Source organism: Magnolia sinica, chromosome 9 (assembly GCF_029962835.1).
Source record: "Magnolia sinica isolate HGM2019 chromosome 9, MsV1, whole genome shotgun sequence".
Lineage (NCBI taxonomy): Eukaryota > Viridiplantae > Streptophyta > Magnoliopsida > Magnoliales > Magnoliaceae > Magnolia > Magnolia sinica.
In genome coordinates this window covers 83,478,783-83,550,871 of record NC_080581.1, presented here as the reverse complement: position 1 = coordinate 83,550,871, position 72,089 = coordinate 83,478,783, and the positions used below count along the sequence as shown (strand labels likewise).

The following is a 72,089-nucleotide window of genomic DNA, read 5'->3' as shown; positions in this document are numbered from 1 at the left end:
TAGAACAATATCAAAGAAATTAATGACATGCATGCAAAACAATGGGAGAAAGTGAGACGAATGCCACATCCATGCAGGTATAGGCCCTAGAGGAAGGAGAAGATAGCATTGATAGATTTCTAGCTAGTTGTGGTGATGCCTTGAATAACAACTTGGGTCAAGTGATGTTGGAATGAAATATGATAAAGTATCATATAGCGGAGAATTTGAAAGATAGGGTGATCATGTGTCTCTAGGGTCCTAATATGTGTGGTGGACATCTAAAAGACTAATTTTGAGTTTCTCATCTTTGATGTTGAAAATCAGTGGTTTTTAAAAATAATAAAAGGAAAATTTGAATTTTTCAAAATTTTGGGAATTTCCTGCCAAAACATCTTTTGAAAATTTTGAATTAAAAAGTGCGGTGTGTGTGCTTTGTCCTACATCGAAAATGTAAAGAAGAGTTGTGTGATTTATATGAGATGTTGTGAAGAGTATTCTTACTTGGAGTTTTTAGAGGAGGTGATACTCGGGTTGCATATTCCAGTACTACGCATTGGAACACACTTACGCACGCGCGCGCTCGGGCTCGGGCACGGGCATGAGCACGAGCGAGGGCGTGGGCAGTGAGGCAGTGTGGCTATAGTGGCGCTAGATGGCGCACTTTGCACTTGTGCGCATCATATCGCAGATTGGTCGCTCCCTCGCGACCTTACGCGAGACGGTGCGATAGGTTTGGTCAAAGCCTGAGGGCAGTGGATCTGAAAATCCGAAATGAGCGTGGGTTTTATAGGTGACTAAGAACGGTTGGATCTATCCAAGACGTCCAGCCGTTTTAAAAAATGGATAGCCACCTTGAAGCCACAATGGTCCGAAAACGGACGGGCCAGGATGATCTAACAGTCAGATCTTTTGATCTGACGATCAGAAATGTCTGGGATTAATTGACAACGGTCAGAAATGTTTTCAAACGTTTTGGACCATTGAATACCACACAGCAACGGTACTACACCTGAGGCCTATATAAACTAGACCATTCCAGTCTGATTTTATCATCTCAACATACGATCTCTGTCATTAGATCAGATACAATCCAAATCTCCATTATAGAATACTGTGAACGTCTCTAATGTCCGAGTCTGCCAGAATAGATCTGCTGTGTTAAAATTGTTCCATAGTGGACCCATCGTGATTGCTGCACGCTGGATCCAGATAAGGCTTGTCTTATCCTGGAAGTAATTCGCCTGTAATCTATCAGCAGTTGATAAGGGGGCGAATCACGCTCTAAGGACAACGTATTTTATACGTGATTTAGCCTAGTAAAATCATTTTTCATACATTTATTTTTTATATTTTTCGGTGTATCCAAACATTAATTTCTAACATTTGAGACTTCAAGAAGGTTATGGAGTTTCTTATCTTTGAGTTGTTTTATATATTTACTTAATTAGTAGTTCAATTTTAGTTTGAATTCATTAATACTTAAGACTTTCTTTTGTATTGTTTCTAGTTTCTTGGCTTTTAAAAGATATTTCGGAAGAAGAAGAAGAAAAAGAAGAAACCACAACAAGGGTAGATGGATGGATCTAATGATCTCGAGATCTGCTTTTTTATCTGCCTTATTTTTTGGCTCACGAAAAAAAAATAAAAAATGATATGATAAAATTGATAGACAAAGTAGATATAACACACACATCATGGTGGGCCTTGTAGGATTTTTATAAATAGGCTTTCTAAGTATTAGCATCAAGTCGGAATATGTATACTATAGAAAATTTTAGATGATCAATAACAGGTTAATAGTCACTGGAATTGAACTTTAATGGTGTAGAACGTTTATCAATGTATCAGAATCCTGATGAAAAGTTTAGAATGGCAGATGGTCCAATGTAAAGGGATCAAATTAGATCTTTATAAATTTCATAACGATGCAATGATTTAGATTGAAATTGGACGGTTGAATAGCTTAATAGGTCCATGAAAAGTATTCTCGATAGTTTAAATCGATGATAGATGAAGCTTGTAATGTAAGCTCGGGATATATAATAATGATGTGTATGTACATGAACTTGGGAGTGGGATAGTTTGACCATGGTTCCGATGATAGATTTGAGTAACGGGTAAAATGAACGGTTCATAATCATTATTGGGTGTATAGATGGATGGATCTGATGATCCTGAGATATGTTATCTATGAATCCAAAAGTGATGGTGATGAGTAACTCTTTCAACAATAGATTTGATGAATGCTCGAGAATAAAAGGATATATGAGGGTATAAAGTTTATTAAAGTACATATGTATAAGTGTGCACGTATACATGTGCAATTATGAGCATTTTGTTCAATTTGGAGAAGGAAAAAATTCAGTAAATTATGTACATGGTCGATTACTTGGGTAAAGAATGGATGGAAGAATCAACATGCAGGGTTTTTGTTTTAATACATTCCCATGGGTTGCAATAGGATATATTGGCACTTTAGTGGTTGCATCATGACATTTTCAATGATTTAAACCATTTATAATGATGGGCCTCATGGTCCATGGGAGATTTAAAAAAAAAGAAAAAGAAAAAAGAAGAACGTCTAATATTTAAATATGTTAATCTATTTTTCAAAGCTTAAACAGACCATCTATATTTAAAAGGAACTAGTCCAACGATCAAATGATTCAATATTTGGTGGTTATTTAAAACTCTTGTATAGTGTATGCTTGACATGCAAACACTCTGAAAGTATAGCCATGGCAAACATTAAATTTAATTAAATAGACTAAACTGCTCACCACTGTTAAGTCACCATTCCGAAGTCTGGCTGGGCTGGTTGAACAAATTCTAGCCTCTAATTTGTTAACACATGTTTGTTGAAACACCACCTACTTTCAATTTTAACATTCCAATAAATTATGTCCACTAATTTATCAGTTAGAAAATCAAATAAGCTTGTTGGCAATAAATTTAATAGGAACCATTGCTTGGACAATTTAGTTTAAATATGCATTTTTTAAGTAACTTAAATATCATCATAATACCTTTGTAGTCAGTCAGAGTATGATAGTTCTCCAAAATATTGCCTGAGTTTTAATTTTTTTGCCATTCCCCGTTTAAAGGTGAGACACATGGATTGGACCATCTAAAGATGAACCCAAATCCAAAAGTTAGATCCCATCATATCAAATATAGCAATACACAGGAATGTATTCTAGGGAACATCAATTAATGAAGGTGGGTCTACATGTTGACTAATGGACGTCTTTCCAAGGTTATCATCTGCAGGCATGAATAAATTAACGAATGGACGTCTTTCCAAGGTCATCATCTGCAGGCGTGAATAAATTAATGAAGGGTGATAACGTGCTGCTTGACTCGCTTGTCGTCAATCCCTTGTTTGTTTTTTCATGTCGAAAGCTTCTTGGAAGAGTAACTTTCAGACTATAGACTTTCTTTCTGGACCTGTGCATGTCCTGTGAGACCCGTTCTAACCTTCAGCCGCTCACAAGAAATTTTTAACGTGGGAGTACAATCCAACTGTGTGATCCACTTAGCCTTGGATCTATTCATTTTTGGGTTCATATCCTGAAATGATACGAAAAAGATGAATAAATGGTATAGATAAAACCCGTACATCACGGTGGGACCCACGGAGCCCTGCCTGAACAGATTATCGTTAAGGGGGTCAGGACGTAATCAGCTTCCTGCATATCCCCACTACCCGCATGCGTAGCCACCTACCTAGTGTGGAAGCTGTGTGGGCCTCACCATAGTGTATGTTTTATCACGCGGACCATCCATTTTTTCAGCTCATTTGAGCCAAAAAAATGAGACAGATCCAATTCTAAGGTGGACCATGCTACAGGATTCCGGAGGGGATTGAACGTCCACAGTTAAAAATACATATCAGCTTGATCCAAAACTTTTGTGGCTCCCCAAAAGATTCCGAAGGCAAGCGTGAGATCTGAGCATTCAATTACTTTGGAAATGGTGATTAGATATTCCGACTGTGATGTCAGACAATGTGGCCCTCTAAGTAGGGCGTAAGGTACAAAATAAATTGAGATTTATTCTTTTGTAGCCATTCATTTGTTTTTACATAATGTGCTGGACCAGAGGTGGTAAATGACGTTGTTTCTACGTTATAGGATCTAAACATTCCACATGTCACACACACGGCTGTAGAATTAATCTGCCTGCCATATTTTTCTAGCTTATACGTATAATTATTAGAAAATAGGCACACGTGTGAGATAGGGGATTTGGATGTGATAAATATTATGGGCTCACTATAGTGTTTGTGAAAAATCCACACCGTTCACATATTTTGCTAAATCATTTCATGACATGAGCCAAAAAAATGAGGCAGATCCAATGCTAGAGTAGGCCAAAAAAACAGAAAATAGTGGTGATCGTACACATACAGTTGAAACATTCGTGGGGCTGAAGAAAGTTTATATCAGGCTAATATTTTTATTCTTTCATTTGGGTCACTTTATTAAATATTTGGATCGCATAAAAACATTATGGTGGAGCCTAGAAAGTTTGGAATGGTAGGCAACCCATTTCCATTGTTTACAATCGTGTGGTCCACTTAAGTTTTAGATCTATCTAATTTTTGTCTCGTGTCTTAGCATGATATTCCAAAATCGAGGGACGGATTGGATTTCTAAAAAAAGAAAAAACATCAAGTTAGGCCCAACATTTTTTATTTTTATTTATTTTTATTATTATATTTTTTTTTTGGGTTAGCTTGTTAGTACACACCCATGTCAGTACACACTCCATGTTAGCCACTCCCGCTGGGATCGATAGATACCAAGACCTCAAGTGTTGAAACGAGGTATCTTCACTCAGTCTGCCAGTTGAGCTATGGATCTAGGTGTATGAATGCTCTTGCTCGGAATCTACATCAAACCTGATGGGAGGTAGAGTGATGCGGATTGGAAAACAGACGTAGCTAAAACATTAGTAAACAGTGTTGGCCCCACCATGAACAGTTATATCTTGTTCACAGATTGGGTGACCCCGAGAATGGGCTCAATCCTTTAGAGCTGGGAGGAACTGCCGGGACCATTTGGCAAAAATCGTTGATGGCAAAAATGAAAAATAAAATAAAATACCAAAACAGGAAATGAACAATAAAATAAAAAGCAAAACATAAGAAATAAAAAATAATAATAATAAAGAAGGAAGAAATTAAAAAAAATAAAATAAATAAAAAATCAGAGTAACGGTACTGACCGCGTGATGAGTGGTCCCCATCTCTCGCACGTGTGCGTCTTTCTATTGGGCAAAGAAGTGGAAAGCCACCTTCCTCTCGGACGCGGATTGCGTCCTACCCCCGCCGTCTCTAGCCGGCCCCGAATGGGCAGTTCTGTGGGCGGGCCCACCATTATGTATCTTTACATCCAAGCCGTCCATCCCTTTTCTGGGATCATTTTAAGGCATGAGCACAAAAATGAGGCAGAACCAACGCTCTAATGAACCACAACACAGTTGACTCTTGCATTCAATGCAACAAGCATTTAATGATTTTTGCATTTAATGCAACCAAGCTTTATTATTTGGTATGGTCCACTTGAGCGTTGGATCGGCCTTTTTTGGCGTTCATGCCCTGAAATGATATATAAGAAAAGGAATGGACGGCTTGGATGTAAAGATGCATCACAGTGGGCATGCCCACATAACTGCCCGTTCGGGGCTAGGACGCCGTCCGCGTCCCTTCCTCTGCCTATATAACGCCTCCCCAGCTATTATCTTTCCACCCCATCACAAATCCCCCAGCCAAATCAAATGGATCGCCTACAGCTCTCCCCTCTTACTAATAAAGCCTTTCCATTTCCAATCTTCTTCTCCATTCTCCCTTCCTTTGTTAGCTTTCTCTTATTCTCTTCTCTCCTTTTCTCTTCCTCTTTTGTCTTAGCCAGTGTCAACGACGGTGAGGTCTTGTCAATCCAACACCAATGCATTGAACACCACTTCTCTGCATTGCTCCACTTGAAACAGGGCTTTATCTTCTCTGATGACTACAACACCACTAGACTCTCCTCTTGGAATCCTGATAACAGAGATTGCTGCTCTTGGGAAGGCATCACGTGCGATGGTGCCACTGGTCATGTGACCAGTCTCGACCTCAGCGAGCTCCATATCTACGGTCGGATTGATTTTGTAAGCCTCTTTCATCTTCAGAGCCTTCAGAAGCTAAACCTCGCTTACAATGACTTTGATGGCTCTCCAATCCCATCTGGGTTTGAGCAGCTCACCAGTTTGACCCATCTCAACCTCTCTTCTTCAAAAATTTATGGCCAAATCCCGCTGGAAATCTCCCGCATGACCACTTTGGTGTCCCTCGATCTATCTTACAATACAAATTACAATGGTTTGAACTCCAATACTCTGAAACTCGAAAACCCGAACATTGGAGAACTTGTCCAAAACCTGTCGAGTTTAAGAGAACTCCATCTCGACAACGTAAAAATCTCAGTTGAAGGTAACGAGTGGGGCCTGGCCTTATCCTCGGCACTCCCTCACCTTGGCAAGTTGAGCTTGAGAAACTGTGGTCTTTCAGGCCCCATCCATCCTTCCTTTTCCCGACTCCATTCCCTATTTGAACTTGACCTCAGTGGAAACACTCTCTCTTCAGCCATACCTAACTTCATTGGGAACTTCTCTGATTTAACATCACTGTCTCTCAGTGGTTGCGGATTACATGGCAAACTTCCCGAAAGTATTTGCAGGCTGCCAAACCTACAAACCCTGGATGTATCTTTCAATTCACTTCTCAACGGACCATTGCCATCCTCTCTTGCCAACCTCAGCAACCTCATTTATTTGGATATTAAATTGAATGGTTTCAGCGGACCATTGCCATCCTCTCTTGCCAACCTAAACCAGCTTGCTTATTTGGATCTTTCATCCAATGGTTTCAGCGGTCCAATCTCATCATCATTATTTTCACTCCCATCACTACAAGAACTTCATCTCTGGGGAAACCAATTTAGTGGTGAGCTTGGGGAGTTCCAAAACACATCCTCTTCACTACTTGAGATAATCCACTTGTATGACAACAAGTTGGAGGGGCACATTCCAAGTTCAATTTTTCAACTCACAATGGTCACAGAGCTCAGACTTTACAACAATAGTTTCAACGGCACAATCCCTTCTTTGAATGGAAACGCACTTCATAATTGCATGGAGCTGGACTTTTCCAACAATTTACTTAGTGGGACTATCCCATCATCATTGTTTTCACTCCCATCATTACAAGTGCTGTATCTTCGAGATAATCAATTGAGTGGTCAACTTGGCCCGTTCCAATACACATCCTCTTCAGTCCTACAGATCATTGATTTGTCCAACAATTCACTCAGTGGGACCATTCCATCATCATTGTTTTCACTTCCATCATTGAAAAGGCTGTATCTTCAAGAAAACCAATTGAGTGGTCAACTTGGCGAGTTCCGCAATCCATCCTCTTCTCTGCTAGACAATATCATCTTGGATAAGAACAAGTTGGAGGGGCCTGTTCCGATGTCCATCTTTCTACTCACAAAGCTTCAATTCCTCTCTCTTTCATCAAACAATTTCAGTGGTGATGTGGACCTTGGCTTATTCCAAAGCCTTAGGAACCTCTTGTCCCTGGATCTTTCAGATAACAACTTCTCAGTCCATGATGATAGAAGCAATTCAAGCTCCATGTCCTACCCTCAGATTCAATATTTGTCCTTGAGATCTTGTAACATTACTAAATTTCCAAACATCCTGAGAAACCAAGAATCTATGAGTTCCATAGACCTTTCAAACAACAACATCAATGGTGAAATACCAAAGTGGCTATGGAAGTTTGCAAAATATACATTATTTTATTTGAATCTTTCTCACAATGCTCTCGAGGGATTAGAGCAACAATTTCCCTATAATTCTTCAAACTCGTTGCAATATCTTGACCTAAGCTTTAACAAGCTAAAAGGCTCAATCCCAATCCCTCTCATATCTTCTGTTTTCTTTTCACTTTCAAGCAATCATTTTAGTGGAGAAGTTCCCTCACTTATTTGCAATTACACTTTCTTACAAGTCCTTGATCTTTCTCACAATTACTTCAATGGTTTTATTCCACCATGTTTGGGTCAAATCAGTGATGCCCTCATTGTGTTGAATCTTGGAGGAAATGCATTTCATGGCCCGTTGCTTCAAACATTCAAAGAGGAATGCACTCTAAAGACACTTGATCTCAATGGAAATCAATTGGAAGGACAAGTGCCAAGTTCTTTGGCCAGGTGCAAGAAGCTAGAGGTGTTAAACCTTGGAAACAATCAAATACATGACAACTTCCCTTTCTGGATAGAAAATTTATCCCAGTTGCACATTCTCATCTTGGGATCCAACAAATTTCATGGCACCATTGAGCACCCCCAAGCAAATCATACATTTCCACTATTACAAATCTTTGATCTCTCTGACAATAGCTTCACAGGTAAGTTGTCATCAAATATGTTTAGGAGCTGGAAAGCAATGATGAAGACCAAATCTCAATCTCAATTTCTTAGCAAAACATTTGGCAAAGGATACTATCAAGATAAAGTGATTATAGTGAGTAAAGGGCTACGAATGGAGTTGGTAAAGATCCTTACTGCCTTTACGGTAGTGGATCTCTCAAATAACCAATTTCATGGGGACATTCCAGAATCAGTCGGGAATTTAAGCTCATTGGTTGTGCTTAATATGTCTTATAACCATTTCACGGGCCAAATTCCAGCATCACTCGGAAACATTAAAGCTCTTGAGTCATTAGATTTATCACATAATAGTGTGTCTGGAGAGATTCCTTGGCAGCTGACAAAGCTAAACTTCCTTGCCGTATTGGACCTTTCGCAAAATCTCCTCGCTGGAAGCATACCACAAGGTCAGCAATTCAATACATTCACAGATAAATCTTTTCTTGGGAACTCGGGATTATGTGGCATTCCACTGTTAAAGAAATGTGAACACGTTGAGGCACATGCATCACCACCATTGGCACAATCAGAAAGCAAATATGATTGGAGATCAATGTGGATTGGCTTTGGAGTTGGATATGGAGTGGGAATGGGAATCCTTTTTTGGACTCTAGCACTTCGGATGAATGGAATGAGAGAATTCACTATATTTATTGATAAAATGCTTATGTTGATTTTTCCATGTGAGGCATTTATTCTAATGCATCGATACTGAGAGGATTGGAGCTAGGAGAAGAGTGAAAGAACACGAGGGAATAGAAGCGTAAGAGAATAAAGATGATATTTATATTTTTGTATCTAATGTATTCAAGTATATGTTGATGGCTATATAATAGGCGAGGCATGTCCCCTTTTTGTGGAGCCCACCTGCATGTTTGTATACATTTTTATCAAATCAACAAAGTTACAGGTGGTGTGCTCCCACCTTTCTGGAAAAAAAATCGATATATTGATAGTTTTGTATGTCATTCTTGTGTCTTTCATTTAATTAGTTTTGTTAATTTGCTAAACAGAGTATTAGTTATTCAATTTCCACTACCTGAGCTTTATATTATTGGCACCATGGTTGTTCAAGTTGTGACTTGTGCTGAGGGCCTTGCACAAAACCTTAGGATCTAGCCTCCTAAAACAAACCAGAATTATGGAATAATAAAGCAATGAAATAAATCAAAGCATAAACCACACCACACAAGATATTTTTACGTGGAAAACCCTCAAAGAGGTAAAAACCACGGGACCTCGTCCAGATTAACAATCCTTTATGAAGTAGAACGTTACAACCTTCTTCACTCACGCATGAGTGGATAAACAATAAGAGAATAAAAAGAAAACGGAAAGATCTCACTGATCATGAGGACGTAAAAGCGCTGAGATATCAAGTGCACAGTAGATCACCTCTACGAGCAAAACCTCCATTCCATAAGCTTTCCCTCTCTCTTTCTCTCTCTCTCACACCTTTGATAACCCTAAACTCTTTAACAAACCTTTGTAAAGCTTTAGGAAACCCTCTTGCATTGCCTAGAAAAGCCCTAGACACCCCTATTTATAGTTTAGGAAACTCCCTTCTGTATCCTGTTGCAAAAGGCCTCAGATTTCTGCAGTACGCACAAGATTCGGACTCAAATCTGCATAAACTTAATTGGTCGAGCATGTCCTCGACCGGTCGAGCGGCCTACTCGACCGGTTGAGCACCTCCCTCGATTGGTCGAGCACCTCGGAGAAAATAGTCAAATGGTCGATGGACTTTGAGTCGAGCCCCACTCGACTGGTCGAGCGCCACCCACGACCGGTCGAGTGAGGCTCATGACCAATCAAGTCCTGAGAGGAAATTCCATCAAAACTTCCACTTTTCGACCTAAGAGGGATTCACCTTCTTCAAGCCAGCCTGGTTTCTACAAACCTCAAACTCGCCCTTAAGTAAAGCCTTAGTCATCATGTTTGACGCATTATTGTCCGTGTGGACCTTCTCAAGCTGTAACACCTTCTGTTCCAAAGTATCTGTGATCCAGTGATACCGAATCTCTATGTGCTTCGACTTGGAGTGCTAACTTGGATTCTTGCTCAAATGTATAACACTTTAGATATTGCAATTAACCACGTGCTGCTCCTGCTTCAGGTTAAGTTCTTGTAGGAACTTCTTCATCCAAAGCATTTCTTTACATGCCTCTGTAACTGCAATATACTCGGCTTCTGTCGTCGACAATGCTACAACCTTCTGTACCTTACTCTACTAAGAAACCGCTCCCCCTGCAAACGTGAACATGAACCTCGATATAGATTTCTTAGAGTTTATGTCACCTGCCATATCTGCATCTGTGTAGCCCTCTAACACAGGTTTTCCTTCACCATAGCATAGGCTTAACCTGGATGAGTCTCTTAGATACCACAGTATCCATTTCACCACTGCCCAATGCTCTTTGCCAGGATTGACAAGATACTGATTGACAACACCAGACGCATATGCTATGTCAGGGCGTGTACACACCATAGTATATATCAAACTTTTTAAAGCTGACGCGTAGGGTATCTTCTGCATCTCATCCACCTCTGCCTTCATCTTGGGACAGTGCATGTCGTTCAATCTGAAGTGACCATCCAATGGAGTACTGACTGGCTTCGTTGCATTCATATTGAACCGCTCTAGGACTTTCTCAATATATCGCTCTTGTGACAGCTAAAGCTTACTGCTGCTTCTGTCACGGATTATCTCCATTCCTAAGATCTGCTTAGCTGGGCCTAAATCTTTCATCGCGAACAACTTGCCCAATTCCTATTTCACTTGTCAATTTTTTTGATGTCTTTTCCCATGATGAGCATGTCATCAACGCATAATAGCAGAACTAAGAAATCACCATCTGAGAACTTGCGCATGAACACATAGTGGTCCAACTCCATTCTGTCATATCCATGCTTCAACATAAACGAGTCGAACTTCTTGTACCATTGCCTTGGAGCTTGTTTCAGCCTATACAATCTCTTCCTCAGCCTACATATCATATGCTCTTTGCCCTTGACTTCTAACCCCTCTGGTTGGTGCATGTAGATCTCTTCTTCCAGGTCACCATGGAGAAAGATAGTTTTAACATCTAAATGCTCTATCTCTAGATCCATGCTAGCTGCCAACTCAAGAAATACTCGTATGGATGTCATCTTCACCACTGGTGAGAATATCTCCTCGAAGTCTATGTCTTTCCTCTGACCAAACCCGTTCACCACAAGTCTGACCATGAACCTCGTCTATGAATTCTTCTGCTCAACCTTCTTTCTGAACACCCACTTGTTGCTCAAAGCTTTCTTGCCCTTATGCAATTTCACCATATCATAGGTATGGTTCTTATGCAAGGATTTCATCTCCTCTTGCATAGCTTTCAACCACTTCCCCATATGCTCGTCGGCTAGGGCTTCAGAATATCTTCTGGCTCTCCCCCATCAGTCAGCATAATGTACTCATGCGGCGAGTACCTCTTAGACGGTTGTCTGTTCCTAGATGACCTCTTCACCTGTGGCTCAACAGGTGGATTAAGTGGGGGCTGCTCTCCCGGTCCATCTTCTGTAGGAACTCCCTCGTTCTCTGTACCTTTCTGTACTCCTCGGCCACCAGACACCACGGGAGGAATAATCAGATCCATATCCTCTAGCTCACCTGAACTAGAATGGTTCTTCTCTGGCTTAGCAATGTCTTCTATACAATGATCTTCAAAGAAAACCACATCTCTGCTCCTGACAAACTTCTTCTCGGTCGGATCCCATAATTTGTAATCTAACTTTTCATCATTGTACCCTAAGAATACACACTTCCTGATCTTCATATCGAGCTTGGACCTCTCGTCCTTTATTACATGAACGGATGCCCTGCATCCAAATACCCTGAGATGATTGTACGATGGATCCTGTTCAGTCCACACTTTCTCAAGCACTTCTCCATTCAACGGGATTGATGTAGACATTTTTATCAGATACATTGCTGTGTGCATTGCTTCTCCCCAGAACATCTTGGGCAATTTCACATGGGATAACATGCATCTGATTTTCTCTACAATTGTGCGATTCATTCACTTAACCACACCATTATGCTGGGGGGTCTTGGGAACCATCTGTTCATGTCGTATACCTAGGGACTTGCAATACTCATGAAAGTCACCAATGTATGCACCACCATTGTCAGTGTGGATGCACTTTAATGATCTACCCGTTTCTCTCTCGACAATAATATAAAATAATTTAAACACACCAAAGACCTCATCCTTGAATTTCAAAGCATAAACCTAAACCCTCTTAGATACATCATCTATAAAAGTGACAAAATATAATGCCCCGGCCCACCCAAGATTTTTATCCTTTTAAGACCATAAACATCAGAATAAACCAAATCTAATGCATGCACTTTATTAACATGAGAAGCAGATTTAATAAATGAAACTCTATGTTGTTTCCTAGATAAACAATCAATACAGGTTTTGAGAGGTATACGTGTCACATCTGGAAGGAGTTGCTTCCTCGCTAGTAGCTAAAACCTTTTTTCACTCATGTGGCCTAGACGCCTGTGCCACATGTCAATAGCTGAATCTTCTGCTGTGTTCAACTCACCCTTGCACACACTGATACTTGCCTTGTAAAGGGTGCACCGCTTCTTTCCTCTGACTGCGATCAACGAACCCCTGATGAGCTTTCAGCACCCACCAGCAAACCGGCTTTCATAACCATTATTATCCAATCTTCCCGTCGACATCAAGAGGCAAAGGTCTTGGATATGCCTCACATCCTTGAAAACCAATGTGAAGCCCACATTGGTCTTCACACAAATATCACCGACCCCTACGATCTTCGATATGCCAGAATTTATCATCTTCACGGTCTCATAGTCACATGACTTATAACTTGTGAAGAAGTCCTTGCATGGAGTCACATGAAAAGAAGCTCCTGAGTCAATCACCCAGTCGGTGTCCTGACTCATAGCTGTGAGACAAACATCATGATCTACTGAAAGAATAACTACAACGTCGCCATCTGAAGCGACCGAAGTGGAATCTGATTCATTTTCCTTCTCCTTTCCTTTTCCTTTCTTGTCGTTCTTATTCTTATGACATTCATGCTTATAGTGACCATTCTTGCTACAATTCCAGCATTCAACATCCTTCGTGGTACTTAACTTGCCTCTTGATTTATCTCGTGCCTTCCCGCCCTTCCTTTTTTTTCTCTCCCCCGTTCCTGTGTCACAAGGACCTCTTGCTGAGTAGACCCCTAAGACTTCCTCCTTGTCTCCTCATTGAAGAGACAACTGGTTACCTGTTCCATGGATATCTTTCCGTCTGGTGCGGAGTTACTTTGAGACACCACCAATGTCTCCCAACTGTCACGTAATAAACTAAGAAATAGCAAAGCCTGCAATTCATCATCCAAGACCATCTTTATAGCAAAGAGCTGGTTCACTATATTGATGACCTCATTCATATGCTCGGCCACAAAACCACCATCTTTGAACTTGAGATTCACAAGTAGTCTTATCAGGAAGATTTTATTACCGGCTGTCTTCCTCTCATACAGTCCTTTTAATTTCAGTCATAGATATGGTGGAATACGGAATCGTCCAACCATTGTCTAATATACCCCATTGCCTTCCGGTCCAAATTCTTCCAATCATCATCAGACATATCCTTAAAATTGAAGAATATAAGTCCTTGCAATAAAGCAAGTCCTCCATCTTAGCCTTCCATATAGTCCAGTTAGAACCAATGAGGCTGATCATCCTTGATGAGCCACCTTTCATAATTCAAAACCGATCCCACTTCGTGTAATGAACTTAGCTCTAATACTACTTTGTTGAGGGCCTTGCACAAAACCTTAAAATCTAGCATCCCAAAACAAACCAGAATTATGAAATAATAAAGCAATGAAATATATCAAAGCATAAACCACACCACACAAGAGATTTGTACGTGGAAAACCCTCAAAGAGGTAAAAACCACAGGACCTCGTCCAGATCAACAATCCACTATGAAGTAAAACGTTACAACCTTCTTCACTCATGCATGAGTGGATAAATAATAAAAAAATAAAAAGAAAACGAAAAGATCTCACCGATCACGAGGACGTAGAAGCGCTGAGGTATCAAGTGCACAGTAGATCACCTCTACGAGCAAAACCTCCCTTCCACAAGCTTCCTCTCTCTCTCTCTCACACACACCTTTGATAGCCCTAAACCCTTTAGCAAACCCTTGTAAAGCTTTAGGAAATCCTCTTGCGTTGCCTAGAAAAGCCCTAGGCACCCTTATTTATAGTTTAGAAAACTCCCTTCCGCATCCTATTGCGAAAGGCCTCACATTTCCGCAGTCCACACAAGATCCGGACGCAAATCTGCGTAAGCTTGACTGGTAGAGCAGCCCACTTAACCAGTCGAGCACCTCCCTCGACTAGTCGAGCACCTTGGAGAAAATAGTCAGATGGTCGTTGGACTTTGATTCGAGCCCCACTCGACCGGTCGAGTGCCACCCACGACCGGTCAAGTCCTGGGAGGAAATCTCATCAACCTGATCTCTAGTCAATGCATGAAATAAGCAAGTCATTGGCGAATCGTCTGGGTGACTCATGGGGTCAAACTAGATAGGGTCTGGATAAGCTTAGATTTTTGTTGGTGGTCCATCTAATTGAAAACTATAATTTAAACAGTTAGTTTGAATTATGCAATTTTCAAGTTAACCTGCATATTGTCAATGGCACCTTCTTACTCTACAAGAGTATCAATGTATTTCTCTAATATATTATCAGAATTTTTATCTTTTTGCACAATAGATGAAGCACATGTATCAAACCATTGAAAGATGAACCAAAGTGGAAAGGACGAGGCCCAATGCATCCAATAATAATACCTAGACTCTATTTTAGAGAGTATTAAGGTATTTTCAGGTATGAAGGTATTTTCAGGATTTAGAATGGGTGTTTGCCCTGCTACGCTACCACTATGTTTGGTGACCTTGTGGGATGCCGGAGCAGATCAGGTCGTACCCGTTGGTGTGTGTTACTCATATCCAAATCTCAGGTGGACCACACCACTGGAAACTGCGGTGATTGACCATTAAAACCTTATTGTAGGCCATAAAAGTTTTGGATGAAGCTGGTCTTATGTATTTTCCCTTCGATCAGGTCCCTTTGACCTTATCAACAGGTTGGATGGAAAATAAAAATTATGTCAGGCCCCAGGGAATTTTTAACTGTGACATTCAATCAACATTGTTTCTGAGATTTGGATCTGAGTAAGTTTTGGGACCATGTCATATTTGATCAGGAAGAACGAATGAATGCGTGGATATATATATAATACATTCAGCAAGGTGGAGTACCCCACGATCAGGGTCACAACCACTAATGTGTAACCCAGGCTGGAAAAGCACCATGGCCCCACCATGATGTAAGTGTTTTATCCGTGTGGTTTATCCATTTTTTTGGCTCATTTTACCGCATGAGCCCAAAAGTTAGGCAAGTCCAGTATCAGGTGGTCCACACTATAGAAAACAGTGGTGATTGAATGCCCACCATTATGAACTTCCTGGGAGCCATAAAAATTGTATCAAGTTGATATTTAGGTTTTCCCTTCATCCATGTATTGTGTCATGTTGTATAGCAAATAAACAATACAGTGGACCCTGGGAAGTTTTAATGGTCGGCATTCAATCACCAGTCTTCCCGAGGTGTGGTATACCTGAGATTTGGATCTGCCTCATTTTTGGGCTCGTGCCCTAAAATGAGTTGGAAAAATGAATGGATCGCATGAATAAAATATATACATCATGGTAGGGCCCACAGCATCGACCAGTAGCCAGGTTGCCATGGGCAGGGTCAGTATGGTTAGGTCGAATATGTACCCAACCAAGCCCATCCTGACAGTAACACATGTTCCAGTCAGATCCCACCACATCATGTCACCGTGAACACTGTGGTGGCAGGGTCACCATGCAATTCTTGTGCCTCTTTCCATGGTCACCATCTACAAAACATTCTATGCAGATTGTGTACTCCCCCTGCTTCCACTGATGGGATGCGAATGGTGGAGCCTAGATTGTCAAAGATGGGGCCCATGCATAGCATGTTTGGCCTCATCTCTGACAAGCTGGGCTCTACCTATCACACCTGCCATGTCCGTGCTTGTACTCCAAGGGCAGAGTATCCAATCTGCATCCTCAATGGGCATGATTCTCTGATCTGATTCGGCACCACAAGTCAGTATTAAAAATAAGGATGACTCAGCTAAGGACCGAAGAGGGCCAGGTTGATCTTATCCTAGTCTCCAACCTTCTTTCTTATTGTCAAAAGCTTCTTTTCTAAGATGGTTTTGCCAAACACTCCCACACCCTCGAAATGCGGTTGAGATGACTATCTATCCCACATTCCATTGATTGGCAGACATCCAAACAATCCCTTAATTTTTAGGACACAATAAGCTTAACTTGATCCACCAAAGACCAGCTCACCAGCTAAAGGAAAAGGCCTACTTATCAATTGACAGAGAAAAAAATTACATTAATTTCAATACATTGTGATGTTACAGTTCTGATTCAACAGAAACTGAACCGTTTCTTGGTTGAGATTTGGAGCAATGTAATTCTAAAATTTACATAAATTACATATGAAGAACAATGCTCCATTGAGTTATGTCCAAAGAAATTTATCTATCAATCTTGAGAACGAAAACCATGCCGTCGCAGTGAATCCTTTGTTATAAGTCAGCTGTTCATACCAATGCCATGGTCTTGGGTTCAAAAGTCTTCACAACCATTGATGTAGAGCGGGTCGCGGACAGTTTCATGGCTAAGATGGATCAGAAAAGGCCCGGTCGACGACAGAAGTGATCCGGACCATCGGACCTTAGATCGAGCGTATCTCGCAATCCGGAATGAGTTAGCTGACGTAAAATATATGATTTTGGGGTAGAACGAGCTACTTTAGCCAACCAACCCAGCTACGCCGGGTTGCGCCGCCCGGAATTGCGAAAAACCCCTTGATTGACGGTCGTTTCCCTGTTTTAATTCCGTTTTTACTATAAATAGTAAGTTTTAGTTTGATTATAACTCTTCATCCGTTGGGCTTTAGGAGTTGCGCCCAACGTGAAAAGAGCTTAGAATAATTAGGGGAACGGTTTGGTGAAGCCAAATAGGACACTTACTATTTTTGGCCGAAAACTTTGCACACTAATAGACATCACGACCGTCTATAAAGTATCTTTACTATTTATAGTCAGTCGCTGATTCTAGGAGTTTGAGTTGTAGTTTGATTATGATTTCTTTCCCATTGCTTGATACCCTTATTTAAAGGGTTGTGAACTCGATTTTATTCATTCATCAATCAATTTCGAATTTATTAGAATTTATTTCTATTTTCTGCTTTCTTTCCTCGTGGATTCGAGAAGTCTCTGTGAGGAGTCCAGAGAAGTTCCGTGGATTCGGAATAGTTATCCTCTTGAGGAAGACGGTGCTCGACCTCACGTCCTCCCCTGCGTCGCAAAACAGATGGACACAGGGATTTATCCTCGGATTGATGGCTTCTAACGACGGGTCGGGCAACAATCCCATGGGCGGTGCTCCAGGGAATTTTCCTTTAACGGCGGCAGCTTTCGAAGTAGCGCAACGAGAGAATCAGCAAGCCATGCAAGGGCTGCAGGCTTCCATCGACCGCATAGCGGATCTCTTGGCGGAAAACCTAAGGCAACTCCGTGTTCCTGGTGGCAATCCTCCACCCCCAATTAATCGCCCTGATCGCAGGATAGTACCGACAGTGCATCCAAGGGTCATTCCTGAGGAAGGGGGCTCCAGTGAGGAGGAAATCGACGACATACTCTTCCAACACCCCAGACATGGCGGCGATCGAGTAGATCGAACGGATCGAGAATTCAAGATGAGAGTTGATATTCCTAGCTTCAATGGCCAATTACACATTGAGGATTTCCTCGATTGGCTTTCTGAAGTTGAGCAATTTTTTGACTATATGGACATCCCTGAAGTAAAGAAGGTCAAGCTTGTGGCCTACAAGTTGAAAGGAGGAGCTTCAGCTTGGTGGGAACAACTGCAACTCGCGCGAACCAGGCAGACGAAAGCACCAATCCGCACCTGGCAGCGGATGAAGCAGCTACTACGTGCCCGATTCCTCCCTAGCGATTACGATCAGGTATTATTCCAACAATACCAAAATTGTCGACAGGGTAGTCGGTCGGTGAGAGAATACGCAGAAGAATTTTACCGCCTGGCGGCGCATAACGATTTGGTCGAGACTGAATTGCAGCAAGTCACTCGATTCAACGGTGGATTGCGTATGGCTATCCAGGATCGGATTCAGATGCAGTCCGTCTAGACGATGAATGATGCGATCAAGTTGGCTACTTGAACACACGGATCTATCCTACTGCAAGGATCCCTGTTGCAGGTCTGCCCCAGGGAACTGCACAGCCTAAGGGGAAAGAGCCCGTAGGAGCACGCACTCAACCTCCTACGTTTGAGAACCGAGATCAGGGAAGAGGACAAACTAGACCCCAAAGGGGCGTATCGACTGCTGCTGGTCCAAGTAGAATCCTAAACCCCTATGCTCGACCAAGGCCCGATAACTCCTATCGTTGTGACCAACCGGGCTACCTATCAAATACTTGTCCCTAGCAAAAAGTAGCAAACCTCGCCATCAATGATGGTAGTGCTGATAACGCTTATGAAGATCCAGATATTGAAGAACAAGAGCATACCACTGCGGACGGGGCAGATGATTCAGGTTGGGTTCAGCAAGATCACGGTGAGTCGCTCGTCGTGAGGCGACTATTATATGCGCCAAGAAAAGAAGTGCATCCACAGCTGCATAACATCTTTCGCACTAGGTGTACGGTGAATCGAAAGGTTTGTGATGTGATCATTGACAGTAGGAGCAGCGAGAACATCATCTCGAAGGTCATGGTGGAAAAATTACAATTGAAAACGGAGCGTCATCCCTCTCCATATACAATCAGTTGGATCAAGAAGGTCAGCAAAATAAAGGTAACCGAACGGTGCACCATATCCTTTTCAATTGGCAAACATTATAAGGATGAAGTAGTATGCGATGTGGTTGACATGGAAGCATGTCACATACTACTCGGTCGGCCCTGGCAATCTGACCGTGATGCCACTCATAAAGGGCGAGATAATATATATATCTTCGTCAAGGACGGCCGGAAGACCATATTGGCCCCTATGGATCCAGAGGGACCACCTGAAACTTCTAAAGTGGAGGGCCGTTTTCTCTTAACCATACGGGACTTCGTGGAAGAATCAAAGGAAACAGGACAGACTTATGCATTAATTGTAAAAGGGGAAGAACTCGAGCCTACCAACATCCCTGAAATACTAAGGCCCCTGCTACATGAATTCAAAGAAATCTGGCCCGATGACCTTCCCGATGGGTTACCCCCCATGCGGGATATCCAACACCATATCGACTTTGTCCCTGGGTCCAGTTTACCGAATCGTCCCCATTATCGAATGAGTCCGAATGAGTGCGAGATTCTGCAGGGACAAGTAGAGGAGTTGATCCGTAAGGGTCTTATTCGGGAGAGCATGAGTCCATGTGCTGTACCAGCTCTATTAACTCCAAAGAAAGATGGGAGTTGGCGCATGTGTGTTGACAGCCGAGCCATCAATAAAATCACCATAAAATACAGATTTCCTATACCACGGTTGGATGATATGCTGGACATGCTAGAGGGTGCAAAAATATTCTCTAAATTGGACCTAAGGAGCGGCTACCATCAGATTCGAATACGGTCAGGTGATGAGTGGAAAACAGCCTTTAAAACGAAGGAAGGATTATACGAATGGATGGTCATGCCCTTCGGGCTTTCGAATGCGCCTAGCACATTTATGAGATTGATGAACCAAGTTCTGAAACCTTTCATTGGGTGGTTCGTTGTGGTTTACTTCGATGATATTTTGATATATAGTCAAGACGAAACCACCCATATGGAACACCTCAAGAAGGTCCTTCAAGTGCTCACTAAAAATAAACTGTATCTCAATTTAAAAAAGTGCAGCTTCATGACTGATAGCCTATTGTTTCTGGGTTTTGTCGTCACATCCACGGGCATTCGGGTGGATGAGGAAAAGGTGAAGGCAATCAGAGAATGGCCGGTTCCTACAAATATTCACGAAGTGCGAAGTTTTCATGGACTGGCGACATTCTATCGTCGGTTCGTGAAAAATTTCAGTACCATTATGTCACCAATCACGGATTGCATGAAGAAAGGGCAGTTTCAGTGGACTGACGAAGCCGACAGGAGCTTTGCCGAAATCAAGCGCAAATTATCCACGACCCCGGTTCTTATACTTCTCAACTTCGACAAGCTGTTTGATGTCGAATGTGATGCCTCATATGTCAGAATTGGGAGAGTTTTGTCTTAAGAAGGTAAGACGGTAGCCTTCTATAATAAGAACTTAGTGATGCATGTAAGAAGTGTTCTATATATGAGATCGAATTGTATGTAGTAGTATAGGCATTGCAACACTGGCGACATTATTTGATTCAAAGGGAATTCATACTTTACACGGACCATCAAGCTCTCAAATTCATTAATAGTCAAGCTAACATTAACCGTGTGCATGCTAGATGGATCTCGTTTTTGCAGGAATTCACGTTCGTACTAAAACATAAGTCAGGGCAACAGAACAAAGTAGCTGATGCACTGAGTCACCGCGCAACTTTGTTAGTCACTATGAGCAATGAGGTTGTCGGGTTCGAGCGCCTCAAAGACATATATGCCGATGACGACGACTTCAAGGACGCATGGGTTAGATGCCAAGAAGGTCACCCCGGTGACTTACATATGCAAGACGGGTTCCTTTTCAAGGGAAATCGATTGTGCATCCCAAACAGTTCGCTAAGGGAGCAAATAATCCAAGAGCTACATGGAGGTGGCCTCAGTGGACACCTTGGGCGAGACAAGACGCGAGCTCTTGTGGAAGAACGGTATTACTGGCCGCAATTGGTACGTGATGTGGGAAAGGCAGTCCAACGTTGTTATATTTGTCAGACCTCTAAGGGGCAATCTCATAATACAGGCCTTTACACTCCGTTACCCGTGCCTGACGGCCCTTGGGAGGATTTATCTATGGACTTCGTGCTTGGTCTCCCACGAACACAACGCGGCATGGATTCGGTGTTCGTGGTAGTAGATCGTTTCTCCAAGATGGCGCACTTTATTCCATGCAAGAAGACTCTCGATGCAACACACGTGGCGAATCTATTCTTCAGAGAAATTGTGCGGCTACATGGGGTTCCTAAGACTATTACTTCTGACCGTGATACGAAGTTTATAAGCCACTTTTGGCGGACTTTGTGGACTCGATTCGATACACGACTTCAGTTCAGCAGCGCCTACCACCCACAGACTGACGGTCAAACTGAGGTTGTGAATCGCACGTTGGGAAACCTCCTTCGATGTATTTCAGGAGAAAAACCGAAGCAGTGGGATTTGGCTTTGTCTCAAGCGGAGTTTGCATTCAACAACATGGTGAACCGCTCGACAGGAAAATCCCCGTTCCAAGTTATTTATGGACGAGTCCCTCGCCACACATTAGACTTGGTCCCTTTGCCCAAGCTCCCAGGCATGAGCATTGCAGCGGAACATATGGCTGACAAGATCATGGGCATTCATGCGGAAGTACAAACCAAGTTACATGCCTCGAATGAAAAATACAAGGAGCAAGCCGACAAGCATCGGCGACAAAAAGTGTTCGAGGTGGGTGACCAAGTAATGGTCCATCTACGCAAAGAACGATTTCCGACCGGAACGTACAACAAGTTGAAGAATAAAAAGATTGGACCGGTACCAATCATCCGAAAGATCAATGACAATGCTTATGTTGTTGATCTTCCAGATGACATGGCGATCTCACGGACTTTCAACGTCGCGGACTTGTTCGAGTATCATGAACCAGCGCATGATGAGAACTCGAGGACGAGTTCTTTTGAAGTGGAGGGGACTGATGTAGAGCGGGTCGCGGACAGTTTCATGGCTAAGATGGATCAGAAAAGGCCCGGTCGACGACAGAAGTGATCCGGACCATCGGACCTTAGATCGAGCGTATCTCGCAATCCGGAATGAGTTAGCTGACGTAAAATATATGATTTTGGGGTAGAACGAGCTACTTTAGCCAACCAACCCAGCTACGCAGGGTTACGCCGCCCGGAATTGTGAAAAATCCCTTGATTGACGGTCGTTTCCCTGTTTTAATTCCGTTTTTACTATAAATAGTAAGTTTTAGTTTGATTATAACTCTTCATCCGTTGGGCTTTAGGAGTTGCGCCCAACGTGAAAAGAGCTTAGAATAATTAGGGGAACGGTTTGGTGAAGCCAAATAGGACACTTACTATTTTTGGCCGAAAACCTTGCGCACTAGTAGACATCACGACCGTCTATAAATAGTAAGTTTACTATTTATAGTAAGTCGCGGATTCTAGGAGTTTGAGTTGTAGTTTGATTATGATTTCTTTCCCATTGCTTGATACCCTTATTTAAAGGGTTGTGAACTCGATTTTATTCATTCATCAATCAATTTCGAATTTATTAGAATTTATTTCTATTTTCTGCTTTCTTTCCTCGTGGATTCGAGAAGTCTCTGTGAGGAGTCCAGAGAAGTTCCGTGGATTCGGAATAGTTATCCTCTTGAGGAAGACGGTGCTCGACCTCACGTCCTCCCTGCAACAACCATCAACACATCAATGCCCTGCCACCCCCGCCTGTCATCTCTCAGCTGTACGGGGGAAATTATGGAATTAAGCTCAGACACGCCACAATCTTGTCTGGCTACCATTTCAAATTCCTCTCTCAACAGAGAAAAAAACTAGTCTGGAATCAGAAAGAACATCACTCTTATGAAAAGCTTAAAAATGACTGTGTTGAGAATTGTAAATGAAGTCCTAGATCCCAATTTCTTATGGAAATGAATCCGCTTCTTTCGACCTCATAACAACCAAAATTACAGAATTCAGCTTCAATCATTTCACACAATGTCTCCGCTCTGCAAGTAGCAAATTGGGTCGTTTTCTTAATGCAAATCACTTCTTGAAACAGCGGACTTTCTGAACCCAAGCTAGAATTCACAAACCGTTGCACCTTGGTCAATATCCCTTGAGATGCGATGGGCCCTACAACTCCAGTGCCTCTAGGAAATACAACAGATGATTCTCGTGGTTGGTATTTTCCAGCTGGGGGAGGGGAACGGCCTTAGCCGACATTGGCTTGGTGATGTAAGTTAAGGTAAAAAAAAAAAACTGCCCATGCGATTGATTGCAATGGATCTTTTCTATTTTCCCGGTGTGAATTCCTTCTCAACTAGGTTGAACATCTCTTTCAGGCGATCGACCAGATTTGATATCACATTCTTAGTAATCCTTTTCGGATGCTTGGTTGCTTTTCAGCAACGCGATTCCCATGAATACTTGGACATTGCATGCCTTCAATATAGATGGGAGACCATTAGCCTAGTATCTTGTATGAAGCTACACACCAGACAAAAGCAACGATCATACACGAAACTCATGCATTCTGATCCGAAAAAAGAGCAAACCTTAAACTGGAACCCGTGGATCAGTGATACAGGGTCCAACCATGAATGTGAGATGCACCATTAAAAAAAAAAAATCTCTATATTGGAAGATCAATCAGTGGCCTACAATTCCTGGCCATGATAATTCGTGGAATAAATGACCAGATGAAGCAAATACATACGCTGAAATAATCACTGAGAGGGACCCCTTGAAGGGTCATGACCTCTTCAACAACCCATCCATTTCTGTCGAGAATGGGGGATTTTTGCTGTGTGCTTGTCACTTGCCCTATGTAAGGAGAGACATGCCTGTCGAACTTGTAACAGAGCTGTCTTTGGTACACATCGTTTTTAAAGAATTCTCAAGGAGTATAAGAGTCATTAAGACAACCAACTTTCTCCATTACAATCCAAGCAGCCCCCGTTGAACAATTCTATATATATCATTACAATCCCACACTTTCCAGCCACATACATTGGGCTATCAACAGGCAGTTTCTGGGGTTGCTTCAGGCCCACCTTAGACCAAGCTGCATCTGTTGCTTCAGGTCCATCTTTTGAACTGATCTGGCATGGCTGGGCTTCCTTGGACAGGCCAGTCCATCCAATACACCAATGATTTGGACTCAGCCAGATCTGGACCTACAGAATAACAATACATAATGATTTGGACCTATTAGAGTTAGGTATTTCTGCTTTTCATCCTCTCTGTTTATTCAGAGAAGCTGCCGCAAACCACCAACCTCGGCAAATTTATGTGAGCCCACCATGATGTATTTTTTATATCCACACTGTCCATCCATTTTGAAAGACCATAAATGAAGCAGATCCAAATCTCAAGTGGATCACACCACAGAAAGCAGGGGATTGAACGCCAACCATTGAAAACTTCTCAAGGGCCACAGCTGTTTTGTGATCAAGCTGACATTTGTGTTTCCCTTCACTTCTAGGCCCATATATGGTGGGGCCCACCGGAGATACGGCTGCAAAGGGCCGTACTGGGGTCTGTCCAAACCTGGCCCACAAACTGGACGCATGACAGAAAAAGGTGTGAACCCAAGCTCGGCCTCCCACCTTTGTGCATGATCTGAGAGTTTTCATGTGTACCCTACCCTGAATGACATATGACAAAAATGCCCTTGAAATTCTAAATGAGCTGGGCTTGGGCAAGCTCTTAGACACAACCAAAGCCCACCCCAATTAATAAACAGATTTGAATTTTAGGCTCAATCCCAGACAATGAGCCTACTATTTCATTCCAGACCTCAAAGGCCCGGATCGGTAGCCAAACAGGGCATCTAGATCAGATGACAGGTGGAACTGCAGCCCTCCATTACTGGTGTGTACTTGACCTATATCTGGCGCAGAACTGAAACCCAGAAGGCCAACCCAGCCCAGATTATTGCCATCCCACAATTTTCCTACTATATAGTACGGCTGGATATGGGGTTGCTTCGGGCCCACCTTTTGAATTGGCGGGCTGGGCGTTCTTGGACCCACCTCGGCCCATCCAATAGGCCATTGATTTGAACTGTTTCTGGGAGCGTAAAAAAAAAAATGAGGGGGAAAAAAAGATGTGAAGAAAAGAAATTTCACAACCAGCATTTCCATAAGGTCTAGTAGTCCATACAAGTGGAAAGCGCGTTTAAGCAATCCCGACCATTTATCCAACACTTACATTGGCTTTCTGACGAACCCAAAATCTCTTTCATAAAAAAATGTAAGCCAGTTTTCCTGATGCAACTGGTTGGCTATGTTTTTGTGATAACTTTCCAATTTCATGCAAAGAATGAGATGGGCAGGAGTATCTGATGGGGCAATTTCTTGCTAGTATCGCCTTTCAACAGTAGGACCCACCAAATGATTGGCATGGGTAACTTGAAAGGTCAGCCACTCAATGGTTCAGATCACTGAACCATTGATACCTGAATGCGATCATTTCCATATATACTTTTAATGTTAACCGTCTATTTGGCCTTTCTAACTTGGAGATTTTCAACAATGCGGGGCTATCACATCAATGGTTAGGATCTCTGAACAATGGACCCCGCTTGTACGAACTGAAATCCATAGGGAAGAAACTAAAAAACATAAAAGCGGGAAGCTTCTAAAAGATGGAGTTGTTTGGTAAGTTTTTGGGAGAGAAGGGGTTTCTTCTGTTTCTTTATTGAATTAGTGTTAAGGTTTTTGTGCTTAGAAAAGCTGCCGCCATTGCTGCAACGGAGACGGGAGGAGGAGAAAAAAAAAAAAAAAAAAAAAACAGAGTGGATTCCGTAGTGTGCCGCACACCACCGAACTCGGGTCGTACTTAATATATCCAAACCATCCGCTCATTTTGTGAGATCGTTTTATGGATTGAGGCAAAAATTGAGATAGATTCAAAGCTCAAGTGAACCACACCACATAAAGCAGTGGGATTGAATGTCTATCATTAAAGAGTTCTCACAGGTTACAGATGTTTTAGATCAATCTGATATTTGTTTTTTCCTTCACCCTCGTCTTTGTGACCGTATGAATAGGTTAAATGGTAAATAAACGTAATAATGGGCCCTAAGACGGTTTCAATGTTGGAAATCATTGTTTTCACTATTTTCTGTGGGGTGGTTCACTGCTCTATATCTGCCTCATTTTTGGGTTCGTATCTTAAAATGATCTCGCCGAATGTATGGACGGTGTGGATATAATACATACATTATGGTGGGGCCACAAAACTTGATGATGTGGACACTCCACACACCATAGAATCTGCTCTCCCTTGGGATGTGTTAACTCAGCTGTAAAGTTACATGGCCCCATGGCCCCATCATAATGTATATATTATATTCATACCATCCATCAAGCAGAAAAATAAGGTAGATCCAAATCTGAAGTTTATCACAACACAGAGCAGTGAGGATTAAACACCTGCTACCGAAAACTTATTAATGACAGTAGAAGATCATAAGTTTTCGATCAGATAATGTGTTTTCTCTTCATCAAGGTCTACGTGACCTTATAAATAGATTGGACGACAAATATAAACATCATGGCAAGCTGTAGGAAGGTTTCAAAGGTCCATAGCATTGTCCTACTACTTTCTATAATGTGGTCCAAAATCTACCTCATTTTTTAGCTTATGCCTTAAAATGATATGTCAAAATGGATGGATGGCATGGATATAATACATAATCATGGTGGGGCTCACATAACTATGCCATGTCACCACACCACCAAGGCTAGCCAACTAAACAATCGGCTTTTTTTATTCAAGGGTTGGGGTGTCAGTGGGCCGGGCTCGCACATGAAAAATCAGAATTTTGAATAATGCCTGCCTGACCCTGCCCGAAACAATTTTAAATGTGGGTCACAAAATGACATGCCATGGTAAAGTTTCCCCCGAAACAGACGGTGTCAATGAGAGCCACGTGCATTTGAAAATTTTGCTTAAACTAAGGGATGAGAGACCTCTAGCATATTTATTGTCTTATCCTAATTACTATATATATATATATATATATATATATATATATATATATATATATATATATATATATATATATATATATATATGAGGAAAGTTGACAGCAACGTGCTGTGCAATCACACGTTGTCAATATCTCATCTAAACCTCCTTTAGTTGCGGAACATAAGTGGATCCTGACTCGCCAAACATATCACTACTTTCATCATGGTGGGACCCACTGAGAGGATCTAAACTGATCATCTGGTCTGGCCACAAGGAAAGTTCCAATGGTTGGCAAGTTTAAGCTGATTAATTTCCAAACTGTGTGACATACATAATTACCAGATAGACTCCATTTTTAGTTGCATAAGATGCCAGATCCATTACATTCATGTTTCATGATATGGTTGGAGCTATTTTGTGTATCTATTTAATCTTAATTAACTAGGGTCCTATTCATGGCCTGATGCTAGACTCTTTGAGTTTCAGCACCAAGGTCATGGCTAGAGCTGTATGCGAATCCGGTTGCCTCGCTCAACTTGATTCGAAAAATCTTGATTTGACTCGGTTTAAGGGTGTACGTCTTCCCTTATATTTCTCCCTGTGTTGTGGCCTAGATAAGTCTTGGATCAGGCTGGTTTTTGAATTTAGGGGCAATATAAGGTGATACATCTGATGGACGGTTTCGATGGCATGCTTGTATAGAGTAAGCCACATATCTGGCCATTACCACAGTAAGCATAGTGTGGTACCGGAGGAGCACGCCTTGGTTTAAAAAGGGGTTAGTACGTTCCAAGTTGAGGGATAAAAGCATGCAATAATCAGCCAAAGGAGATCCTTTTGGTTAATATATATATTCATGCAAGGTTGAAGGTCGTTCCTCGTGTTCCAGGATGGCAGATTAGGCCCCGCTTGGCCTCACCAACACAATGACGCCCTGGCCATGTGGCCCACCTTGATGTATGTATTGTATATCCATGGAATCCATCTATTTCTCCAGCTCATTTTAAGGCACGAATCCAAAAATGAAACAAATCTAAATCTCAGGTGGGCCACACCATAGTAAAGAGTCATGATTGACCATTAAAAACTTCTTATGTGCCACTAAAGTTTTGGATGAAGCTGATATTTGTTTCTTTTCCTTCATCCAAATTTGTGTGACATTAACAACATGTTCGATGGCAAATCAACATTATGGTGGGCTGTAGGAAGTTTTTAATGGGTGCATTTAGTAATCACTTTTCCTATGATATGATCCACATGAGTTTGAATAGGCTTCATTTTAGTGCGTCGGTCCAAAAATTAGCTAGCAAAGAGGATGTACGGCGTGGATATACAATACATACAGCAAGGCTGGCCGGGTGGTCAGGGCCTTGCCATATTGGGTTAGGTTAAGCTGGGGACGCACATTCTGCTTTCGTAGGGAACACAGGAAGCGAAGACAGTGACATGGATCCTTCAAAAAGTATACCGACCTTTTTTCTACCCCTTTGATTGAGGACCATCTTTTTCTCCACTCTTGACTTGAAGTCAATAATAGATGGAAAAGATGTGTCATCTTCGTCAGCTGCCTTTTCATCCTTGCCATTTGATCAACCTTACATAGTAATTTGAATAAATTAATATAAATTAAGGTACTTGATTGAATAATTATTTAAAATAAGGAAAACTCATAGTTCAAAAACTAAGAAACCAGACTGGACTTATGTCTAAGCTGAGTAATTGGGTTCACTCGAGGACTAGTAGCATTTTTAATTGACTTGACTCTATATTTAATAAATTAATAATATTTAAAGTGGTAATCTATATATGTGTGTGTGTGTGTGCATGGGCGCGCACTCGCTTTATATATATATATATATATATATATATATATATATATATATATATATATATATATATATATATATAGGGAAAAGGTACTATGCGCTCAAGCTGATGGGACCATCCCATGAGGTCGAGCTGTGTGGGCCCCACTATGATGCGTTTCAAACATCTACCCCATCAGTCAGATGCACCATTCCATCATGGGCCTAGATCTCAAAAATAAAGTCAATCCGTGACTTATGTGGGCCACACCACATACAGAAGTGGGGAGGGGCTGTGCACCATTAAAACATTCATAATCATTTTTTGGGCCTACCGAGATGTGGTTTGCAAATCCAGACCATCCATTATGTGTGTCCCACTTGGATGAGGGTTCAGACCAAGTTTCAGCAGTATTCAAAACTCATGTGGGCCCCACCAAGTGCTTTTATATGTTTTTGGCATGTCTTCACATGATTTTAGATGGTATGGCCCACCTGAGTTCCATATACGGCTGATGTTTGGGATATCCCATAATTTAGAGGGGACCCATCAAATGCACGGTGTTGATGGTCGACATGCATCACAGTGGGGCCCACACAGCTCGACCTCACGGGAGCTTATCGTGAGGTCGAGCGCATAGTACCTTTTCCCATATATATATATATACATATTCTTGTAAAAATTTTAAAAAGAAAGAAACAAAAAAATAAAAAATAAAAACCCATAATTATAGCTTGCTTTGGCCGCGCGCAATTGATTTGGGAACCACTGAGCCCAATGGATATAGGGTTGTAGGGCCCACTCTAAATCATTAGAAAACAAGATTCAATCTAAGATTGCAAATTAGGTACTGCCCGGCCTCACCCAACACAATGCCGCCTTGGCCATGGGGCCCACCTTGATGTATGTATTGTATATCCATGGCATGCATCCATCTATTTTTCAACCTCATTTTAGGGCACGAATTCAAAAATGAAGCAAATCTAAATCTCAGGCGGGCCACACCATAGAAAAGAGTCTTGATTGAACATTAAAAACTTCTTATGTGCCACAAAAGCTTTGGATCAAGCTGATATTTATTTCTTTCCCTTCATCCGGATTTTTGTGACATTATCAACATGTGGGATGGCAAATCAACATTATGGTGGCCCTAAGAAGTTTTTAATGGGGGCATTTAGTAATCACTTTTCCTATGGTATGGTCCACATGAGATTTGAATCAACTTCATTTTAGAGCGTAAGTCCAAAAAATTGCTAGTAAAGTGGATGGACAGAGTGGATAGAGAATAAATACAACAAGGTGGGCCGTGTGGTCAGGGCCTTACCATATTGGGTTAGGTTTGGCGAGGGACGCACCCATCCTACTTCCGTAGAGAACATAAGAAGACGGTAACATCAATCCTTTAAAAAAGTATACCTACCTATTATGGGTAAAATGGACTGCCAAAACGTCCGGAGTAGGAGAATGCATAGCGCAAGTAATGGAGGTTGGGTAAGAGTTCAAACCCTTGTCATTGACTGAACTCTTATCCGAGTTGAGCATTTTCTCTATGACTGACCCAAGGACCAACCGCGAGGAGTGTCTAGCTAACACTCCACTATCGCAACCAACAAACAATTGTGTATCGACTCGACCTTAAGGGTAGATACTAATCACAATTACTGATTTTGTTCGGTCCATAGAACCTCGACCAACTCCACTACAAGAGCACAATTGACCATCGAAGGCCGACCACGAACCTCGACCACCCGGTCTATGAGGTCGGATTCAGTCATTAATCTTGAACTCCTCGGAGGCCGACCACTTGGAAATGATAAGATAAAATCTCCTCGGGATCCTTGCCTAAGATTTCAGAAAGATGATAACATGCTAAGAAGAAAATCCCTTCTATGATACACATCTGCCAAGTAGGGAAGTTTTTCACCTACGTAACTGGCACTAAAGCTATAAATTGAGACCCCACATACAGTGAGAGGTAAGCACAGTAGCACTTGTCAATTAGATCCAAATCCCCTGTTCTAACTTAAGCATCGGAGGGTCCTCCTACCATAGCCAAGGTCTTCATTGTTGATTGGTTTTTGCATATACTCAATAGGTCTAACAAGGATGACTAGATTTCAGCATCAACACTACCTTTTTTCTACACCTTTGACCAAGGACCATCTTTTTCTCCATTCTTGACTTAAGTCAATAATATATAGAAAAGATGTGTCCACTTTGTCAATTGCCTTTCCATCCTTGCCATTTGATAAACCTGACACAGTAGTGTAAATAAATTAATATAAAGGTGTTTGGTTGAATAATTATTTTAAATAAAGGAAAACTCATAGTTCAATTTTTATTTTATTTTTTAAATAAATAAATAAATTGGACTTAAGTCTAAGCTGGGTAATTGGGTTCACCCAAGGACTAGTAGCATTTTTAATTGACTTGACTCTATATTTAATAAATTAATAATATTTAAAGTGATATATATATATATATATATATATATATATATATATATATATATATATATATATATATATATATATATATATATATATATAGGGAAAAAGTACTATGCGCTCGACCTCACGATAAGCTTCCGTGAGGTCAAGCTGTGTGGGCCCCACCGTGATGTGTGTGGACCATCAACACCGTGCATTTGATGGCTCCCCTCTAAATTATGGAATATCCCAAAAATCAGCCGTATACAGAACTCAGGTGGGCCATACCATCTAAAATCATGTGAAGACACTGTTAAAACATATAAAAGCACTTGGTGGGCCCACCTGAGTTTTGAATGCTGATGAAACTTGGTCTGAACCCTCATTCAAGTGGGACACACATAATAGATGGGCTGGATTTACAAACCACATCTCTGTGGGCCCAAAAAATGATTATGAATGTTTTAATGGTGCACGGCCACTCCCCACTTCTGTATGTGGTGTGGCCCAGTCACAGATTGACTTGATTTTTGAGACCTAGCCCCACGATGGAATGGTGCATCTGACTGATGCGGTAGATGTTCGAAACGCATCACGGTGGGGCCCACACAGCTCGACCTCATGGGACGGACCCATGAGGTCGAGGGCATAGTACCTTTTCCCATATATATATATATTAAATAAGAAGAAGAAAAAAACCATAATTATAGCTTGCTCCGTTCACGGTGGATTTGGGAACCACTGAGCCCACCTCTTACTTGCCGATGGAAATGTCCCAAATGAATGAGTCGATTTGGCTTGTTACCAGTCAACCAAATTCATGCCAGAGTTATAGCAATTGAAAGTAGTACATTTCAAGTTTACAGGGTTAACCCGACCTAGCAAGCAGCTGAATTGAATTGGCAATGCCGGGTTCTAAATTTGAGTCACAAAGTTAACTACCTTACTTATTGATCAGGGCTGCCCATTTGGTTTGCCCCATCGTTCGAGGGCCACCCTTGAGCTGCCATCAAGCGGGCCACCCTCATCCCCTGTATAATTAACTTGTGTATAATCAATAACACATTCGTACTCAGCCAGAGTACCAAAGTTCTCCTTTAAAATATTCACATAATTTTTATCATTTTGCTATTCCCCATCTAAAGGCGAGGCACATGGGTCCGACTATTGAAAAATGAGCCCAATCAAGAGGCTAGATTTGGGTTGGGTGGATCATGCATGTGGTGCGCAGCAGCATTTCATGTTGCGTAACCATGTAGGAGCCTTTCATGTAATGATCAGTCTCTCTTTTTTTATTCTCCTTTTTTTTTTTTTTTTTTTTTTTTTAAATAAAAAATTTCAATTGTTTATATACATCACCTGCTATGCATTGGTAAAAGGAAAATAAATGGTACGAACATTTTAAGTTGGTAGATGTGTTTAAGGTCCACATTTTATCAAAGCCGACCCCCCTAACTAAATGGATATAGGAAGACATTACCTCTGTCACGCTCATGCTCAAGACTTAGTTGCCAAATAGCAACTGTTGGATTAAATCCAGAGTTTGGGATTAACTGTTTATATCAGTTGCTAACACTCATTTGTTTTTAATTTTTAAACCTTAAATTTTTATTTTTATTTTATAAATAGAAATAGGTTTCCCACCTTGATCACTTTCACCTCTTATTGCATCTAACTTTAGATGTTATCCAAATGGATGTTCTCATTACTTCCCAAACAAAAAATCTATCATCTCATAATCATGCTTTATTGATGATCCTCATCTTTAACATAGAGATTTTTATACAAGTCATTAAAACTTTAATTTTCATTCAGAATCATCAGTGTTCATATAGGTTAGCATGGTAGCTTCAATAGGATGGGCATGTATATATCCTATCAAAACTCTTACTACCTTACCTGGATGTGACCTTTTATAAATTCTCTAACACAATTTAAGAAGCGAGGTTCTCACGTAGAGCAGTAGAAACTCTGTATGACTTACCGTAATGAATGTGTCTTATCCACGCCGTCCATCCATTTCATCATCTCATTTTGGGCATAACCCTAAAATTGAAGTATGTGCAAATCTCAAGCAGACATCACCACATGAAAGAGTGGGGATAATGGCACCCTCCGTAAAAACTTTCCTAGAGCCCACCTTGATGTTTAATTGTCATCCAACATAGTCCAAGAGGAAAATATAGCTGGTATTAATTGCCGGATTGGTGACCCATAAGTTGATGGCTAACCCATGATTCATATACAAAGGTCAAAAGTGTAGTGATACATTTAGAAACCATTGCTGCCTTTTTCTTCCTTTTTTTTTTTTTTTTTCGTTTCTTTCTTTCTGGTGGGCACCTGAATAACATGTATTTGTGGGCCCCACCTTTTGTATTTGTCATATACCCACCGGCCATCAAAAAATAAAAAAATAAAAATAAAAATCCAACATGTTCATAAGGTCACATATACACGGACCTGGATGAAGGAAAGTTTTCAACCGTTGGCATTCAATTCTCACTGTTTCCCATGGTGTGGTCCACTTGAGCTTTGGATATGCTTCAATTTTGGTCTCGTGCCATAAAATGAGATGCAAAGATGGACGGACGGTGTGGATAAGACACATACATCAACTTGGACCCCACAGTTTTCTCAGCAAGTAATCGGTGCTGAGAGGATTACACGATCATTGCAAATATGAAACATGTGTGCGAGATCTAGCATTCCATAATGTTGGAAATGATGCTTATATCCTGTGCATGTAAAGCAAGACAATGTGGCTCTCCAGGGGTATAACGTACAAAGTAAATTGAAATTTATTGTTTCTGTAGCCATTCATTTGTTTTGATATGGTGTGACCCACCTGAGGTGTGAAATGTTGTGGTTTCTATATGAGTAGATCTAAACATTGTAGCGCATCTGATGGAAGGCTCCGATCTCACACATGTAAATCACATGGCTGTAGAGTTACTCTGCCTGCCATGTTCTGCTGACCCAGAATTATTAGAAAATAGTCACACGTATGACCCATAGTGACCGTCCCCGTGGGTCACTATGGGTCCAACATCTGATCAGTGGTTGGGATCATATCGATAGGCTGTACAAATTAATAAAATATGGCCTCTAAAGTAAATGGCCCAAATCTCCCATCTAAATGGCTGAAAAGGCCAAATCGATTGGTAAACAGTGCTGGGCCCCACCAAATACAGAATGGACGATCCGAGCTGTGGATTGATCTAGGCCAGTTAGCTGGCTCACAGATTGGATGATCCCAAATCCATCGCAGCTGGGAGGATGGTCTGGTTTCATCAATGGTGGGACCATTTCAGAAGGTATAGATCAATGGTGGGCCCATTTCAGAAAATGAACAAATAAATAAATAAAGCATTAAAAAAAAGAAAAGAAAAAAAGAAAAGAAAAGAAAAGAAAGAGTAAATAATGGAGAAGAAAAAGTCTCAGAAAGAGTACTGACTGCGTGATGAGTGCTACTAATCTGTCACACGTGTGCGGCATTTTATTGGGCAACGAAGTGGAAAGCTCCTCCCTTGCCCATATATATAATGCCTCCCAAGCATCCCTCTTCCCACCCCATCCCAAATCCCTCCAACCAAAGCAAATGGCTCTTCTCCTTTCCTCTCTTACCAATAAAGCCTCTCCATTTCCTAACTTCTTCTCCATTCTCTCTTCCTTATTTACGTATCTCTTGTTATGTTCCCTCCTTTTCTCTTCCTCTTTTGTCTTTGCCAGTGTCAATACCAGTAAGGCCTTGTCAACCCAAAACCAATGCATTGAAGATCATTTCTCTGCTTTGCTCCACCTCAAACAGGGCTTTAACTTCTCCGCTGAGTACACCATGACTACATTGTCCTCTTGGAATCCTGATAACAGGGATTACTGTTCTTGGGAAGGCATCATGTGTGATGGTGCCACTGATCACGTGACCAGGCTCGACCTCAGCGAGCTCAATATCTTCGGTCGGATTGATTTTGTAAGCCTCTTTTGTCTTCAGAGCCTGCAGAGGCTTAACCTCGCTTCCAATTACTTTGATCCCTCTCCAATTCCTTCTGGGTTTGAACATCTCACCAGTTTGACCCATCTCAACCTCTCTTCTTTGCAATTTTATGGCCAAATCCCACTGGAAATCTCCCGCTTGACCACTTTGCTGTCCCTCGATCTATCTTACAATGAGTATACCAATGGTTCGTATGTCGAATACCTGAAACTCGAAAACCCGAACATTGGAGCATTCGTCCAAAATTTGTGGAGTCTAAGAGAACTCCATCTCGATTCAGTAAACATCTCAGCGCGGGGTAGTGAGTGGGGACTGGCGTTATCCTCAGCACTCCCTCATCTCCACAAGTTGAGCTTGAGGTATTGTGGTCTATCAGGCCCCATCCATCCTTCCCTTTCCAAGCTCCATTTCCTATCTGAACTCCACCTCAGTGGAAACAATCTCTCTTCAGCCATACCGAAGAGTATTTTCCGGCTGCCAAACCTACAAACCCTGGATGTATCTTACAATTCACTTCTCAGTGGATCATTGCCATCATCTCTTGCCAGCCTCAGGAACCTCGTGCATTTGGATCTTTCATCCAATGGTTTCAGCGGTCCAATCCCATCATCATTGTTTTCACTCCCATCACTACGAGAGCTTCATCTCCAATGCAACCAATTTAGTGGTCAGCTTGGGGAATTCCAAAATGCATCCTCTTCACTACTAGAGATCATCCACTTGAATGAAAACAAGTTCCAGGGGCCTATTCCAAGGTCAGTCTTTCAACTCACCAAGCTTACAGAGCTCTTTCTTAACTCCAATAGTTTCAATGGCACAATCCCTTCTTTTTATGGAAATGCACTTCATAATTGTATAAAACTCGACTTTTCCAACAATTCACTCAGTGGGACCATTCCATCATCATTCTTTTCACTCCCATCATTAGAAGAGCTTTATCTCCCAGATAACCAATTTAGTGGTCAACTTGATGAGTTCCACAATGCCTCCTCTTTGCGATGGATCATTTTGTGTAACAACAACTTGGAGGGGCCTATTCCAATGTCCATCTTTCAACTCCCAAAGCTTGAAGTCCTCCTGCTTACATCAAACAATTTCAGTGGTGACATGGACCTTGGCTTATTCCTAAACCTTAAGAACCTCTGGAGCCTAAGTCTTTCAGATAACAACTTCTCAGTCGATGATGGCGGAAGCAATTCAACCTCTGCATCCTTCCCTCATATTAAATATTTGTATTTAAAATCTTGCAACATTAGCAAATTTCCAGGCATCTTGAGAAACCAAGAGAGGCTATGTGCTTTAGACCTTTCCGATAACAGAATCAATGGTGAAATACCCAACTGGATATGGAAGGTTGGAAATGGCAGTTTGTCTTATTTGAATCTTTCTCGGAATGCTCTGGAAGGATTAGAGCAACCGTTTCCTCATATTTCTTTAAGTTCATTGAAATATATTGACCTGAGCTTTAACAAGCTAAAAGGATCAATTCCAATTCCTCCTCTCTCTTCCATTTTCTTTTCACTTTCAAGCAATTATTTTAGCGGAGAAGTTCCCTCACTTATTTGCAATTGCACTTGCTTACAAGTCCTCGATTTGTCTCGTAACCACTTCAATGGCTCTATTCCATCATGTTTGGGTGAAATAAGTGATGTCCTCACTGTGTTGAATCTTGGAGGAAATGCATTTAATGGCACCTTACTTCAAATATTCAAAGAGTGGTGTACTCTAGAGACACTTGATCTCAATGGAAATCAGTTGGAAGGGCAGGTGCCAAGTACTTTGGCCCGGTGCAAGAAGCTAGAAGTGTTAAACCTTGGAAACAATCACATACATGATACCTTCCCATTTTGGTTGGAAAATTTGTCTCAACTGCGCATTCTCATCTTAGGATCCAACAAATTTCACGGCACCATTGGACAACCCTTATCAAATCACTCCTTTCTACTGTTGCAAATCTTTGACATCTCTTGCAATAACTTCACAGGTAACTTGTCATCAAATATGTTCGGGAGTTGGAAGGCAATGATGGAGAAGTCTAAATCCCAATCTCAATTCATTAGCAAAACATTTGATGAAGGGTACTATCAAGATAAAGTGACTATAGTGAGCAAGAGAATGGAAATGGAACTGGTAAAGATCCTTACTGCCTTCACGGTAATAGATGTCTCAAATAACCAATTTCATGGGAATATTCCAGAATCAGTTGGGAATTTAAAATCATTGCTTGTGCTCAATATGTCCTACAACCGTCTCATAGGCCAAATTCCTACATTATTGGAGAACATGAAGGAACTTGAGTCATTAGATCTTTCACATAATAGTTTGTCCGGTGAGATCCCTTTACAGCTAACAAAGCTAACGTTCCTCGAGGTGTTGGACCTCTCGCAAAACCTCCTCATAGGAAGCATACCGCAAGGTCAACAATTCAGTACATTCACAAATGAATCATTTCTAGGGAACTTGGGATTATGTGGCCCTCCATTGTCAAAGAAATGCAACTACATCGAGGCTTCAACACCACTAGCACAATCAGAAAATAAATACGACTGGGAATCTGTGTGGATTGGGTTTGCAGTTGGATACGGAGTGGGAATGGGAATTCTTTTTTGGACTCTAGCACTTTGGACAAATGGAATGAGAAAATTCACTATATTTAGTGATAGAGTGCTTCTGTTGATTTTTCCATGTGAGACATTTATTTTAATGCATCAATACTAAGAGAATTGGAGGTAGGAGAAGAGAAAAGGGTGTCAAGGGAACTGAAGCATAAATAAAAAAGATGATATTTATAATGTTATATCTAATGTATCAAACTATATGTTGATGGCTGTGTGATAGGTGATGCCCGTCTCCTTTCTGTGGAGCTCGTGAATGTTTGTACAATTTTTTATCAAATCAACAAAGTTATAGGTGGTGCGCTCCCACCTTTCTGGAAAAAAATAAAATAAAATTATATGTTAATGGTTTAGCATTTCATGCATATGACTTTTATTTAATCAGTTCCATTAATTCGCTAAACACAATATTACTTATTCAACTTTAACTACTTGGGCCTTGTATGGCCATCCAAGTCGCAATCCAATCTCAGGTCAACTCAAGACTCAATTGAGTCATTGGCAAATTTTGTGGGTGACTCATGGGGTCGAACTGGAAAGGGTTAGACCACGTCCATGTCGAATAGGTCGAGTAGCATCCAAAGAAGGTGATCCCACCTTTAGAGGTAGACCCGGATTGGGTGTTGACCCTGCTACCTAGACATGGCGACATCATACAGTGGGATTTGATTGGACAATATGCCACGGCAAGAGATTGAGCCACAAAAAGGATGTTGAAAGCTGTTGGATGTGGGTTGTGGGAGTAGAATAGGTCTTACCTTGACTGTATGGGCCCCACCTTGATGAATGTGTTGTATATCTACGCTGTCCATCTGATTTTCCATCTCATTTTAGGACGATCCCAAAACTTAAACAGATCCAAATCTTAGGTGGACCACACCACTTGAAACTATAGTGATTGACCATTAAAAACTTATTGTGGGCCATAAAAGCTTTGGATCAAGCTGATCTTTGTATTTTCCCTTCAATCAGGTCTGTTTGACCTTATCAACAGGTTTTGATGGAAAATAAAAATTTTGGTCGGCCCTAGTTGGGTCCTAAGTAGTTTTGAATGGTAACCAGTCAATCAACATTGTTTCCCGTAGTATGGTCCGCCTGAGATTTTGATCTGATTAAGTTTTGCGACCACAGCAAAATGCTGGTTGGGGGTTGTGATCAGGGTCAAATATTTCATATCAGACCCCAGTAATTTCCTAAATTTACGTACATGATAAGGTTTAATGCCATATTTTAATCGTGTTTTTATTACAGGATGAAATCAGGAGTGTGTACTGAAAGATGATGTTAAGAACATGGATTTGGCGCTCCAAAATTACCGAGCACGGGATGGACTCCAGAAAACCAATAGTGAAGATTTTACACACCCGGGATTGAGGAAAGCAAGGCAAAGGGGCTCGAAACAGTGCTGGGCCCCACCAAATACAGATCGGACGATCCGAGCTGTGGATTGATCTAGGCCAGTTATCTGGCTCACAGATTGGGTAATCCCAAATCCATCGCAGCTGGGAGGATGGTCTGGTTTCATCAATGGTGGGCCCATTTCAGAAGGTATAGATCAATGGTGGGCCCATTTCAGAAAATGAACAAATAAATAAATAAAGCATTAAAAAAAAGAAAAGAAAAAAAGAAAAGAAAAGAAAAGAAAGAGTAAATAATGGAGAAGAAAAAGTCTTAGAAAGAGTACTGACTGCGTGATGAGTGCTACTAATCTGTCACACGTGTGCGGCATTTTATTGGGCAACGAAGTGGAAAGCTCCTCCCTTGCCCATATATATAATGCCTCCCAAGCATCCCTCTTCCCACCCCATCCCAAATCCCTCCAACCAAAGCAAATGGCTCTTCTCCTTTCCTCTCTTACCAATAAAGCCTCTCCATTTCCTAACTTCTTCTCCATTCTCTCTTCCTTATTTACGTATCTCTTGTTATGTTCCCTCCTTTTCTCTTCCTCTTTTGTCTTTGCCAGTGTCAATACCAGTAAGGCCTTGTCAACCCAAAACCAATGCATTGAAGATCATTTCTCTGCTTTGCTCCACCTCAAACAGGGCTTTAACTTCTCCGCTGAGTACACCATGACTACATTGTCCTCTTGGAATCCTGATAACAGGGATTACTGTTCTTGGGAAGGCATCATGTGTGATGGTGCCACTGATCACGTGACCAGGCTCGACCTCAGCGAGCTCAATATCTTCGGTCGGATTGATTTTGTAAGCCTCTTTTGTCTTCAGAGCCTGCAGAGGCTTAACCTCGCTTCCAATTACTTTGATCCCTCTCCAATTCCTTCTGGGTTTGAACATCTCACCAGTTTGACCCATCTCAACCTCTCTTCTTTGCAATTTTATGGCCAAATCCCACTGGAAATCTCCCGCTTGACCACTTTGCTGTCCCTCGATCTATCTTACAATGAGTATACCAATGGTTCGTATGTCGAATACCTGAAACTCGAAAACCCGAACATTGGAGCATTCGTCCAAAATTTGTGGAGTCTAAGAGAACTCCATCTCGATTCAGTAAACATCTCAGCGCGGGGTAGTGAGTGGGGACTGGCGTTATCCTCAGCACTCCCTCATCTCCACAAGTTGAGCTTGAGGTATTGTGGTCTATCAGGCCCCATCCATCCTTCCCTTTCCAAGCTCCATTTCCTATCTGAACTCCACCTCAGTGGAAACAATCTCTCTTCAGCCATACCGAAGAGTATTTTCCGGCTGCCAAACCTACAAACCCTGGATGTATCTTACAATTCACTTCTCAGTGGATCATTGCCATCATCTCTTGCCAGCCTCAGGAACCTCGTGCATTTGGATCTTTCATCCAATGGTTTCAGCGGTCCAATCCCATCATCATTGTTTTCACTCCCATCACTACGAGAGCTTCATCTCCAATGTAACCAATTTAGTGGTCAGCTTGGGGAATTCCAAAATGCATCCTCATCACTACTAGAGATCATCCACTTGAATGAAAACAAGTTCCAGGGGCCTATTCCAAGGTCAGTCTTTCAACTCACCAAGCTTACAGAGCTCTTTCTTAACTCCAATAGTTTCAATGGCACAATCCCTTCTTTTTATGGAAATGCACTTCATAATTGTATAAAACTTGACTTTTCCAACAATTCACTCAGTGGGACCATTCCATCATCATTCTTTTCACTCCCATCATTAGAAGAGCTTTATCTCCCAGATAACCAATTTAGTGGTCAACTTGATGAGTTCCACAATGCCTCCTCTTTGCGATGGATCATTTTGTGTAACAACAACTTGGAGGGGCCTATTCCAATGTCCATCTTTCAACTCCCAAAGCTTGAAGTCCTCCTGCTTACATCAAACAATTTCAGTGGTGACATGGACCTTGGCTTATTCCTAAACCTTAAGAACCTCTGGAGCCTAAGTCTTTCAGATAACACCTTCTCAGTCCATGATGGCGGAAGCAATTCAACCTCTGCATCCTTCCCTCATATTAAATATTTGTATTTAAAATCTTGCAACATTAGCAAATTTCCAGGCATCTTGAGAAACCAAGAGAGGCTATGTGCTTTAGACCTTTCCGATAACAGAATCAATGGTGAAATACCCAACTGGATATGGAAGGTTGGAAATGGCAGTTTGTCTTATTTGAATCTTTCTCGGAATGCTCTGGAAGGATTAGAGCAACCGTTTCCTCATATTTCTTTAAGTTCATTGAAATATATTGACCTGAGCTTTAACAAGCTAAAAGGATCAATTCCAATTCCTCCTCTCTCTTCCATTTTCTTTTCACTTTCAAGCAATTATTTTAGCGGAGAAGTTCCCTCACTTATTTGCAATTGCACTTGCTTACAAGTCCTCGATTTGTCTCGTAACCACTTCAATGGCTCTATTCCATCATGTTTGGGTGAAATAAGTGATGTCCTCACTGTGTTGAATCTTGGAGGAAATGCATTTAATGGCACCTTACTTCAAATATTCAAAGAGTGGTGTACTCTAGAGACACTTGATCTCAATGGAAATCAGTTGGAAGGGCAGGTGCCAAGTACTTTGGCCCGGTGCAAGAAGCTAGAAGTGTTAAACCTTGGAAACAATCACATACATGATACCTTCCCATTTTGGTTGGAAAATTTGTCTCAACTGCGCATTCTCATCTTAGGATCCAACAAATTTCACGGCACCATTGGACAACCCTTATCAAATCACTCCTTTCTACTGTTGCAAATCTTTGACATCTCTTGCAATAACTTCACAGGTAACTTGTCATCAAATATGTTCGGGAGTTGGAAGGCAATGATGGAGAAGTCTAAATCCCAATCTCAATTCATTAGCAAAACATTTGATGAAGGGTACTATCAAGATAAAGTGACTATAGTGAGCAAGAGAATGGAAATGGAACTGGTAAAGATCCTTACCGCCTTCACGGTAATAGATGTCTCAAATAACCAATTTCATGGGAATATTCCAGAATCAGTTGGGAATTTAAAATCATTGCTTGTGCTCAATATGTCCTACAACCGTCTCATAGGCCAAATTCCTACATTATTGGAGAACATGAAGGAACTTGAGTCATTAGATCTTTCACATAATAGTTTGTCCGGTGAGATCCCTTTACAGCTAACAAAGCTAACGTTCCTCGAGGTGTTGGACCTCTCGCAAAACCTCCTCATAGGAAGCATACCGCAAGGTCAACAATTCAGTACATTCACAAATGAATCATTTCTAGGGAACTTGGGATTATGTGGTCCTCCATTGTCAAAGAAATGCAACTACATCGAGGCTTCAACACCACTAGCACAATCAGAAAATAAATACATCTGGGAATCAGTGTGGATTGGGTTTGCAGTTGGATATGGAGTGGGAATGGGAATTCTTTTTTGGACTCTAGCACTTTGGACAAATGGAATGAGAAAATTCACTATATTTAGTGATAGAGTGCTTCTGTTGATTTTTCCATGTGAGACATTTATTTTAATGCATCAATACTAAGAGAATTGGAGGTAGGAGAAGAGAAAAGGGTGTCAAGGGAACTGAAGCATAAATAAAAAAGATGATATTTATAATGTTATATCTAATGTATCAAACTATATGTTGATGGCTGTGTGATAGGTGATGCCCGTCTCCTTTCTGTGGAGCTCGTGAATGTTTGTACAATTTTTTATCAAATCAACAAAGTTATAGGTGGTGCGCTCCCACCTTTCTAGAAAAAAATAAAATAAAATTATATGTTAATGGTTTAGCATTTCATGCATATGACTTTTATTTAATCAGTTCCATTAATTCGCTAAACACAATATTACTTATTCAACTTTAACTACTTGGGCCTTGTATGGCCATCCAAGTCGCAATCCAATCTTAGGTCAACTCATGACTCAATTGAGTCATTGGCAAATTTTGTGGGTGACTCATGGGGTCGAACTGGAAAGGGTTAGACCACGTCCATGTCGAATAGGTCGAGTAGCATCCAAAGAAGGTGATCCCACCTTTAGAGGTAGACCCGGATTGGGTGTTGACCCTGCTACCTAGACATGGCGACATCATACAGTGGGATTTGATTGGACAATATGCCACGGCAAGAGATTGAGCCACAAAAAGGATGTTGAAAGCTGTTGGATGTGGGTTGTGGGAGTAGAATAGGTCTTACCTTGACTGTATGGGCCCCACCTTGATGAATGTGTTGTATATCTACGCTGTCCATCTGATTTTCCATCTCATTTTAGGACGATCCCAAAACTTAAACAGATCCAAATCTTAGGTGGACCACACCACTTGAAACTATAGTGATTGACCATTAAAAACTTATTGTGGGCCATAAAAGCTTTGGATCAAGCTGATCTTTGTATTTTCCCTTCAATCAGGTCTGTTTGACCTTATCAACAGGTTTTGATAGAAAATAAAAATTTTGGTCGGCCCTAGTTGGGTCCTAAGTAGTTTTGAATGGTAACCAGTCAATCAACATTGTTTCCTGTAGTATGGTCCGCCTGAGATTTGGATCTGATTAAGTTTTGCGACCACATCCTAAAATGATCTGGAAGAACCGATGGATGCATGGATATATAACACATTCATCAAGGTGGGCCCCATGGTTAGGGTAACACGTAATCCTCTCTTGCATAATGACTATGCTGGTAGGTGTTGGAAAAGCTCTATGGCTGCACCATAATGTATGTGTTTTCTCCATGCCATCCCTCAATTTTTCCAGCTCATTTTACAGCTTGAGCCCAAAAGTTAAGCAGATCCAAATATAAGGTGGACCATACTATAGGAAACAGTGGTAATTGAATGCCCACCAATAAAAACTTCCAAAGAGCCACAAGTTTTGGATCAAACTGATATTTATGTTTTCCCTTCATCCATGCTTGTGTGTTGTATGGAAAATAAACATTACAATGGACCTTAGGATGTTTTTAATGGTGGACATTCAATCACCATTTGTCTTCATGTGTTGTAGTCCACCTGAGATTGGATCTGCCTCATTTTTGGCCTCATGCCCTAAAATGAATTGGAAAAATGGATGGACAGCGTGAATAAAATACATACATCATGGTGGGGCCCACAGAATCCACCAGTAGCTAGGTTGCAAGATGTGAGTCCATGAATCAACTTCTTTGGCAACTTCTTTAGCATGATGATATAGGCAAGAAGGAGAAGGTTATCTACTATCATCATTAGGTTGAGTATGCATCCAACTAGGCCCATCCTGACAGCAGCATGTGGTCCAGTCAAATCCCAACGTATTGTGTTACCACGAACATCCGTGATGACAGGGACTTGTCCGTCTTTCCATGATCACCGTCCACACAGCTTTCTACCCAACGGACCGCGGGCACAGATTGTGTACTGACCCTGCTTCCACTGACATTGGTATAAGCACAACATGGGATGTGATAGGTAGAGCCTAGTCTGTCAAAGATGGGGCCCATGCAAAGCATGTTTGCCCATCTCTGACAAGTTGGCCTCTACCTATCCGGGTCCTCAAGTTTCTTTCTTATTTGTCAAAAACATCTTTTCTAAGATGGTTTTGGCAAACACTCCTGCTCCCACAAATTGCGGGTGAGATGACTTACGATCCCACAATCCCATTGATTGACAAATATCCAAATAGTCCCTCAATTTCTAGGACACAATAAGCTTAACTTGATCCACCAAAGATCAGCTCACCAACGAAAGGAAAAGGCCACCGTATCAATTGACAAAGGAAAAAATTACATTAATTTCAATACAATGTAATGTTACAGTTCTGATTCGACGGAAACTGAAACAATATCTCAATTGAGATTCCGAGCCATGTAATTCCAAGATTTACATAAATTACATATGAAGAACAAAGCTCCATTCATAAACAACCTAAGAAATTTCTCTATATATTCTACGAACAAAAATCATGCCGTTGTAGTGAATCTTTAGCTACAAGACTGCTGTTCGTACCAAGACCATGGTCTTGGGTTCAAATGTCTTCACTACCATCAACGCATAAATGCCCTGCGACCTGCCCATCTTCTCTGAGTTGTACACATGTCGAAAAAGGATACAAGGAAATAATGGAATTAAGCTCAGAAGCACGCCACGATCTTCTCTGTTCAGCTACAATTTCAAATTCGTCTCTCAACGGAGGAAAAAAAACTAACCTAGAATCATAAAGAATGTTACTCTAGAAGCTTAAAAATGAGTTACGTGTTTAGAATTGTAAATGAATTCCTAGATCGATCCTAATTTCGTATATATGCAAATGAATCCGTTTCTTTTTCGACCTCTGAACAACCAAAATTACATATTTAACTTTAGCCATTCCACACAATGTCTATATTCTCTGAGCAAGTAGAAAGATCAGGTCGTTTTCTTATCGCAAATCTCTTCCTGAAACAGCACACTTTCTGAACCCAAGCAAGAATTCACAAACCCAAGCGAGATAGTAAATTCATTTTTATTATCTACCCAATAAAATTTTGAATTTCTAGAATTTATTTATATTTTCTTATTTTCCCTCGTGGAATCGAGGTATATGAGGAGTCCATAGAGGCTCCTTGGATTCAGAGTAGTTATCCTCATGAGGAAGACAGTGAGGAACCTCATCACACCTATCCTGTTTTATTTATTTATTTATTTAACTCTCCTGCATTTCTGAAGCTGCGAACCAAACAAAAGCAATGATTACACACGAAACTCATGATTGAGTAGACTAGTGGGCCCCACTTCAGGTGATGTGTTGTGCAGTCTATCTGCACAGCTTTGCGTACTAGGGCTGGAATGCTATAACTGTCTTACGAAGACAGCAATTTGAGTTGCACTAGGATGCTACAATGTGGTATGTGGGAGAGAGAGTTGTGATGGGTTTCAAACTCTCTCCACAGATTCTATAAAAGAGAGCTGGGTCCCCGATCCTACACCACGACAGAAATTCGATCGAGTCCCATCTTGTGAATTGCAGAAAGGGTGTGAAGGAGAGGAAGATCCTAAGCTTTACAGGAATTCTGGTATTCTGGTATTCTTATCCGGCTTCCATGCCTGCGTCTCATCTAGGTAAACCATCTGAACCCCTAATCGCTATGTCCCTTGCACAGATAGATCCGTGGGCCTATTCCGCATATAGATTAAGTCCCACATCTCGATCCAGAAAAAACTGCAACCCTTAAAGTAGATGATGTGGATCAGTGATTCACAGGGTCCAACCATGAATGTGAGATGCCCCAAAAAATCTCTATATTGGAAGATCAGTCAGTGGCTCACATTTCATGGCCATGATAATTCATGGAATAAATGGTTTGATGAAGCAAATACATATGCTGAAATAATCACCGGGCGGGATCCCTCAGAGGGTCATGACCTCTTCGTACAACCTATTTGTTTCTGTCGGGACTCAGGGATTTTTGTTGTATACTTGTCACTTGCCCTCCGCAATGAGAGAAATGCTTGTCGAACTTGTAACAGAGCTGTCTTTGGTACACATAATTCTCCATTACTTTACAGTCCAAGTAACCTCCGTTGAACAGTTCTATCAATGAGTTGGCTTGTGATGCACAATAAATAAATAAATAGTGTATGAGGAAGAGAGATCATAATTGACCCAAAATACTTAAATTAAAACTTGAGTTCAAACTCCATATGTTTGAAAAGGAAAAACTCACATATTAATTAAAAGTTTAAAACTCTGTATGTACAAAAATCTTCTCTTGGGCAACACCAAGTTAAACATGGTTTTTTTTTTTTTTTCCCAATAAAACACATTTTATTCAAAAAGAAAATCTTCTGGGGCCAATATCAAAAATAGAGATTGGTGATCGCCACCTACTCTTAAAATGATAATTGATAGACTGATTTATATGTGGATTACTTGAAAAGGAAGGATAGGATTTTACCTTTTAAATATATATATATATATATATATATATATATATATATATATATATATATATATATATATATATATATAGAAATTCTATATATTCTATTTTCAAACTTATTCTCTCTCTCTCTCTCTCTCTCTCTCTCTCTCTCTCTCTCTCTCTCTCTCTCTCTATATATATATATATATATATATATATATATATAAACATTGTTATGGATAGATGTCTTAAATTTGTCTATTGGTCTGTCGATGTCATCTAAGCCAGTCGTCGATGACATTGAAGGTTGCTCGATGCCATCGAGAATTTTTCAGAATTTTTTACCCCTGGTGGCTGGACAGTTTTGGTCCCTTTTTTATAACATCGATGGACCTTCGCTGACATCGAAGATTTTACGCAGATTTTGTGATTTTTGTTTCTTATTCCGATTCTACTTCTTTCTAAACTTATATACATGGGTGTATGCGGGATTGAGATGTATTCTAAGAGGTTCTAAGTATTTCTAAAAGGGTGTTAGGGTTTCAAGGGGTGGAGAAAAGGTGAGGTTTGAGGATTGCTCAAGCTGGGTAAGTCCTCTCTCTTTGTAATTTGTGCTTTCATAGTGGAATTTTTTGTCGCTTTGTGCCGTGGTTTTTTCCCGCAAGGGTTTTCCACGTTAAACCTTTGTGTTCTCTTATGTGTGCTTGGTGCCATTGGATTGTTATCCTAAATCTAGATCTGTGTGATTCCGCAGGCCAAATCTCCAACAAGTGGTATTAGAGCAATCACTGGGGTACAGATCTGAATCTGCAGGATTAGTAATAATGGGAAGCACTAGGTATGAGATTCAGAAGTATTCAGAAAAAAATAATTTTGAGTTATGGAAGATCAAGTTAATGAGTTCCTTATTCAAGCAAGACGAAGATGGTGCTCTTGAGGAGCGAAAGTCTACTATGACTGATGATGATTGGAATACTCTTGATAAGAAGATTTTATCATCGATCCGTTAATGTCTCACGGATGAGGTTCTTTAGAACGTCATGAGGGAGAAAACTGCGGCTAAGTTATGGGCAAAGTTAGAGGATGTCCATGTGAAAAAATCCTCTGAAAATTGCTTACACTTAAAGCGGCAGTATAACTTCAAAATGACAGAGGGTGAAGATTTGGAGGCTCACATCAGCAACTTTAATAAATTGGTTTGCAAATTGCTGAATATGGAGGAAGTGATGAAAGATGAAGAACAAGCATGTATGTTGCTGAATTCTCTTCCGGCGTAGTATGAGTCATTCAAGGATACTATGTGCAACACGAATAAAATCCTGAATGTCGACACCGTTATCTCAGCCCTTTATTGGAAGGCTATGAGAAAGCTAAACGGCGATACGGGGACATCTTCTGAGGCATTGTTTACGAGGGACAGAAATTCTGAGCAAGGTACAGGTTCTTCAGGTTATAGATCCAAATCCAAGAGCAAGGGCAAAGGAAAGGTAAAGTGCGCGCTGGAATTGTTGGAAGGAAGGACAAGTGAAGAAGGATTGTGAAAATCCTAAATCGAGGAGAGAAGATTCTGAGGTTTCGTATAGGGAGGCCAATACTGTCATGTCAGATGGATCGAGTGGATGTGATGGTAATGTTTTATCTGTGTCTACTAACAGGCGACCATACGATGATCGTAAGCATGAGTGGATGCTAGACACAGGGACATCTTTTCATATGACTCCTCATTGGAGTTGGTTCACTAGTTATAGAGAGTGTAATGGTGGACAAATATTTATGGGCAATGATATTGCCTATAATGTTGTAGTTATTGGTACGATACATATTAAGATGTTTGATGGGATGGAGCGTACCCTGACTGATGTCAGGCACGTTCCTGATTTAAAGCAAAATCTGATTTCTCTTGGTGTACTTGAGGCAAAAGGATGCAAGTACACAACTATTGATGGTGCTCTTAAGGTATCTAAGGAGGCACAGGTAATCATGAAAGCGCAACGACTCGGTAACTTATACAGGTTGATCGAGAGCACTTCAAAAGGTGGAGCTGCAGTGAATGTAGCGGATTCTATCTCAACACGTGTGTGGCATGTTGGGCATGACCACATGAGCGAGCATGACAGGAAGGCTGAGACATGCGGACATGGATATAGAGCAGGTGGAGCAGCCACCTGTGAGAAAAATCACACGACATGATCGCAGGATATTGGCAAGGTACACGGACGACTCCAATATTGTAGGGGATTCATCTTCTATTCAGATGGCTCTAAGTAAGCCTGGTGCTGAGAAGTGAAAGGTAATTATGGACGATGTGATGGATTCATTGTACCAGACCGACATATGAGAGCGGGTCGAGCTTCCAGTGGGCCGGAGAGTGGTTGGATGTAGGTGGATTTTCAGGAGGATACAACATAGATACAGGGCAAGGTTGGTAGCGAAGGGTTATGCTCAGAGAGAAGGGATCAACTTCTCAGAGATATTCATGCCGACGGTATAGCAGGTGCCTATTAGATCCATGATTGGCGCTGGCTGGCCAATTTGATCTTGAGCTGGAAGGATGGATGTGGAGTCTGCACTTCTGGAAGGGAAAGTGAAGAGTAGATCTACATGAAACAACCATAGCGGTTCGAAGTTAAAGGGGCTGAGAAAAAAACTTTGCAGGAGATCGTGGTTCGACCTGTCGCCTAGGCAGTGGTTTGATTCCTTCATGGTGAGTGAGGAGTTGATGACATGCAGATCGTCAATTATGACATATTTGAAATCAATGTACTGAAGACTCGGTTAAGTGGAACATTTAGGATGAAGGTTCGGGGGGTTGCAAAGATGGTTCTCGGCATTGACATTGAAGGAGGAGTAGGCTTTGGTAATCACAGGAGGAATACCTTGTGTGTAGATATTGATCATAGATGTAATGGGTCAGATCCTACGCGTCTCTCCTCAAGTTTTCCTCAGGACATGTCCCATAATAGATGAGGAAAAACATGATATCTCATGAGCCTTATTTGATTGCGGTTGGTAGTGTATGCCATGGTCTGGATTAGACTGGTTATTTCATAAGCTATCAGTGTTGTGAGCAAATACCCCGGCAAGCAATATTGGGTAGCGGTGAGATGGTAAGAAGACTACATTTTTCCTTTTGAGAAGACAGGAGCAAAGGTGGTTAGGCATACAGATTCAGATCCGGCAAACATGCTCTCTTAAATCATTCCTGCAGAGAAGTTGAAGTTATGTGCAACTTCTCTGGGCTTGGTGATGGCGAAAAAGTAGGACAGAGTATGTATAAGAAGCTATGATGTGATGCAGAAATAAGAGAAGAGGACAAGAAGCTACACGGATGAAGATTGAAGATATGGTGGAGATTGTTATATATGGACAGATGTCTTAAATCTGTCTGTTGGTTTGTCAATGACATCGACCAGTCTTCGATGTCATCGAAGCCAGTCATCGATGACATCGAAGGTTGCTCGATGCCATCGAGAATTTTCAGAAATTTTCACCCCTGGTCGCTGGACAATTTTGGTCCATTTTCGATGACATCGATGGACCTTCGATGACATCGAAGATTTTACGCAGATTTTCTGCGGAAACACAGATTTTGCGATTTTTGTTTCCTATTCCGATTCTACTTCTTTCTAAACTTATATAAAGGGGTGTATGCGGGATTGGGAGGTATTCTAAGAGGTTCTAAGTATTTCTAAAAGGGTGCTAGGGTTTCAAGGGATGGAGAAAAGGTGAGGTTTGAGGAATGCTCAAGCCGGGTAAGTCATCTCTCTTTGTAATCTGTACTTTCATAGTGAAATTTTCTGTCACTTTGTGCCGTGTTTTTTTCCCGCAAGGGTTTTCCATGTTAAACCTTTGTGTTCTCTTATGTGTGCTTGGTGCCATTGGATTGCTATCCTAGATCTAGATCTGTGTGATTCCGCAGGCCAAATCCCCAACAAGCATCTTCCCAACTAATTGAGGCAATTCGTCCTTGACTAATTGAGGGCAGCTACATGGATCCTTTTTTGCTATTCCAGTCTACCAAAGGGCTAGGTCATGTCTTTTCTTACTATCTTCATCCACATGCTTTTAGGCCTTTCCCTTGTACCAACCCACTCCTAGGTCTTAACCAGCCGTTCTTAGCCTCCATTTTTCATACCCAAATTGCTGCTACTGCTAACTATCTATATATTGTTGTCATAAATATAGAAATTCTACATATTCTATTTTCAACCTTATTTATATATAATATATATAGACACATAAATGCATGTACATAGCCCCTTTTCACTTTGTTTTTTGTCTCTTTCTTTTTTCTTTTTCTTTTTACTTCAAACCATAGTAAACCTGAACTATTCATTCTAAGAATTTTGGTGTTTCCCTTTTTTTTTTCCTCTCTATATATTTAATGATCGAGATTGAATTGAACATGAAGATTTCCCCATCCCTCAGTTTTTACTTACAATGGTACTAGCACACGTATTTGAGTGTTGCTAAAGATATACAAAAGAAGAGCGAGAATCATCTTTCTAGCACACATGAGATATCCGGGCCATCCATGTGCTTGCCAACATGATCATATCTTGGCCCTTAAAGAGGTTGGTCAGCTCATCAGGTGGGTATAATGGAAAGATGGCTAAAATAAATTAATCAAATATCCGCATTCAACATACATGCATAACGCAGGGAAGGACGTGAGGTCGAGCACTGTCTTCCTCAAGAGGATAACTATTCCGAATCCACGGAACCTCTCTGGACTTTTCATAGAGACTTCTCGAATCCATGAGGAAAGAAAGCGAAAATAGAAATAAATTCTAATAAATTCCAAATTGATTAATCTAATAAATTCAAAATTGATTAATGAATGAATAAAAATGAGTTCACAACCCTTCAAATATGGGTACCAAGCAATGGGAGAGAAATCAGAATCAAACTACGACTAAAACTCCTAAAGTGCGCAACTTACTATAAATAATAAATTTACTATTTATAAACGGGCGTGATGTCTACAAGTGCGCAAGGTTTTCAGCCAAAAATAGTGTCATATTTGGCTTCACCAAGCTGTTCTCCTAATTATTCTAAGCTCTTTTCACGTTGGGCGCAATTCCCAAAGCCCAACGGATGAAGAGTTATAATCAAACTAAAACTTACTATTTATAGTAAAAACATAATTAAAATAGGAAAACGACCATCGATCCGGGGGTATTTCACAAACCTAGTTTGCGCAACCTGGCATAGCGGGGTCGGTAGCTAAGGTAGCTCGTTCTACCCTAAAATTAAATATTTTACGTCTGATAACTTATTCTGGATTGCAAAATACACCCGACTTAAGGTGCAATGGTCCGGATCACTTCGTCCACCGGGCCTTTTCTGATCCATCTTGGCGATGTAACTGTCCGCGACCCATTCAACATACATGTGGGGCCCAAATGGTGAACATGGTATTCCATAACAGTAATGGTTGTCATAATGGCCACTGCCATTACCATTATCGTTACCATGCCCTTTTTTTGGGAAAAAAAAAAAGTTTCAACCTCGTAACGGGTCATTTTTTATGTAACGTCATTGAAGGCCTCGTTACATGTAATAGTTACCACCGTTAACATTATGTAATGGCTGTTACATAACCATTTTGGAACACCTTGATGATGAGCATATCAACCTATTTTTGGGCCAGAGGTGGTGGTGGGACACAATCCAAAATATTTTCCAGATCTCACATGCCCCATGCTCACATTGAGCGCTGTAAAGAGGTTTCTATATCCTCTTCATTCTCTATTTATCATTATCATTTTAGCCATTCTCCTAACAATTAGCATATAAATGCTGGATTGGCAAACTTTTTGACTGGCTGCCCACCAGATGGAGACATTTTCACATATGCGCACGAGAGAGAGAGAGAGAGAGAGAGAGAGAGAGAGAGAGAGAGCTCACAAGGGCAAGGTTCAAGTAAACCAAACCAAATTGTATGGTCCAACTCCTCACCCAAACCGTAGGTTCATTTTAAAAGCGAGGTTCATGTAAATCGAACCAAAAGGTGAGTAGTGGATTGGTCCAGCTCAATATCCGAACGACAGCTTCGTCCAAAAGCAAGACTCGTATAAACCAAACCGCATCACCATTTTTGCACGGAAATGGAGGGGCCGCAACTGCATTTATGCAAACATGGTGGAGCTTCCACTGCATTTGCGCAAGATGGTGGAGGCTCCACCATCTTCAAAATCTTCGTGCTTTGAATCCACCAACATGTGGGCTGGGTTGTCTATAAGCAATTCAGCCTTGGATAATAGGCCCATCGAGCCCATTAACATCAAGAAATGGCCTATTCCCGGATTTCAAATCCAAGCCAAACTCGACCCATGGATAGGGATGCAAAGGGGTGGGCCATGTCTGTCCAAGACTGGCCCAAAAGCGAAACTACGCTCAAGCCCATCTAGGCCCATGACAGAAACAAATGAGAACCTGAACCCAAGCCACCAAGCATGGCTTTCCATTTTTTTGCATGATCTAAGGGTTTTCATTAAGTGTACTCTACCATTGATGTGACCTATGATAAAAACGCCCTTGAAATTCACCGTGGACAAGACCTTAGACACAACCAAGCCTAGCCCAATTAATAAGCAAACTTAAATTTAAGGCCCAATCTTGGACTGCGTGGCCACTTGAGTTTTTTTTATCTGCCTTATTTTTTGGCTCACATAAAAAATGATATGACGAAAATGTTGGACGGAATGGATGTAACACATTAATCATGGTGGACCTCAAAGGGCTTCTACAAATAAGCTTTTTAAGGATTATCATTGAGTGTGTGTGTGTGTGTGTGTGTGTATATAAGAAAACTTTAGATAATTAAGAGTGATTTGGTAGTTGTTGGAATTGGACTTTAATAGTGTAGAACCATCGTTCTATCATGATCATGATGAAAGGTTGAGAATTGTGAATGACTAGATATAAATGAGCCAAATTAGATCTTTGTAAATTTCATGATAATGTCATGGTTCATATTGAAATCGGACAGTTGGATAACTTAATAGGTCCATAAGGAGTATTCTCGATGGTTTAGATCGATGAAAAATCAAGCATATAGCATTATGTACGTTTGAGATGTATTTGTTTTTTTTTTTTTTAAAGAGCGTGTATGTACATGTACTTAGGATCAGGGTAATTAATCACAATTCTGACATTAGGTTAAGCTTATACTTGAGTAAAAGGTAAAATGATGGTTCATGATCATTGTTGGGTGCGTAGATGGATGAATATTGTAATGATCCCAAGGTCAATTATCTATGATTGGGTGATCCAAAATAAAGTAGATGATCAAATATCTTAGTCTTGTTATGAGTAGTTCTTTCAACAATAGATTTGATGAATACTTGAGAATACTAGAATATATGAGGGTCCGAAGCTTATTAAAGTATGTATGTATGATTAAGTGTGTGTAAATATGTATACAACTATGAGCATTTTATTCAATTCGAAGAAAAGAAAAATATTTCACTAAATTATGCACCTGGTCCAACAGCCATGCACATACTCATGCATGAAATTTTTTGAATTGCTACACCTATAAATGTACAATTTAAGTCATGCATGGTCTATTACTTGGGTGAAGACAAGAGTGGATGGACAAATCAGAAGGCAAGGATTGGTATAATACATTCCCATGTGTTGCAATAGGATATATTGGCACTTTGGTGGTTGGGTCACGTGTTTTCTAATCTAAACCATTTATTGTGCTGGTCCTCATGGTCCATGGGAGATTTTTTTTTTTCTTTAAAAAAAAATCTGATATTGAAATATGTTAATCTATTATTTTTCAAAGCTTAATAGACCATCTATATTTAAAAGGAACTAATCCAATGATCAAATGATTCAATATTTAGCAGTTATTTGATACTCTTGTTGAGAGTGTGTGCTTGACACAAACACTCTGAAAGTATAGCCATTGCATCCATTAACTTGAATTAAATAGACTAATTAAACTGCTAACCAACTGCTGACCATTCCAAAGTCTGGCTGGACTGGTTGAACAATTCTAGCCTCAATTGGTTGACACATGTTTGTAAACACCACCTGCTTTCAATTTTAATATGCCCATAAACCTGTGTATATGGTTTGGGCAATTTAGTTTGGATATGCAAATTTTAAGCAACCTGTGTATCATTATAACACCTTCATACTCAGAGTATCAAAGTTCTCTAAAATATTCGCAGAGTTTTAATCATTTTGCTATTCCCCATCCAAAGGTGAGACACATGGATGGGACCATTTAAAGATGAACCCAAATGGAGAGGCTAGAGCCCAATCAATCTAATAACAATACATTGGAACGTATTTTAAGGAACATTAATTAAGAAGGAAGTAGGGTCATTTTAATAGATGGTCTTTTCAGGTCACCATCTGCAGGCGTGAATAAATTAATAAAGGGTTTTACTAGCTTGACTCATTTCTCGTCACTCCCTTGCCTCTCTTTTTTATGTTGGGCAGCCCTTTGTGAGGCTACTCGCACTAGTAGCCACCTAGCTAGTTTCAAAGCTTTGTGGGCCTCATCATAATGTGTGTTTTATCCATGCGAATCATCCATTTTTCAGCTCATTTTATGGCATGATCCAAAAAATGAGGGAGATCCAAGTCTAAAGTGAACCACAGCACACTAAAAAATAGCAATGGAGCGTCCGCCATTAAAATTTTTATAAGGTCACTGGTTGACAAGATCACATAGACCTGGATAAAGGGAAAACATCGATTGGTAAACAGTGCTGGGCCCCACCAAATACAGAATGGACGATCCGAGCTGTGGATTGATCTAGGCCAGTTAGCTGGCTCACAGATTGGATGATCCCAAATCCATCGCAGCTGGGAGGATGGTCTGGTTTCATCAATGGTGGGACCATTTCAGAAGGTATAGATCAATGGTGGGCCCATTTCAGAAAATGAACAAATAAATAAATAAAGCATTAAAAAAAAGAAAAGAAAAAAAGAAAAGAAAAGAAAAGAAAGAGTAAATAATGGAGAAGAAAAAGTCTCAGAAAGAGTACTGACTGCGTGATGAGTGCTACTAATCTGTCACACGTGTGCGGCATTTTATTGGGCAACGAAGTGGAAAGCTCTTCCCTTGCCCATATATATAATGCCTCCCAAGCATCCCTCTTCCCACCCCATCCCAAATCCCTCCAACCAAAGCAAATGGCTCTTCTCCTTTCCTCTCTTACCAATAAAGCCTCTCCATTTCCTAACTTCTTCTCCATTCTCTCTTCCTTATTTACGTATCTCTTGTTATGTTCCCTCCTTTTCTCTTCCTCTTTTGTCTTTGCCAGTGTCAATACCAGTAAGGCCTTGTCAACCCAAAACCAATGCATTGAAGATCATTTCTCTGCTTTGCTCCACCTCAAACAGGGCTTTAACTTCTCCGCTGAGTACACCATGACTACATTGTCCTCTTGGAATCCTGATAACAGGGATTACTGTTCTTGGGAAGGCATCATGTGTGATGGTGCCACTGATCACGTGACCAGGCTCGACCTCAGCGAGCTCAATATCTTCGGTCGGATTGATTTTGTAAGCCTCTTTTGTCTTCAGAGCCTGCAGAGGCTTAACCTCGCTTCCAATTACTTTGATCCCTCTCCAATTCCTTCTGGGTTTGAACATCTCACCAGTTTGACCCATCTCAACCTCTCTTCTTTGCAATTTTATGGCCAAATCCCACTGGAAATCTCCCGCTTGACCACTTTGCTGTCCCTCGATCTATCTTACAATGAGTATACCAATGGTTCGTATGTCGAATACCTGAAACTCGAAAACCCGAACATTGGAGCATTCGTCCAAAATTTGTGGAGTCTAAGAGAACTCCATCTCGATTCAGTAAACATCTCAGCGCGGGGTAGTGAGTGGGGACTGGCGTTATCCTCAGCACTCCCTCATCTCCACAAGTTGAGCTTGAGGTATTGTGGTCTATCAGGCCCCATCCATCCTTCCCTTTCCAAGCTCCATTTCCTATCTGAACTCCACCTCAGTGGAAACAATCTCTCTTCAGCCATACCGAAGAGTATTTTCCGGCTGCCAAACCTACAAACCCTGGATGTATCTTACAATTCACTTCTCAGTGGATCATTGCCATCATCTCTTGCCAGCCTCAGGAACCTCGTGCATTTGGATCTTTCATCCAATGGTTTCAGCGGTCCAATCCCATCATCATTGTTTTCACTCCCATCACTACGAGAGCTTCATCTCCAATGTAACCAATTTAGTGGTCAGCTTGGGGAATTCCAAAATGCATCCTCATCACTACTAGAGATCATCCACTTGAATGAAAACAAGTTCCAGGGGCCTATTCCAAGGTCAGTCTTTCAACTCACCAAGCTTACAGAGCTCTTTCTTAACTCCAATAGTTTCAATGGCACAATCCCTTCTTTTTATGGAAATGCACTTCATAATTGTATAAAACTTGACTTTTCCAACAATTCACTCAGTGGGACCATTCCATCATCATTCTTTTCACTCCCATCATTAGAAGAGCTTTATCTCCCAGATAACCAATTTAGTGGTCAACTTGATGAGTTCCACAATGCCTCCTCTTTGCGATGGATCATTTTGTGTAACAACAACTTGGAGGGGCCTATTCCAATGTCCATCTTTCAACTCCCAAAGCTTGAAGTCCTCCTGCTTACATCAAACAATTTCAGTGGTGACATGGACCTTGGCTTATTCCTAAACCTTAAGAACCTCTGGAGCCTAAGTCTTTCAGATAACACCTTCTCAGTCCATGATGGCGGAAGCAATTCAACCTCTGCATCCTTCCCTCATATTAAATATTTGTATTTAAAATCTTGCAACATTAGCAAATTTCCAGGCATCTTGAGAAACCAAGAGAGGCTATGTGCTTTAGACCTTTCCGATAACAGAATCAATGGTGAAATACCCAACTGGATATGGAAGGTTGGAAATGGCAGTTTGTCTTATTTGAATCTTTCTCGGAATGCTCTGGAAGGATTAGAGCAACCGTTTCCTCATATTTCTTTAAGTTCATTGAAATATATTGACCTGAGCTTTAACAAGCTAAAAGGATCAATTCCAATTCCTCCTCTCTCTTCCATTTTCTTTTCACTTTCAAGCAATTATTTTAGCGGAGAAGTTCCCTCACTTATTTGCAATTGCACTTGCTTACAAGTCCTCGATTTGTCTCGTAACCACTTCAATGGCTCTATTCCATCATGTTTGGGTGAAATAAGTGATGTCCTCACTGTGTTGAATCTTGGAGGAAATGCATTTAATGGCACCTTACTTCAAATATTCAAAGAGTGGTGTACTCTAGAGACACTTGATCTCAATGGAAATCAGTTGGAAGGGCAGGTGCCAAGTACTTTGGCCCGGTGCAAGAAGCTAGAAGTGTTAAACCTTGGAAACAATCACATACATGATACCTTCCCATTTTGGTTGGAAAATTTGTCTCAACTGCGCATTCTCATCTTAGGATCCAACAAATTTCACGGCACCATTGGACAACCCTTATCAAATCACTCCTTTCTACTGTTGCAAATCTTTGACATCTCTTGCAATAACTTCACAGGTAACTTGTCATCAAATATGTTCGGGAGTTGGAAGGCAATGATGGAGGAGTCTAAATCCCAATCTCAATTCATTAGCAAAACATTTGATGAAGGGTACTATCAAGATAAAGTGACTATAGTGAGCAAGAGAATGGAAATGGAACTGGTAAAGATCCTTACCGCCTTCACGGTAATAGATGTCTCAAATAACCAATTTCATGGAAATATTCCAGAATCAGTTGGGAATTTAAAATCATTGCTTGTGCTCAATATGTCCTACAACCGTCTCATAGGCCAAATTCCTGCATTATTGGAGAACATGAAGGAACTTGAGTCATTAGATCTTTCACATAATAGTTTGTCTGGTGAGATCCCTTTACAGCTAACAAAGCTAACGTTCCTCGAGGTGTTGGACCTCTCGCAAAACTTCCTCATAGGAAGCATACCGCAAGGTCAACAATTTAGTACATTCACAAATGAATCATTTCTAGGGAACTTGGGATTATGTGGCCCTCCATTGTCAAAGAAATGCAACTACATCGAGGCTTCAACACCACTAGCACATTCAGAAAATAAATACATCTGGGAATCAGTGTGGATTGGGTTTGCAGTTGGATACGGAGTGGGAATGGGAATTCTTTTTTGGACTCTAGCACTTTGGACAAATGGAATGAGGAAATTCACTATATTCAGTGATAGAGTGCTTCTGTTGATTTTTCCATGTGAGACATTTATTTTAATGCATCAATACTAAGAGAATTGGAGGTAGGAGAAGGGAAAAGGGTGTCAAGGGAACTGAAGCATAAATAAAAAAGATGATATTTATAATGTTATATCTAATGTATCAAACTATATGTTAATGGCTGTATGATAGGTGATGCCCATCTCCTTTCTGTGGAGCCCATGAATGTTTGTACAATTTTTTATCAAATCAACAAAGTTATAGGTGGTGCGCTCCCACCTTTCTGGAAAAAAAAAACTATATGTTAATGGTTTAGCATTTCATGCATATGGCTTTTATTTAATCAGTTCCATTAATTCGCTAAACACAATATTACTTATTCAACTTTAACTACTTGGGCCTTGTATGGCCATCCAAGTCGCAATCCAATCTCAGGTCAATTCATGACTCAATTGAGTCATTGGCGAATTTTGTGGGTGACTCATGGGGTCGAATTAGATAGGGTTTGACCACGTCCATGTCGAATAGGTCGAGTAGCATCCAAAGAAGGTGATCCCACCTTTAGAGGTAGACCCGGATTGGGTGTTGACCCTGCTACCTAGACATGGCGACATCATACAGTGGGATTTGATTGGACAATATGCCACGGCAAGAGATTGAGCCACAAAAAGGATGTTGAAAGCTGTTGGATGTGGGTTGTGGGAGTAGAATAGGTCTTACCTTGACTGTATGGGCCCCACCTTGATGAATGTGTTGTATATCTACGCTGTCCATCTGATTTTCCATCTCATTTTAGGACGATCCCAAAACTTAAACAGATCCAAATCTTAGGTGGACCACACCACTTGAAACTATAGTGATTGACCATTAAAAACTTATTGTGGGCCATAAAAGCTTTGGATCAAGCTGATCTTTGTATTTTCCCTTCAATCAGGTCTGTTTGACCTTATCAACAGGTTTTGATAGAAAATAAAAATTTTGGTCGGCCCTAGTTGGGTCCTAAGTAGTTTTGAATGGTAACCAGTCAATCAACATTGTTTCCTGTAGTATGGTCCGCCTGAGATTTGGATCTGATTAAGTTTTGCGACCACATCCTAAAATGATCTGGAAGAACCGATGGATGCATGGATATATAACACATTCATCAAGGTGGGCCCCATGGTTAGGGTAACACGTAATCCTCTCTTGCATAATGACTATGCTGGTAGGTGTTGGAAAAGCTCTATGGCTGCACCATAATGTATGTGTTTTCTCCATGCCATCCCTCAATTTTTCCAGCTCATTTTACAGCTTGAGCCCAAAAGTTAAGCAGATCCAAATATAAGGTGGACCATACTATAGGAAACAGTGGTAATTGAATGCCCACCAATAAAAACTTCCAAAGAGCCACAAGTTTTGGATCAAACTGATATTTATGTTTTCCCTTCATCCATGCTTGTGTGTTGTATGGAAAATAAACATTACAATGGACCTTAGGATGTTTTTAATGGTGGACATTCAATCACCATTTGTCTTCATGTGTTGTAGTCCACCTGAGATTGGATCTGCCTCATTTTTGGCCTCATGCCCTAAAATGAATTGGAAAAATGGATGGACAGCGTGAATAAAATACATACATCATGGTGGGGCCCACAGAATCCACCAGTAGCTAGGTTGCAAGATGTGAGTCCATGAATCAACTTCTTTGGCAACTTCTTTAGCATGATGATATAGGCAAGAAGGAGAAGGTTATCTACTATCATCATTAGGTTGAGTATGCATCCAACTAGGCCCATCCTGACAGCAGCATGTGGTCCAGTCAAATCCCAACGTATTGTGTTACCACGAACATCCGTGATGACAGGGACTTGTCCGTCTTTCCATGATCACCGTCCACACAGCTTTCTACCCAACGGACCGCGGGCACAGATTGTGTACTGACCCTGCTTCCACTGACATTGGTATAAGCACAACATGGGATGTGATAGGTAGAGCCTAGTCTGTCAAAGATGGGGCCCATGCAAAGCATGTTTGCCCATCTCTGACAAGTTGGCCTCTACCTATCCGGGTCCTCAAGTTTCTTTCTTATTTGTCAAAAACATCTTTTCTAAGATGGTTTTGGCAAACACTCCTGCTCCCACAAATTGCGGGTGAGATGACTTACGATCCCACAATCCCATTGATTGACAAATATCCAAATAGTCCCTCAATTTCTAGGACACAATAAGCTTAACTTGATCCACCAAAGATCAGCTCACCAACGAAAGGAAAAGGCCACCGTATCAATTGACAAAGGAAAAAATTACATTAATTTCAATACAATGTAATGTTACAGTTCTGATTCGACGGAAACTGAAACAATATCTCAATTGAGATTCCGAGCCATGTAATTCCAAGATTTACATAAATTACATATGAAGAACAAAGCTCCATTCATAAACAACCTAAGAAATTTCTCTATATATTCTACGAACAAAAATCATGCCGTTGTAGTGAATCTTTAGCTACAAGACTGCTGTTCGTACCAAGACCATGGTCTTGGGTTCAAATGTCTTCACTACCATCAACGCATAAATGCCCTGCGACCTGCCCATCTTCTCTGAGTTGTACACATGTCGAAAAAGGATACAAGGAAATAATGGAATTAAGCTCAGAAGCACGCCACGATCTTCTCTGTTCAGCTACAATTTCAAATTCGTCTCTCAACGGAGGAAAAAAAACTAACCTAGAATCATAAAGAATGTTACTCTAGAAGCTTAAAAATGAGTTACGTGTTTAGAATTGTAAATGAATTCCTAGATCGATCCTAATTTCGTATATATGCAAATGAATCCGTTTCTTTTTCGACCTCTGAACAACCAAAATTACATATTTAACTTTAGCCATTCCACACAATGTCTATATTCTCTGAGCAAGTAGAAAGATCAGGTCGTTTTCTTATCGCAAATCTCTTCCTGAAACAGCACACTTTCTGAACCCAAGCAAGAATTCACAAACCCAAGCGAGATAGTAAATTCATTTTTATTATCTACCCAATAAAATTTTGAATTTCTAGAATTTATTTATATTTTCTTATTTTCCCTCGTGGAATCGAGGTATATGAGGAGTCCATAGAGGCTCCTTGGATTCAGAGTAGTTATCCTCATGAGGAAGACAGTGAGGAACCTCATCACACCTATCCTGTTTTATTTATTTATTTATTTAACTCTCCTGCAATTCTGAAGCGAACCAAACAAAAGCAATGATTACACACGAAACTCATGATTGAGTAGACTAGTGGGCCCCACTTCAGGTGATGTGTTGTGCAGTCTATCTGCACAGCTTTGCGTACTAGGGCTGGAATGCTATAACTGTCTTACGAAGACAGCAATTTGAGTTGCACTAGGATGCTACAATGTGGTATGTGGGAGAGAGAGTTGTGATGGGTTTCAAACTCTCTCCACAGATTCTATAAAAGAGAGCTGGGTCCCCGATCCTACACCACGACAGAAATTCGATCGAGTCCCATCTTGTGAATTGCAGAAAGGGTGTGAAGGAGAGGAAGATCCTAAGCTTTACAGGAATTCTGGTATTCTGGTATTCTTATCCGGCTTCCATGCCTGCGTCTCATCTAGGTAAACCATCTGAACCCCTAATCGCTATGTCCCTTGCACAGATAGATCCGTGGGCCTATTCCGCATATAGATTAAGTCCCACATCCCAATCCAGAAAAAAGCGTAACCCTTAAAGTAGATCCTGTGGATCAGTGATTCACAGGGTCCAACCATGAACGTGAAATGCCCCAAAAAATCTCTATATTGGAAGATCAGTCAGTGGCCCACATTTCATGGCCATGATAATTTGTGGAATAAATGGTTTGATGAAGCAAATACATATGCCGAAATAATCACCGAGAGGGATCCCTTGGAGGGTCATGACCTCTTCGACAGCCCATTTGTTTCTGTCTGGACTCAGGGATTTTTGTTGTGCATTGTTGCTTGCCCTCCGCAATGAGAGAAATGCTTGTTGAACTTGTAACAAAGCTGTCTTTGGTACACATAATTCTCCATTACTTTACGGTCCAAGTAACCTCTGTTGAACAGTTCTATCAATGAGTTGGCTTGTGATGCACAATAAAAAAATAAATAGTGCAAGAGGGAGAGAGATCATAACTGACCCAAAATGCTCAAATTAAAACTTGAGTTCAAACTCCATATGTTTGAAAAGGAAAATCTCACATATTAATTAAAAGTTTAAAACTCGGTATGTACAAAAAAATTTTCTTGGGCAACACCGAGTTAAAGGTTTTTTTTTTTTTTTTTCCTCTCAATAAAACACATTTTATTCAAAAAGAAAATCTTCCGGGGCCAATATCAAAAATAGAGATTGGCTATCACCACCTACTCTTAAAATGATAGTAGTGACAGACCGATTTATATGTGGATTACTTGAAAAGGAAGGATAGGATTTTACCTTTTAAATATATATATATATATATATATATATATATATATATATATATATATATATATATATATATATATATAGAAATTCTTACACACTATTTTCAAACTTATTCTCTCTCTCTCTCTCTCTCTCTCTCTCTCTCTCTCTCTCTCTCTCTCTCTCTCTATATATATATATATATATATATATATATATATATATATAATTTATGGATAGATGTCTTAAATTTGTCTATTGGTCTGTCGATGTCATCTAAGCCAGTCGTCGATGACATTGAAGGTTGCTCGATGCCATCGAGAATTTTTCAGAATTTTTTACCCCTGGTGGCTGGACAGTTTTGGTCCCTTTTTTATAACATCGATGGACCTTCGCTGACATCGAAGATTTTACGCAGATTTTGTGATTTTTGTTTCTTATTCCGATTCTACTTCTTTCTAAACTTATATACATGGGTGTATGCGGGATTGAGATGTATTCTAAGAGGTTCTAAGTATTTCTAAAAGGGTGTTAGGGTTTCAAGGGGTGGAGAAAAGGTGAGGTTTGAGGATTGCTCAAGCTGGGTAAGTCCTCTCTCTTTGTAATTTGTGCTTTCATAGTGGAATTTTTTGTCGCTTTGTGCCGTGGTTTTTTCCCGCAAGGGTTTTCCACGTTAAACCTTTGTGTTCTCTTATGTGTGCTTGGTGCCATTGGATTGTTATCCTAAATCTAGATCTGTGTGATTCCGCAGGCCAAATCTCCAACAAGTGGTATTAGAGCAATCACTGGGGTACAGATCTGAATCTGCAGGATTAGTAATAATGGGAAGCACTAGGTATGAGATTCAGAAGTATTCAGAAAAAAATAATTTTGAGTTATGGAAGATCAAGTTAATGAGTTCCTTATTCAAGCAAGACGAAGATGGTGCTCTTGAGGAGCGAAAGTCTACTATGACTGATGATGATTGGAATACTCTTGATAAGAAGATTTTATCATCGATCCGTTAATGTCTCACGGATGAGGTTCTTTAGAACGTCATGAGGGAGAAAACTGCGGCTAAGTTATGGGCAAAGTTAGAGGATGTCCATGTGAAAAAATCCTCTGAAAATTGCTTACACTTAAAGCGGCAGTATAACTTCAAAATGACAGAGGGTGAAGATTTGGAGGCTCACATCAGCAACTTTAATAAATTGGTTTGCAAATTGCTGAATATGGAGGAAGTGATGAAAGATGAAGAACAAGCATGTATGTTGCTGAATTCTCTTCCGGCGTAGTATGAGTCATTCAAGGATACTATGTGCAACACGAATAAAATCCTGAATGTCGACACCGTTATCTCAGCCCTTTATTGGAAGGCTATGAGAAAGCTAAACGGCGATACGGGGACATCTTCTGAGGCATTGTTTACGAGGGACAGAAATTCTGAGCAAGGTACAGGTTCTTCAGGTTATAGATCCAAATCCAAGAGCAAGGGCAAAGGAAAGGTAAAGTGCGCGCTGGAATTGTTGGAAGGAAGGACAAGTGAAGAAGGATTGTGAAAATCCTAAATCGAGGAGAGAAGATTCTGAGGTTTCGTATAGGGAGGCCAATACTGTCATGTCAGATGGATCGAGTGGATGTGATGGTAATGTTTTATCTGTGTCTACTAACAGGCGACCATACGATGATCGTAAGCATGAGTGGATGCTAGACACAGGGACATCTTTTCATATGACTCCTCATTGGAGTTGGTTCACTAGTTATAGAGAGTGTAATGGTGGACAAATATTTATGGGCAATGATATTGCCTATAATGTTGTAGTTATTGGTACGATACATATTAAGATGTTTGATGGGATGGAGCGTACCCTGACTGATGTCAGGCACGTTCCTGATTTAAAGCAAAATCTGATTTCTCTTGGTGTACTTGAGGCAAAAGGATGCAAGTACACAACTATTGATGGTGCTCTTAAGGTATCTAAGGAGGCACAGGTAATCATGAAAGCGCAACGACTCGGTAACTTATACAGGTTGATCGAGAGCACTTCAAAAGGTGGAGCTGCAGTGAATGTAGCGGATTCTATCTCAACACGTGTGTGGCATGTTGGGCATGACCACATGAGCGAGCATGACAGGAAGGCTGAGACATGCGGACATGGATATAGAGCAGGTGGAGCAGCCACCTGTGAGAAAAATCACACGACATGATCGCAGGATATTGGCAAGGTACACGGACGACTCCAATATTGTAGGGGATTCATCTTCTATTCAGATGGCTCTAAGTAAGCCTGGTGCTGAGAAGTGAAAGGTAATTATGGACGATGTGATGGATTCATTGTACCAGACCGACATATGAGAGCGGGTCGAGCTTCCAGTGGGCCGGAGAGTGGTTGGATGTAGGTGGATTTTCAGGAGGATACAACATAGATACAGGGCAAGGTTGGTAGCGAAGGGTTATGCTCAGAGAGAAGGGATCAACTTCTCAGAGATATTCATGCCGACGGTATAGCAGGTGCCTATTAGATCCATGATTGGCGCTGGCTGGCCAATTTGATCTTGAGCTGGAAGGATGGATGTGGAGTCTGCACTTCTGGAAGGGAAAGTGAAGAGTAGATCTACATGAAACAACCATAGCGGTTCGAAGTTAAAGGGGCTGAGAAAAAAACTTTGCAGGAGATCGTGGTTCGACCTGTCGCCTAGGCAGTGGTTTGATTCCTTCATGGTGAGTGAGGAGTTGATGACATGCAGATCGTCAATTATGACATATTTGAAATCAATGTACTGAAGACTCGGTTAAGTGGAACATTTAGGATGAAGGTTCGGGGGGTTGCAAAGATGGTTCTCGGCATTGACATTGAAGGAGGAGTAGGCTTTGGTAATCACAGGAGGAATACCTTGTGTGTAGATATTGATCATAGATGTAATGGGTCAGATAAAGCCGGAGAGCGTTCCCTACGCGTCTCTCCTCAAGTTTTCCTCAGGACATGTCCCATAATAGATGAGAAAAAACATGATATCTCATGAGCCTTATTTGATTGCGGTTGGTAGTGTATGCCATGGTCTGGATTAGACCAGTTATTTCACAGGCTATCAGTGTTGTGAGCAAATACCCCGGCAAGCAATATTGGGTAGCGGTGAGATGGTAAGAAGACTACATTTTTCCTTTTGAGAAGACAGGAGCAAAGGTGGTTAGGCATACAGATTCAGATCCGGCAAACATGCTCTCTTAAATCATTCCTGCAGAGAAGTTGAAGTTATGTGCAACTTCTCTGGGCTTGGTGATGGCGAAAAAGTAGGACAGAGTATGTATAAGAAGCTATGATGTGATGCAGAAATAAGAGAAGAGGACAAGAAGCTACACGGATGAAGATTGAAGATATGGTGGAGATTGTTATATATGGACAGATGTCTTAAATCTGTCTGTTGGTTTGTCAATGACATCGACCAGTCTTCGATGTCATCGAAGCCAGTCATCGATGACATCGAAGGTTGCTCGATGCCATCGAGAATTTTCAGAAATTTTCACCCCTGGTCGCTGGACAATTTTGGTCCATTTTCGATGACATCGATGGACCTTCGATGACATCGAAGATTTTACGCAGATTTTCTGCGGAAACACAGATTTTGTGATTTTTATTTCCTATTCCAATTCTACTTCTTTCTAAACTTATATAAAGGGGTGTATGCGGGATTGGGAGGTATTCTAAGAGGTTCTAAGTATTTCTAAAAGGGTGCTAGGGTTTCAAGGGATGGAGAAAAGGTGAGGTTTGAGGAATGCTCAAGCCGGGTAAGTCATCTCTCTTTGTAATCTGTACTTTCATAGTAGAGATCTATCGCTTTGTGCCGTGGTTTTTCCCCCCAAGGGTTTTTCATGTTAAATCTGTGTTTTCTTATGTGTCCTTGGTGCCATTGGATTGCTATCCTAGATCTAGATCTGTGTGATTCCGCAGCACAAAATCCCAACAAGCATCATCCCAACTAATTGAGGCAATAGGTCCTCGACTAATTGAGGGCAGCTACATGAATCCTTTTCTGCCATTCCACTCTATTAAAGGGCATAGGTCATCTGGTCTTTTCTTACTACCTTCAACCACGTGCTTTTAGGCCTTTCTCTTACTCTTTTAGAGCCTTTAACTTATACCAACCCACTCCTAAGTCTTAACTGTCAGTTCTTAGCCTCCATTTTTCATACCCAAATTGCTGCTACTCCTAACTATCCATATATTATTGTCATAAATATAGAAATTCTATATATTCTATTTTCAACCTTATTTATATATAATATATAGACACATAAATGCATGTACATAGCCCCTTTTCACTTTGTTTTCCGTCTCTTTCTTTTTTCTTTTTCTTTTTAGTTCAAACCATGGTAAACCTGAACTATTCATTCTTAGAATTTTGGTGTTTCCCTTTTTTTCCTCTATTTTTAATGATCGAGATTGAATTGAACATGAAGATTTCCTCATCCCTCAGTTTTTACTTACAATGGTACTGGCACACATATTTGAGTGTTGCTAGAGATATACAAAAGAAGAGCGAGAATCATCTTTCTACTACACATGAAATATCCGGGCCATCCATGTGCTTGCCAACATGATCATATCTTGGCCTTGAAAGATGTTGGTCAGCTCATCAAGTGAGTATAATGGAAAGATGGCTAAAATAAATTAATCTAATATCCGCATTCAACATAAATGCATAACGCAGGGAAGGACGTGAGGTCGAGCACTGTCTTCCTCAAGAGGATAACTATTCCGAATCCACGGAACCTCTCTGGACTTCTCATAGAGACTTCTCGAATCCATGAGGAAAGAAAGCAGAAAATAGAAATAAATTCTAATAAATTCCAAATTGATTAATGAATTAATAAAATTGATTAATGAATGAATAAAAATGAGTTCACAACCCTTTAAATATGGGTACCAAGCAATGGGAGAGAAATCAGAATCAAACTACGACTAAAACTCCTAAAGTGCGCAACTTACTATAAATAGTAAACTTACTATTTATAAACGGTCGTGATGCCTACTAGTGCGCAAGGTTTTTGACCAAAAATAGTAAGTGTCCTATTTGGCTTCACCAAGCTGTTCTCCTAATTTTTTAAAGTTCTTTTCATGTTGGACGCAATTCCTAAAGCCCAACGGATGAATAGTTATAATTGAACTAAAACTTACTATTTATAGTAAAAACGGAATTAAAATAGGGAAACGACTATCGATATAGTGGTATTTACAAATCCGGCTTGGGCAACCCGGCATAGCGGGGTTGGCTGGTTAAAGTAGCTTATTCTACCCTAAAATCATATATTTTACGTCCGATAACTTATTCAAAATTGTGAGATACGCCTGATTTAAGGTCCGAGGGTCCGGATCACTTCAGTCGTGGATCGGGCCTTTTCTGATCCATCTTGGCCATGTAGCTGTTTGCGACCCATTCAACATACATGTGGGGCCCAAATGATGAGAGCATGGTATTCCATAACAGTAACGGTTGCCATAACGGCCACTGCCATTACTATTATCGTTACTATGCCCTTTCTTTTGGGAAAAAAACATGTTTCGACCTCGTAATGGGTCATTTTTTCTGTAACGTCCATTGAAGGCCTCGTTACATGTAATAGTTACCACCGTTAACATTATGTAATGGCTGTTACATAACCATTTTGGAACACCTTGATGATGAGCATATCAACCTATTTTTGGGCCAGAGGTGGTGGTGGGACACAATCCAAAATATTTTCCAGATCTCACATGCCCCATGCTCACACTGATCGCGCTGTAAAGCGGTTTTTATATCCTCTTCATTCTCTATTTATCATTATCATCTTAACCATTCTCCTAACAATTTGGGGTTGGCATTTAAATGCTGGATTGGCAAACTTTTTGACTGGCTGCCCACCAGATGGAGACATTTTCACATATGCGCACATGAGAGAGAGAGAGAGAGAGAGAGAGAGAGAGATCACAAGGCAAGGTTCATGTAAACCAAACCAAATTGTATGGTCCAACTCCTCACCCAAACCGTAGGTTCATTTTAAAAGCGAGGTTCATGTAAGTCGAACCAAAAGGTGAGTAGCGGATTGGTCCAGCTCAATATCCGAATAACAGCTTCTTCCAAAAGCAAGACTCGTATAAACCAAACCACATCACCATTTTTGCACAGAAATGGTGGAGCTGCAACTGCATTTATGCAAACATGGTGGAGCTTCCACCGCATTTGCGCAAGATGGTGGAGGCTCCACCATCTTCATGCTTTGAATCCACCAACATGTGGGCTGGGGTGTCTATAAGCAATTGAGCTTTGGATTATAGGCCCATCGAGCCCATTAACATCAAGAAATGGCCTATTCCCGGATTTCAAATTCAAGCCAAACTCGACCCATGGATAGGGATGCAAAGGGGTGGGCCCTGTCTGTCCAAGACTGGCGCAAAAGAGAAACTAAGCTCACGCCCATGACAGAAACAAATGAGAACCTGAACCCAAGCCACCAATCATGGCCTTCCACTTTTTTGCATGATCTAAGGGTTTTCATTAAGTGTACTCTACCATTGATGACCTATGATAAAAACGCCCTTGAAATTCACCATGGACAAGACCTTAGACACAACCAAGCCTAGCCCAATTAATAAGCAAACTTAAATTTTAGGCCCAATCTTGGACCACGTGGTCACTTGAGTTATTTTATCTGCCTTATTTTCTGGCTCACATAAAAAATGATATGACGAAAATGCTGGACAGAATGGATGTAACACATTAATCATGGTGGACCTCATAGGGCTTCTACAAATAGGCTTTTTAAGGATTATCATTGAGTGTGTGTGTGTGTGTGTGTGTGTATATAAGAAAACTTTAGATAATTAAGAGTGATTTTGTAGTTGTTGGAATTGGACTTTAATAGCATAGAACGGTTCATCGTTGTATCATGATCATGATAAAAGGTTGAGAATTGTGAATGATCAGATATAAATGAGTCAAATTAGATCTTTGTAAATTTCATGATAATGTGATGGTTCATATTGAAATCGGACTGTTGGATAACTTAATAGGTCCATAAGGAGTATTCTCGATGGTTTAGATCGATGAAAAATCAAGCATATAGCGTTATGTAAGTTCGAGATCATGTGTGTGTGTGTGTGTGTATAAAAGTGTGTATGTACATGTACTTAGGATTAGGGTAATTCGACCATGATTCCAGCATTAGGTTATACTTATACTTGAGTAACAGGTAAAATGATGGTTCATGATCATTGTTGAGTGCGTAGATGGATGAATATTGTAATGATCCCAAGGTCAATTGTCTATGATTGGGTGATCCATAATAAAGTAGATGATCAAATATCTTAGTCTCGTTATGAGTAGTTCTTTCAACAATAGATTTGATGAATGCTTGAGAATACTAGAATATATGAGGGTCCGAAACTTATTAAAGTGTGTATGTATGATTAAGTGTGTGTAAATATGTATACAACTATGAGCATTTTATTCAATTCGAAGAAAAGAAAAATATTTCACTAAATTATGCACCTGGTCGAACAGCCATGCACATACTCATGCATGAAAATTTTTGAATTGCTACACCTATATGTACAACTTAAGTCATGCATGGTCTATTACTTGGGTGAAGAAGAGTGGATGGACAAATCAACAGGCAAGGATTGGTATAATACATTCCCATGTGTTGCAATAGGATATATTGGCACTTTGGTGGTTGGATCACGTGTTTTCTAATCAACAGGCAAGGATTGGTATATATGTTAATCTATTATTTTTCAAAGCTTAGTAGACCATCTATATTTAAAATGAACTAATCCAATGATCAAATGATTCAATATTTAGCAGTTATTTGATACTCTTGTAGAGTGTGTGCTTGACACAAACACTCTGAAAGTATAGCCATGGCGTTCATTAACTTGAATT

The 72,089-nt window shown here is 40.7% G+C and overlaps 4 protein-coding genes across 4 annotated transcripts; all 4 read left to right on the top strand.

Moving 5' to 3' along the window:
• Positions 1–5,763: 5,763 nt before the first annotated feature.
• On the top strand, positions 5,764–9,180 carry LOC131255273 (receptor like protein 22-like). Its single transcript, XM_058255967.1, has one exon. The coding sequence runs from the start codon at positions 5,764–5,766 to the stop codon at positions 9,178–9,180; it is 3,417 nt and encodes a 1,138-aa protein (XP_058111950.1).
• A 25,976-nt stretch (positions 9,181–35,156) lies between these two features.
• LOC131255272 (receptor-like protein 35) lies at positions 35,157–38,408 on the top strand. Its single transcript, XM_058255965.1, has one exon. The coding sequence runs from the start codon at positions 35,157–35,159 to the stop codon at positions 38,406–38,408; it is 3,252 nt and encodes a 1,083-aa protein (XP_058111948.1).
• Positions 38,409–39,999: 1,591 nt separating this feature from the next.
• On the top strand, positions 40,000–43,251 carry LOC131255271 (receptor-like protein 35). The gene has a single exon (XM_058255964.1). The coding sequence runs from the start codon at positions 40,000–40,002 to the stop codon at positions 43,249–43,251; it is 3,252 nt and encodes a 1,083-aa protein (XP_058111947.1).
• A 13,358-nt stretch (positions 43,252–56,609) lies between these two features.
• On the top strand, positions 56,610–59,861 carry LOC131255270 (receptor-like protein 35). The gene has a single exon (XM_058255963.1). The coding sequence runs from the start codon at positions 56,610–56,612 to the stop codon at positions 59,859–59,861; it is 3,252 nt and encodes a 1,083-aa protein (XP_058111946.1).
• Positions 59,862–72,089: the final 12,228 nt, after the last annotated feature.

Bases quoted from the DNA above. Each gene is read 5' to 3' on its own strand.
- LOC131255273 (XM_058255967.1), top strand. From the start codon at position 5,764: ATGGATCGCCTACAGCTCTCCCCTCTTACTAATAAAGCCTTTCCATTT.
- LOC131255272 (XM_058255965.1), top strand. From the start codon at position 35,157: ATGAGTGCTACTAATCTGTCACACGTGTGCGGCATTTTATTGGGCAAC.
- LOC131255271 (XM_058255964.1), top strand. From the start codon at position 40,000: ATGAGTGCTACTAATCTGTCACACGTGTGCGGCATTTTATTGGGCAAC.
- LOC131255270 (XM_058255963.1), top strand. From the start codon at position 56,610: ATGAGTGCTACTAATCTGTCACACGTGTGCGGCATTTTATTGGGCAAC.